Source organism: Falco peregrinus, chromosome 7, assembly GCF_023634155.1.
Source record: "Falco peregrinus isolate bFalPer1 chromosome 7, bFalPer1.pri, whole genome shotgun sequence".
Lineage (NCBI taxonomy): Eukaryota > Metazoa > Chordata > Aves > Falconiformes > Falconidae > Falco > Falco peregrinus.
In genome coordinates this window covers 62,101,812-62,173,900 of record NC_073727.1, presented here as the reverse complement: position 1 = coordinate 62,173,900, position 72,089 = coordinate 62,101,812, and the positions used below count along the sequence as shown (strand labels likewise).

At 39.8% G+C, this 72,089-nt stretch overlaps 1 protein-coding gene across 3 annotated transcripts; it reads left to right on the top strand.

Annotated features, from left to right (window-relative positions):
• The first annotated feature begins 17,070 nt into the window (after nt 1–17,070).
• On the top strand, nt 17,071–68,000 carry LPIN1 (lipin 1). Of its 3 annotated transcripts, none has more exons than XM_013299745.3 (20): nt 17,071–17,213; nt 27,627–27,827; nt 29,064–29,159; nt 30,425–30,759; nt 31,135–31,254; nt 37,332–37,461; nt 39,398–39,704; nt 41,181–41,274; nt 42,597–42,784; nt 43,891–43,984; nt 45,348–45,417; nt 48,246–48,338; nt 49,731–49,807; nt 51,833–51,977; nt 53,487–53,635; nt 55,223–55,309; nt 58,196–58,348; nt 60,179–60,293; nt 63,483–63,586; nt 64,415–68,000. In XM_013299745.3, exons 2-20 carry the CDS (start codon nt 27,636–27,638, stop codon nt 64,572–64,574), a joined length of 2,709 nt encoding a protein of 902 aa, XP_013155199.2. In that variant the 5' UTR covers nt 17,071–17,213; nt 27,627–27,635; the 3' UTR covers nt 64,575–68,000. The 3 variants fall into 3 exon arrangements, with proteins under 3 accessions (XP_013155199.2, XP_055666430.1, XP_055666429.1); XM_055810454.1 differs by lacking the exon at nt 17,071–17,213 and adding an exon at nt 17,602–17,825; XM_055810455.1 differs by lacking the exons at nt 17,071–17,213; nt 63,483–63,586; nt 64,415–68,000 and adding exons at nt 17,601–17,825; nt 62,488–63,472.
• The last annotated feature ends 4,089 nt before the right edge of the window (nt 68,001–72,089 follow it).

Genomic DNA, 72,089 nt, shown 5'->3' with positions numbered 1-72,089 from the left:
CAACGGGGCAGGCAGCAGCTTGGTCTGATCTCTGTTTATTATGAAAAACTAAAAGTTTCCAGATTCTTCATGGGTGCAAATCCCTCATAGCCAGATGTAGCTCTGAACTCCTCTGCCTTGTACTTAACAGCGAGGGTCTGGGCTACCCAAAGCTTCCCACAAGGCTAAGCCCAACATGCAAGGGCATACACGGCGCAGATACCACAGCTGGGCGGCTCCACTGCTCGCCAGCTTTCTGTCCTTAACTGTGATGAGGAGGCAGCCATTTTAACCCTCCTCTGGTGACAGGCATGTATGGCTTTTCCCCTGTGTTCGGGTGGAAGCGGCAGCTGGCAGCCCCCATTTCTAGGCCGCCTTGTGAAGGAGAGGGCTGGGAGGCCTCCGGGTGTGGAAAGGCCAATACCACAAGGGAGGGTGTGATGATCTGATCGGGTGATGTGGAAACATCACCTCATGAAACACCTTTTGGTAGCCTGGGGTAGTTCCTAAGAGGAACATTCCCAGGTGCAGTGTTAACTTGCAGTCATTAAAATACCCGGCCCAAAGCAAGCGGCAGGCGTGGCAGTGGGGCCACCAGGCCAGCCAATGGGGCTGCTGTCAAACATGCTCCCCTGGCTGAATCGTTTGGTGGAGATGAGGAAACAGCCTTTATCAGCTGTCAATAGATGTGTCATAAGATTTTAGATAAAGAGAAGATAATTCTCCCTCTGAGTGACTAACTGGAGTTAAGAAATGGGAGGAGCAGAAAGAATTCAGACCTGGCCTAAGGCAGCCGGCCGGTGTATTTCAAAGACCAGCACTGGAGTCTTGTGCTTTAACCCAGTGCTGGGACATACTCAGCGAGGTGCCTGGATAAGTAATTTAACTGCCTGTAGCATTTCACCGCCAGTCCTTATTTTAGCCTTTTACTCAAACTCACTTTCAAATGTGGTTCTGCAAACCACTGTGCCTGGGCTCTGCTGCAGATTGCAGCAGGACAGCAGTTCCACTTCTCCCACTGATGCTTAGCAAGGAGATTGGAGCTCCAGGGCAGAAATGCCACAGATATTCTTGCTATTTTTAATTTAGAGGCTGGACTATTACAAAACATTCAGCATATGTCTGGATTTTAAAATCAGGTAGTGCAAAATGCAGCTATCCATATTTTCAGCAGTGATGGGGCTGGGAAAACATTGTGCTCCTGCTGCAGGAGCTGCCCTGGCTCCCATGCTGTCCCCAGAGCAACGCCGGCTGTGAGGGCTGGCCAAATAATGGGGCTCCAAGCTGCTTGGGATCTTCCCACCCTATACCTGTGCCTCTGTCTCTGTGTGATGCCCTGGGATCTCAGAGCTACCAAAATGCTTGAGCATAATGGCTCCTTTGACCTGAAAGCAATGATGCAGGCCAAGTCTGAGTGTGGTGAACTGGTGGCTTGTTGGGCCTCCTCCACTTCATACAATAAAGCTTGACCATGGTTTTCATGTCACAAAGTACTTAAATTGTGCTGTGCTGATCCCCATGGGCTGTAGCCCCCCATGTGGCCTCTGACAGACCAGCAGCTATATTTTGGCAGCCTTCTTGTAGAAATTAAATGTAGAGAGCAATTCTTGTCTTGCTGGGTCAAGACATCAGGCCATTTGACTAGGAACTCACTAGTGCAGATTCTGACAGAGCTCTCTGTAGTTATATTTCTTTGACATTGTTTACTGATGTCACAAGCTTCACCTGACTCTAGTTACACCTCTCCAGGAAAACTTAATATTTTCAGTCAAACCTGACTACTCCAGATACTAGGAAATGGTTTTCTTTCTTTAGGTCATTTAGAGACGTAATTTGGTCATGTGCTGAATTTAGGACTGTCATCTTATCTTAAAAGAAGGCAGCCCTCTTTCCTCTTTGTTGCTTGAAAGATACTCTGTGGTGGAGATAGCATCCCCCTCATCAAAGGCACCAGTTCTGGGTGTCTGAAAGAACAGATCAGCTGCTCTGCATCAGGCACCCACACTACAGAGAAAACGTAAGTCACCTGTGGGCATCAGAGGTAGGTCTTATAATTGTTTTGTAAAATCAGATGCTCCTCCAAGAAAGAAGTATGATGTTTCAATCTGGTATTAGCAGCAATGAAGCACACATACAGTGTGTACTTAACTCCATTATGAGGCATGATTACTGCAGGAACCAGATTTAAATTACCTGAGTAATTTACAAGTGAGTAACTTTGTTTACAACACCTGTTGCATCAGTGTGATGAGTTAAACACCAGTCAGGTGATGTCGTGAGACTGAGTCGGAAGTCTGAGACAGGAGAGCCTCTTAGGTCACCCAGCCCATCCCTTGGCTACTCTGCCATGCTTCCCTACAACTTGTCTCTGCATTATTTTCTTAGATTCAAAGCATTTAATGTAACAGGGGTTTTGTGACCAGTTTCTGAATTTTTTCCACTGTGAGATTTCATTGCTAGGAAAGAGCTCCTGAAAATGCAACCTCATCTTGCTGTGTCACTGTCACAGAATAATAGAATACAAGGCTGGAATTCAGCCTACTCTGAAAGATCTTGGCCTCTTCCGGCAAACCATACCAGAGCTTGCCTACTCCTGGTATCATAAAGTTTTCCTAATGCCTAAATGTTTCCTCTTGCATTTCACACCCACTGCATCTCCATACCTTTCCCAAGGAGACATGGATTACAGTTACTGCCTTTTCATTTTTTTCATTGCAATATTTTTATATGAGATACATTTTGCACTCTAGTTAGAATGTAAGTATAATCTAATCTGTTCTCCTGCAGTTATCATGCCATACCTGTTATCTCTGAATCTTGTTTTACTCCATCTTTTATCAGCTATAAGAAATCTCTTAATTCTTAAACACCTCATATTTAGCTGGGAAATGTACAGCTTGGCTTAGTGTTGACAGACTGGGCAAGATAAGGTCATAAAGCCCCTATTTAGGGATCAAACCACAAATTTTGCTTTGTGCCCCCAGTTACAGTTTTCTTATGAATATTAATGAATTTACTTGGACATCTTAGGAGGATATGATTCCTGTTAGACAGCAAGAGAATTGAGCAGAAGTGAGGTCTTGTGGTATGTTCACACTCTGGAAGGAAGAAAGCTCAGGTAGCTCTGGAGGAGATCTGGATCTCTCGGCTACATTGGTGCTAGTGAACTAACAGTGACAGTGCCCATCCTGGACTAGCTTTGATGCCATCTAGCATGATCTAGTCACCTCCATGCTATTAAGCTCCTTCAGCCCTCAAAAACTGTTGGCCCCATTCAGATGCAATGGAAATGCTCTGTGCTCATTCCCAAGCTGGGAGCTGCTAGCTGGCTGGGACTGCAGCCATGCCAAGTGCTGTTCTTCCAGCGTCAGAGCACAGACCAGAGTGTCCCAGTGCCTCCACCTGTGCCTTGGCTCTGTTTAGTTTTCTTGTACAGGAATAGCCCTTGTGTCCTATTTCACTAGCTTAAGTGCAAGGTCATCTTTTCCCTATGTTAGCTTTGTTTTCTAAGGTCAGTAGGGTGACTACAGAGCCTGGCACAGCTGGAGAAAAGATCTGATGCATTGTGCCTGCTTTAAAATAATTTTTACTTATGTCACTTCACATTTCCAAGCCTACTAAATAGGAAAGGCAGATGATTTATAACAATCACTCTAAACAATGGACAAAATATCATTCAATAAATACTAAATTTTTCCATTAATTGCAGGACTAAACGAAAGCTCCTTAGAGCTGTTTTTCAAATGTCAGCAGGAGCAGATATTAGACACCTCTGAAGATCAAATACTTAACTGCAACATTAAATTTACTTCTAAACTGCTGGCGGGGATCCTGGAGAGTCACGTGGTTGTTACACCGGTATACAAAGAATGTTTTACAGGACTGTCTCTGATCACTGTTTTTCAGAGGAACTGAATGCGCAAGCAGCAGCACTATTGTACAATTACCAACTCTGTTGCAACACACTGTTGACTTCTCTGCTAATGAAACATACTGTTTTCCTGTGGCAGTTCCAATTATTGTGTTTCTGAGATTTATTTGTTTAATCACGGAACTTTGATTGTTTTTAAGAAATAAAGAAAAGGAAAGAGAGAAGGAGAGAAAGAGGGACCAAAAGTGAAGGAGAGAGAGACAGAAAGAAGGAGAAAGAGAGAAAGGAAGGAAGGAAGTGAGAAAAGGAGGGAGGGTGGTTGGTTCAAAAAGTCTAGTCCTTTCATGAATATAGACATTTGAAAATAAATCTAATCATCTAAGCTGTTTCCTGGTTGGGTGGGCCCCAAACCAGACTGCAAAGGCTGTGGAAAGAGAAAGAAGGGATGAATTAATAAAAAAAACCCTTGATCCACTCTGCCAACATGTTCCTGAGGCTGAGAGTAAGAAGGCACTTCCTAGTGTACTGCCTTCCCTCACAGCTATTCCTTCCAGCCCATTCTCAAAGCAGATATTCTGGACCCAGAAGTGTGCACAGGTGGCAGATTGGTACCCTAACTGCTTCTTTTGCACAGCTGATTTCCTTTGGGAAATCTGGAGGTGACAGTTGAACTGTAGAGCGGGCATTTTCCAGGGAATGAACCCAGTTGTTCCCCAAATACTGCATCCAGCTAGCATATCTGGGTTTCATTCTTACATAATCAAGACATGGACAGGGCTCGCACCTCTCCCTGGGAGGTGGAAGTGCTCCTAGAATTAAAAAAGTGACAAAGACTAAAGACATACACTGAGATCCACACCTCAGACTGTGTAAAATGGGATGTAACTGTGATATTTCATATTTTAAAATACTTAGTGTTATCACTGAGCAGTCAACTGCTACGATACCTTCAAGCCACCATCTTGGTCAACAAAGCAGCAAGATACCTCTTAAACCCAGACACATGCAACAGAAGAATGTAATTCTACTAAATCCAGCATTTGCATACAACATGCACCTGTTTTTCAATTAATAGTTTAGCCTGCAAGAGTATTTTTGTTCATTTAATTATTGGCACAATAATGCCAGTATTTATGTTCTGCTTCTGAGAATGGATAGTCTTGTTAAAGCAATGAGCCATACAGAAAGAAATCTGTTTCTAATGTAGATGCTAGACTTCCTTTGTAATACAAAGTAATTTAATCAGGGTGTATCTCAGTTTCTTCACTTGAAAAATTGAATTAATAATACCTAGTGTCCTATAAGGTTGTTGAAAGACTTGGTAAATTGTATTTGAATAGTGTGGTGCAATCCCTAATGGAATATTCAAGTGCAAGGTATTATCATGAACAGAGAAGGGCTACATGCCAGACCTCTACTGTCTTCTCCTGATAGAAGCTACCCCAAACTTACTTTTCACATCACCCACACGAAATATTATTCAAATTCTATGTATACCAGAGTGTGTGTGTGAGTGTAATGAACATTAATGGAACCCTTAAGAACTGCACCTGACAGAACTGGGTGAATATATTTCTGTAATGCTTGTTTTTCTATTTCTGATTCCTCCATATTTGTTATTGTTTCATTAGCTGTTATTTAAATGAGAGAAAGTTCAGAAAAGGGATCATTTAATGCATTTTCTATTTGCTCAGTAAGACTCCACAGAGTATTCTAGGTGTCATATAACTTGAGAATGGTAGAGAGTGAGAACGAGTTTGGTTTTTTCTGGTGAGCATTTGTGCTTGCAAATTTTTAGTTTGAATATGAGAGAACATGAATGTTTTCAGAGCACACACCCAGCAGCAAACCTACCATATTTGAATGTTAATTTTTCTAAACACCAAAGGGAAATCTTTCAAATGATTGGTTCATATAATCATATTTATCAATCCTGTAGAACTACTACTTTCAGTATAAAATTCCACTAAGGAATAAAAGATAGTATAAAATGCAGTACAGAATTTCTCTTCAATAACATTTCCTTTTATTTTAAACATGAATCCCATCATGTCCAGCAACACTGGAAGCTTACCCTTTTATAGTAGGTATTAATTTATTTCAATGTGTCTTGCAACTGTGGCTTCTTTAAAAATGAAATCACTATTCAGTCCTACTTCTGTGTATTTAGAAAGAGGTTGTCACAGTAGTTGTGCCACCTCAGCTCTGGGGCTCTGACTCTGGAAGTACAGCCACTCTGTTTAGGATCCTGTGCTGCCTCTCAGCAGATGACTACTCAGGGAATAAAGTCCTGGCTCTGCTATGCAGCCCCTGAACTCCAGTTTTCTTCAAAGAGGCTGAGATGTGCTCTTCTTGTCATACAGAATTGCTTTTCTTGTCCTACTGGATATTAGAGGTCTTCCTGTACCATGAACAGATGTAGGGGTGCTGCCAATTGAAAAGATCTTTTTCCTGGGCAGTGGAGTGGGCTTACAGCTCTGTCTCTGTCCTTTGCATAGGGCATTCCCATCCTGTAAAAGAATAAACAGAGCTTGTTGTGGTCCACGCTTCTTCAGAGCTCACAGGGATTCCCTGTTTCCAAGCTCTCTCTGGCTGATGGTACAGATCCTACTAGCAGAGGATCAAGTCCTGCAAAAACCCTGAAAACTGAAATAGCAGAAAGAGAAAACTGAGAACATCTTCCAGTACAGATAAGAAGTAAGGATGACACAAGTGCAATGTGGCTTACAAAGGAATCACAGGAGAGGTATTCATTAGAGCAGCTGGGTTTTAAGGACCATAACCGAGGCTTGGATATATTAACTTTTGTGCATAGAATTAACTGTATTATTCTTCATTATTCTTTGTTTCTTTCAGATTCCATTGATGAAAGATCCTGGTTGGATTCGAAACGTCTGGACTCGCAATCTAAATGTAGGAATTTAATTGTTTATTTGGTTTTTAACTCCAGTGCCTTAGGGCAGGCCTAGCTCGAAGCCTGGTGGGTCTTTGGGAAAACAGGATAAGGCAGTGTTTAACTCTTGTCCACCTTCTGGTACCTATCATAGTATGTCCAAGTGTCACCCTTTGGACACTGTTACTGTATGTCCACTGTGGTATTATTATTCCTATGAAAGCTTGGGTGGCTCTGTGAAATTGTTGGCTCTCACATGTGGCTGGTACTAGCAGAATAAGGATGGAAACAGCAGAGAAATTTGAAAATTTGGCACTTGACCTGGGCAGTAAGCACAGAATCAGCAAATCTGTGGCAAATGTGAGATGTGTCCTGAGCCAGGGAAAACGTGCCCAGACTGGAAGGCAGAGAGCACATCTATGAGGTGGTCATCTTGGGAGGCAGTCATGAATTGGACAGTAGAACCACTCAGAAGTAATGAGAGACGGAGAATGGCACTTCCCACCGACACTGCTGAATGACTGGTGATGCAGGGAAAAGAGGCAGGTCCAGGAAAAAAACCTGATGATTTCCTAAGTGACTCCGGAACGTATTCCTCAGAGTGACCTACTTTTATGGTGATGGTGGGGCAAAATATTTGGAGAATGATGTGTTTCAAATCACAGGTAGGACCATGGCATTTCTACCCAGCACCAAGCAGAGCCATGTAGACACCTCTGCTTAGCTGAACTATTGGAGTCACCGTACAGCTCCACGTAGGTTTTGCAGGAGATGTATTATCCTGGGTGGAGTATAATGTTAGCATAGCTATAGCGCTATCTCCTATAGATCCCACTAAGGTGTTTCCATACAACCTACACAGTGCAGTGTTGAATATACTGTATGGTTTACAGAGGAACCTTGCCGATCCAGCAGTCTGTGGCGACTTGCATGTAGCTTCTCTCTGTGTCAGCTGGTTGGTAGAGCCTGGCAGCTTTTCAGTTTGGGTCTGGCAGATGTAGGTCAAGATTTCCATGAAGGTATGTCAACTTCTACAAACTTTTAAGATGAGTTTGATATTAGCAATGTCATGTAAACTGGACAGGTGGATAAGTCAAACAGGCAGTCTGAAATGAGGGTGAGGTCAGTTGCTGCTGGCAGGGGTTGAGTTTGGACATCCAATTCAGTAGCTGTGCTATGCAGACAGGAAGGTACCTGGGAATCCAAAATGCCAGTAAATTAAACAGGGATTTAACTCCAATTCACAAAGGACAGCATAAAATCTGAAAATTAAACACATGTAAAACAATACTACAGATGTCATCTTTCATTTCCAAACGTTGGTGGGAACATTCGGATCTGCACTCAGGTGAGATTCTGAACTTTACAAGAACATCTCCTGGGTAATCAAAACATATCATGTGAACTTGTACTGTAACTTTGAAAAAACTGAGGATAATGCATTCTTACAATAAGATTATACTTTAAGAAGAATCATTTTTTTTTTTATTTTGGCAATACTTTGAATTAATTTTTGTATATCATTATTATGCTGTTTGTCCTAGATTTCTCATAATACAGTACAGAACTACATGAAGAAGAGGAGGAAAAATTTTGTAATGTAGATGTGCTATATTTAAAATGTGCTACACAGAAGGGAGATCATGGGAAATCAGCAAACTACTAACAATAAAAAGTACCAAAGATGCTGCAGACAAAAGATATGTTTGTGCTTAGCTGTGCCTATGTTTGTACAGGCACGTTAGCAGTATGAAACAGAAAGTCAGAAAACTATATCAAACTGAATCTGCCACAGGAAGCTGAATTACGCAGGATAAATTACATCTGACCCGGACAAGGTAGATGAGCAATAAGCATGATCCCAACCCCATGCAAGCGATATGCAAAAACATGCGGGGTGAATGAGCTGGGCTGTCACCTAGGGCTGCAGGGGAGGGGCATCTCATATCACCAGGATGACTGCACAGGGAGGCTTTTTTGTTTGTGCCCAGATTGCAGTGTGGAGGTGGGCATGGGGAAAACCAAGGTGTTTTCAGATCAGAAGCAGACATGTACCTTGACATGACTCTGAACTACCTGTGGGTATGACTTTGTTTTTTATTCTATTAAATAGAATTATTTTCTATATTTTCTGACCAGGCCTTTATCTCCTCTAGTACTATGGCAGAGCTTGATACAAAGCGCTATCTACTTGCCTGTTCCTAGTCTTGCTTTTTTTAAAAAAAATCCACCTGTTTGAAACAATGAGCAAGACCTTTTACTTGTGTAATACAGAGTTCACTGGCTTGAATAGGATTATGTTGCTTTGTGTGAACTGAGCATCAGGCCTGATACTTTTCAAACTCTAAACTCACTGGGATGGGAATTCTCTTTGCGCATGATATGCTGAACACAATGCTGCTGACATGCAAATAATAGTAAAACAGGCTTATGTTGCTTTTGTGGGCAGAAGCTGCTAGGTCTGAAAGACTGTTCATGGTATGTAGATTTGTCTGCAGTAGATAAACTGGAGAGTAAACTGTAAGGAGGGTAGCAGGAATGAGGCAAAGTCTCTGATGAATTCTCAGATTTGCATAACAGAATATGTAAAGCATAGAGACAGCCGGGAGAAAGGCCTTCTACCCAGAACACGCTAGATCTAACAAAGTGGATGCCACTAATTTCACTGAACTAGATGATTTCCATAGACATGCAAAATGCTTGTTTTAAGCAACACCTCTGCCAAATTTATGGAACAAGGATAAATAATTTTCACAGCATGCTAATTCTTGAATGCAGCCATTTTCTCAAAATAGCTCTGAAACATAATTTTTCTATATGTATAAGAACTTTTCTATAAGTTCTTATATGTATGTGCAAGTGCTTGTTTGCAAATTGTGAACAGAAATACATGGATACAGAGTTGACCATCGTTGGCTTTTATGTAAGGGCAGGGTCTAGATAATGATATGTGGAGCAGGCAGAGTTTTTACACATTCATTTACAGTATTTTAATACTGGACTAACTAGAATTGTTTCAACTTTCTCAGTTCAACGTTGAATTAGATTTCTTTATAATGGATCATTGCCTCCTGAGAGCCTTTCAAATACATCATACTTTCTGGCCAGATTATATAGCCATAACACCCCCTTTAAGACAGGTGTTTCATTTGCAAAAGCTTTTGTGCATTTTATACTTCAAGACTCTTTCATATTTCAGAGTCCTGGCTCAAATACTAATATTCAAATGCTGAAACTTTTCATTAGGTTAAAATTTTAATTTTTGCTCAGCTTTCAACATAACAGCAAAAGTCACACAAAACATAAAAAGAAAAAGGAAATACTTCCTTTCAATTGACAGACTGTAGTTCCTCCATTAAATACTTTATTTTCCAAATCCAATTTGGCTGATATACACTCTTTGTCACAGCAAACCCAAGTTTATTTTTCCAAATAGATAATTACTTTAAGACTGAGGGAGAAGAAATGCTGTTTAATTGCAGTTCTAAAATAACATTAATTACTATGTTCAGTGACTGTAGTGCTATAACACTTCCAGAGAGATTACCCTCATTTTAATACCAAGAATATTTTGAGGGAAGGGTTTACTACTAAGTTACCAGGGATACTTCTCCCGCTATAGAATTTGAACATGAATCTGAAATCAAGAACTATTTTCATGATTTTGCAAAGCCGATCACATCTATTAAATATATTAGCTAATTGCTCAGATAACATCACTCAGATATGCATGTCCTTACAGAAGACGTAAAAGAAAGATAGCAGGGTCAAAACTGAAATAAATGACAATATTCCTGCTTTAACATACCTGACTTAGAAGTACCAGTAAGGGTTTTATACAAATCCTCAGCCTAAATCAGGAGAGTAAACTGCTTAGATAAGAGGAAGACTGCAGTAAACAACCTTATTTACTGATTAATTGCCCAGGCTTGATGCAAGTAATTAAAGAGAATTTGTTGTTCTATGACTGCATGTGCAGGATTTAATTCTGTGCCTTAACTTGTTTCTAGGGTTTCAATGCAATCTTGATCATTAACTTTACCAGTAACGATATACTTTTGAGAAAAATCAGCCCACAACAGTAAGATTAAGTCAGCTTTGACAGCAATCAAGACTGAAAAGACCATTTGCTTAAGCCAAATATATTTTTAAACATTATCAATATTCCATACAGCTCAAATTCTGCCTGAACAAATTATCACAAGCATTCAAAGGATGACTGTACTTTAAATATAGAACAAGCACAGTCCTCAGCATAAACTGTAATCATTAAAATCTCCAATAATGAAATTGCAAAGAAGATGTCTTAAGGCAGCTTATCCCAGAACATCTCACCTCTCCTCCTGAATCACCTGACACTGAATCTAGAGATTAAAGATCAGAGACCTGAAATCTGTGCTGCCAGATTAAGGTGTCCTTACAGCTTGTGATATGAGAAGGAATGAGAAGACAGTGTGGAAAGACCTGAGGACCAAAGCTCTTGAACAGACTTGCACCCTCAAGCCTGCCTGACATTAGAGAAAGCGCTGTGGAGGGAAAGCCGATGCCCTTCAGGCAAAGGCATGGGATCCACACCTGCTGCACAGGCTGAACTGGGGAAGTGGAAAGCGTCCTTTTAAATGGTACGCTCAAACACTTAAAGAAATGCCCTAACCTGGTTACATGGCTACACTCTACCACTTCAAATATACAAGACAGTTGAGTCTTAGTGACAGACAGGAGGGAAAAAAAAAAAAAAATAAAAGCAAGCAACAGGTTGGGTTATCTCACTTTTTTTCAGTGAAACTAAAGATAGGGCTGAAGAGGGGAACTTTCAGGCAAAGCTTGCAGAAGCCTCCCCCAGCAGGTCACTGGCAGGGGAAAAAGCAGCCGGGGTCTGCCTCTTCTCCTGGCAGCCTGCTCACAATCCTCCATCTGCCTTTTTCCTGAGGGGAGATCAAAACACTCTTCATTCAGTTTATATGACAGCCTGAACTAATGACAGTACCTGAGACAGTGCAGAATTTTCTTGTAACTAGAAGCAAGGAACAGTGTGCCTTCATTCCCGAGGAACCACACACAGAACAACCACTTTAATATCCTGGTCTGCACAGAAGTGAAGAATTTTTCTGTCACAGTGAGAAACACCAAATATTGTTACTTTTATTGTAAAAATAATTGTAGACACTTCACTCTCTCAGTGAAGTTACAGAACGAACTTCAAGCTGAGCTCTATTAGCACTTAGTGCTTAGCCCACCATAAGAAAACAACTTTATACAAAATATCTCTATTTTTCTATTATCTTAAGTTGGCTATAGCTGTTACAACTTTTCTAGCTACAGGAAAGAGGTATTAGTTTGCATAGCGAGGAGGTAACGATACAGTGAACTAAGGCTACTTTACAATCACTAAGAAATAACTTTCAGAACCTGCTTGAGAAGATAATTCAATATTAGTGGGCAGTCTGATGTAGAAACTGCAGACATGAGGCTGAGAGGAAAGCAACAAACTTTTCAACAGAAGGAGTTGGTTTCCAAATATCTTTTCCTCTTCAGAATGAAGATTGCTTTTTTAGTTTGCAAGAATTGCAGGAATAGTAAGGAAAAGGTTATACCCTGGGAAGTAGAGCAGCTTTGTTTGAAGTTCTCAGAGTGTGTTTTGTACTGTTTTGTTCTAAAGAAATAATACTGATGATTTTGCTTTTGATTTGCTGTGCTTTGAAAACAGTATTCTGGGCTAAAGGTTTGCTAGTCATGCATAGATTTACTGAACTGATGAAAAACTAGCTTTTGGGCTGGAAAGCATTCCAGTCCAAAACAGGACAGAAGGATTTTCCATTCTCTCATTTCTTGTATGTGTGTGCATTTAAACACTAGTATGTATTTTGACTGAGCAGAGTAAAGGTCTGTGTTTGAACATGCCTATGCAGGGATTCTGGGCTTTGGCTGAAGAAAGAACATGTTGATGATTTCACTGTTATATCCTTAATCTCATATGCTGTGATTGCTTTGCTTTACCAGGGCTCAAGATTTTCTAAGCTTTCTAAGGTTATAGCTAGCTCAGGCTTGGTATTTACAGATTTGGAGCTAAATTACTTTCTGATGAGATTGGACTTCTACAAGTGGACCTCCAGCAGGGTTGTTATCTTTAGTTTCTCTTGTTCTTGATTTTAAATATTCCTACATTTTTTTCCTTTGGCCATATTTGGATCATAGGACTCAGTAGATGCCTCTGTTTCTCAGTAGCCAAGTATTTTGTAGCAGAAAACTGAGTTTTGACTGTGGAAAGAGCTGCTAGGATATAAAGGAAGCATTGAGGTTTTCATGGTTTTGCAAGGCTAGATGTCAATCTAGAGGAAAAAGAAAGGCTCTTTTGAGAAACTTCATTATCAAGACGTTGTATTCTGAAAAGCAAAAAAAACCCAACAACAAACCAAACTTGTCCGGTAGTTAGTCAGTTACAGATCTCCTTTTTGGGACTACATTTTCAGTGAGGAGGGAAAAACAGTGTTTTTGACACAAACCCAAGCCCAGAAGTACTTGGTTCAAAATCAAGTTTGGTTATACAATGTAAGCCCTGATGGCAATGAGAGTTGATAAGCATGTTATCATAATAGATGAGCATTTTAGTACATGACCAGTGCCTCCTGCCCTGTCTCTAATTCCTGCTGCAACAGTTCCTGGAAAATTACAGTCTCACATTTGTTCATTTGGCAAAATAATCCTCTCAGTTTCCCTTTTCACCTATCACTCCCCTGCTTCATTGATGCCTTAAACTTTATAGTACTTCTGGTAACATCACAGTCCTCCTGAGGTTGATCTCACCATCTCATCTCTTAACAGCAATGCCAGAGAAGGAAGATAATAGATGATGCCAGAAGTGTATGGGCTAGCATGTGTGACTGTCAGCAGGCAACTACAATACTCGGGAACTGTGACTATATGGAAAGCAAAATCCACAAGCTAAAGTTGGCAAAGTGCAAGGAGCTCAGGCAGGGCAGACTTGGTGTCTGGTGCAGGCCAGAAGCATCTGCCTAAATGTGACAGACTGAACACACTGCCAAAAGCAAAGTGGTTTCATATGGAATAAAGACTGTCCTGTATGGCTCTATGTTGGACAAGGACAGCATTCTTTCTCTTTTCAATGTTGTTTAGTACTCAGATCTCCTGATACTAAAACAGTGGAACAGTTGATCTCAGGAACAGAGACCGCCAAACCAGCAGGATGGACAAAACTGGCAACAAGTTAAAGTCGGGGGTGGGGGTGTCAAACATTTTAGAAATATCTGCAACTAAATAACATCTACTTACAGTTTTAAAAAAATGTTCTCAACAAATCAAGCACTAAGAGGCAGATCAAATATCAGGATTTACACACTACAATGACCAGCACTATTGTGCCTTCCAATGAAGGACAAAATGATGTACTAGATAATTAAACTTGAAGCAAAAATAAAAAGGGAAAAAATAATGTGACGTGGACAGAGAATTCAGTAGAGGATCACAGGTAACTATAGGTACTGTATAAAAATATCTGCTTATGTTAGGAGAACTATTCTTTTGTTAAGATGGTGGGACATTTAATTAGGTAATTACAGAATCAGAGACCAACTACTTTCTGAAGTTTACACTGGAATAAAACTAGATCAACTCTTAATTTATATTGCCTGAGCTACTCTGAGTTTAATACTTAGAAAGATAATGCCGGCACCAGACTGCAGAGCTATCTTTGCTTTTGAGTTCATTATAAATTAAAAGCGGAAAGCTCAGCTTTTCTATTTACTGAATCATTTTTACATGCACAGTGTGCATGCATTAACAATTGCATTAACTCATAACCCAGGTGCTATGTGCCTGAACATGAACTCCAGTTTTAGTGGGAGAAATGCCAGACATTACTGATAATGCATTAAGTAAGCAACTTTTTGATCTGAGTGGTTATTTTACTTACTGGCAACATACTTGCCAAGAAAATCTGGTGTCCCAAGCTAGAATTGAAGGCCTTTTTCTTTGTGCTGTATGAACTTACATAATGGTCTCTAGGAATCTTCTTGAACTGTATGAAACCCTTCCATGCTTGTAGATTTTTTTTTAAACCCAGTTTTATTAATTTACAGAAGACTACACGGATCAACTTTCTTCTTAATTGTATTTTCACAGTAAGTATGAGCCCAGATCACAGGCTAGAACTCCACTGTGACAGAACTGTGCAAACACAGAGTGAATACATGAACTGTAAGTACTTTGGGGCAGGCTTCAACAATTAGGTAAAAATGGACAGCTATAAACAGACCAGCAAAGGAGTAGAAAGAAAACTCCCAGGAGCAGGTCCTTCAAAAGTTTGTGGACAGTTTTAATTCAAAACCTGGGAAACAAACTTGTGTTGCCCACCACCATGCTTCCAGAAAGAAACCTGTCAGGAAGAAAATTGTAATAGTTCATAACTTCATCATTCCCGACTGTGTTTTGGAGCTGACACCACCAGGGAGTATTCTCATCCAAGGGCAGAGTATGCCTCCTGACCATACTCCCTCAGCCATTTAGTTTTGTGGGTAACTCCAGATTACTTTTTAGGCACCACCCCTGACCATACTGCCCTCCAGACTCTGCAATGGGCTGAGCTGAGACCATAGCCATGACCAGGCTAAGGCTTGGATGGTATGGGAGGTTATATACTGGAGCTTGGTCCTCTACATAGATATGACCGGTGAGAATAGTTATGAGCTGAAGTGCAGCACAAAACAAGTAAGGATCTGAAAATCAGTTGGCAGAGTTTATTCCAGAGAAGTAATCTGAGGAACACTGACCTGCACTGTGGTCACACCATCAGCAAGAACAGGGTAAAAAAGCACAGCAGGACGAAGTTGGTGCCCTGCTGTTAATGGAAGCTCACTGTTGCTGTGCAAGCATTTAGCACTTTCCATGGCATCTTGTATGTATCACGGCTATATTTACACTGCTCTGTAGGAAAAGAAAACATGACCTCACACATGGAACCATTAAAACTGTGGAGCATTCTTCTGTGGGTTATTTTACATGAAGCAGCAGAAGGTTGGACATGATAAATAACTAAACACAATGCAGTACATCCAAAGCTGAGGCTCTAGCTTCTGGATTTCTGAAAGAAGTAGAGAAGAGTGGCTGTTGTTGAGGCTGTGGAAAGACAGTGGTTTTGATTCAGTGTGTTATGATTATATTTTTATTTTAGTATAGTAGTGCAAGACTATAGTGGAACAATATGGTAGAGCTGTCCTGGACGGTGATGACTGTAGGGTACGACCCCCTCAGAGGGAACACAATATGGCATCGTATTCTACACAAATGTGACGGGCAGAGCACTGGCCAGGATCCACAGCCAGCACAGGCACAGCTTCTTGTATTTACATCAGGGATGGGATTCTTTACCAGCATGTCTCATTGCCTGCTGACTGCCTACTGACAAGGGTTTAGATACGATATGCCTGGGAAATGAAACTGCAGGTATTTCTGGGCTCTGTTGCATATCGTTTTCTCTTTGAGATTAAGTGAACAGCCTTGTCTGTTGTGCTCGGGCAGAAGCTGTCTTCACTCACTTTTTTGTTCTAAACCCGAGGTGAACTTGTTAGTGTAGCTGTGTAACTGGGAACGGAGGAAAATGAGGAGGAATTTGAGTCTGTGAGCATGCACCAGGCCCTGTCACCCAGTGGTTCTGTTGTAGTTGGGCGTTGTAACACAAAGACTACTCAGGGTGGATGCAGAGTTAACAGCTACAGGATGTGCCAGAGAGAAAGTCTGAAGCATTACAATTGGCTCATGACCTAAGGGAGATTGCACTGAGATTGTTTTATGGTGTAACTGCAACATAAACGGAAAATGTAAGGCTTAAGCTCCAATGATTCGATAAGGAACTCTTCCCGGGCTTCAGCGGCATGTACATTTTGGGGACTAGAACATGTAGATGCATGAAATCCAGCTCTGAAAAACTTGTTTTCAAGCCTAAAACTAGCAGGCTGTTCTTCAACGAATGAACTTTGATCCCTTTTTTTGTGCGTATTCTTTGACCTCTTTTTCCCATGTTACTCTGTTTCCTGCTCATTTGTTCTGCACATAGCACTGCCCTCTTCTGCCTTCTGTAAACAGGCTTGAAAAAGCCTGGAAGATTCCTCTATCAGTTAATTTTTATCATGGAATCCACTTCTGCATTTAGTAGTGTAAGGCACTTAGCGTAGAAGGAGGTTACAATACGGGTTTAATGGAAGGGAACCACTATCTGGTGGAAGAACTTTATTTAACGGAATTTATTTACAGCGATAAAGCATATGATGGTGAAAGAAGTGCTTGCTACGGCCTGAGTGCTGTGCTTTGGGAACCCTAGCTTCAATCGGAGCCTTTCAGGGACCCGCACAGCAGTCTGGGCCCAACGATGCGCTTTTGCGCTGCTTGGTTTTCCCATGCATAAACCTGAATAAGGATCCCTGCCTTGTGAAACGTTTTTGAGATCGAAATGAGCAGGTAAAAGAGAAGGTGTTCCTGTGCCTATTATTTCAGGCCTGAGGTAATGCTTCAAATAACCATGAATACTACCCTGAGCTGCCGAAGCTCCCGCCGGCCAAGGCACCGCAGCGGACGGTGGAACTTGCCCATGAGAGGCGCCGCGGGCCCAAGGGGGCGAGTGGGCCCGGTGCCGCCCGCTCCCCGCCGCGGGGTCACCTCAACGCGCTGCCCGCCCGCTGACTCAGCGCGGCCGCGCCGCCAGGCTACGGCCAGCAACTGCCGCCGCGCCAAGGGCCCAACGGCCGCCCCGCCCCGCCCCGCCCCGCCCCGCCCCCGGCCCGGCGGCCGTTACGCCATCAGCCCGGACTGCGGTGCCGGTGCCGCGGGCGGCAGGTAGGCGGGGGGTCGGCCTGCCCGCGGGGAGCTGACCACCGCCGTGCCCCCGCGGGAGGCGGGCCAAGCAGGGACAGCTCCTGCGCCGGCCCGGGGCGCCCTCCCCGTCCCCGGGCGCTGCGGTCCCTCCTCCGGGGCGGCACCGCCGGGCAGCCGCCAGCGTCCTAGTCGCCGCGGCGGGCGGCGCGCACAAAGGCGGCGGCGAGCGGAGCGTACGGGAGGCGTCGGGCGGCCGAGGTGGGTGTCGGGGCTCGGGGCGGCCGTCGCGGGGAGGGCGAGCAGTCGCTCCTCGGCGCTGAGGCGGGCGGGGAGCGCCAGGCTGGCCCCGCCGAGCGTTGGCGCCGCGGGAGGCAGCGGGTCCCTCCGGCCTCGGCGTCCCGCGCCGGTCCCGGCGGGGCGCCGGGCAGCTGCCGGCAGCGCCGGCTTTTTCCTTGTCTTTTGGGGGTGACAGCAGGCGGCGGAGGTGTTGGGTTTATCTGGGATGGGCAGTGCTTTGTGCACGGGTAGGGGGAAAGGAGAGGTCTGGTGCGTTCCTGGTGTCTCTTCAGAGGGAGGCTCCCGGCGCTGGGCAGCCGCGGGGCGCTGTCGGTTTGGGGTCCCGGCTGCTGCCGGGCTGTGGGAGCCTGCGGAGCCCAGCGCCCCTCGGTGTGCTGCTTCCCCTTCTGCGTTAGAGATGGCATTTGCCTCCCTTTGGCTGGCAGCTGCTGATGCGAATTGCTGCATTAGTGCTGCTGCTTCGCTAATACTTCCACTGAAATGGAGTAGGGAAAGTGGTAACAGGCCGGAGGGATTAAATGGCACAGCAGAGTAGTGCGATGGCTGCATATGAAACTGAACTTTGAGACATTTTGGGTTTCTTTATGTGATTTCCTCCCCACCCACCCAGAAGAGCTTTTCTGTTGGTTAGTGTATCTCGTCTACCTTGGAGAAGGTAAAAGACAATGTATCCTGTGGAGAGTGGGGAGGAAACAGAATTGTGCAATATTTTTGTTGCCTCTGTCAAAAAGAGGAAATATGTAGAGACCTGTACTAATAACAGGGTCTCAGCATTGATGTTGCAGGGAAACTAGCAGATCGCTGTTCCTTTCACATGTAGAGTTGTTGACCCTGACAGATCTATTGAGCTCTGATGGGGCTCACAGTCTGGAGGGTGTTGTGGAGCAGTTTGCTTATTTTATTTTCTGGGTGGCTCTATCTGTGTCTCTGCTGTCTTGGGAAGCAAATAGCGACAACTGTTTAGCGTACACAGATAAGGTTTGGCTGTCATCAGTGTACCCAGTTAGAAGTCAGATGGATGTACTCCTATTACAGTAAAATCAGCCTAGTTCCATGAAGAGAACTGGAGAAAGAGTGGCGAGACAGTGGAGGAGATAAGATGTGAAAGACTCAACATAATTATGTTATGATTTTAGGCATAAAGCCATGAAAATAGCTTCTAATGATTTTAGATGCTTTCTGCTTTTCTGATAGCTCTAATTCACCAATGCAGAATACAGACTACTGATAATATCTACTTACCTGACTCAGTGTGGTCTGTTTGTAAGGGAGTTGGGCAAGTTTTAGTGTTTGGCTCTTTTCCATACCTGAGGATGTGCAGGTGCACACGTTTGTTTATCTATGAACACACATACACACAGAAATCATCAAAAACACTTGAAATACAGTAAGAGATTACTTTAAACTCTGAAAATGCAGAAAATGTGAAGTTACAACCTAATGAACAAATTTGTTTTCCAGTCCCACTGAAAGAAAGGATGCCAAGTCACATGAAATATCAGCATAGTATAGAGCTACTGCTGTGCTTCAATTCTGATTTATGATCCTCCTCTGACATCAGAACAGGAGCACAGGGCAGCACAGTACATGAACTACCATATATTCTCCAGTTATTTCAAAAGCTCTCTGTTTCAGACATCAGTTTGTACTTTTCCATTTGTTGTAAAGTTTGATCCTATTTATGCAGCGTCAGCCCAGAGGGATGTCAGCCCTTGGGTACGTTCCCTCAGAGTGTCTCTGTGAGGAGGAAAGCACTGGGCAGTTGGGCAGCTGTGGCACAGTGAAATCAAGGGAAATGGGGAAGGTTTCCCAGGGGATTTCTGGGAAAGGAGACAAATCTTGAGATAGGATTTCAAGATTTCCTGAAATGCCAGAAGAGGTGCCCCTGGTACTGCCTACCACCTACTCTTTCTCAGCTTCTCTCTTTAGTCGATATTAGCAATTGTATGCGTATGTGGTGAGTCAGATCATCCCATTGATCCAGCTGGGAATTATTTTTGTATGACTTTAGTGGTGTTAGTTTTTAGTGCTGATGCAAGGGTAAGATTTGGGACAGTTGGGAATATATGGTTGGGAGGTTGGTGTGGGACCATGGTGTTACACTTCAACTAGTCATGAAATAATTCACTTGGACTCTTGAGTCTCAGTCCAATACCCTGACTGTGGGACTATAGGCCAGTCCTCTCTTCGTTTGTATATGAGGATTCATTACAGGCAAGTTTTCAGTCTTCAATTTGAATTTTTGATTTCAGCTGCTCTCAAGAAAATATTCCATCCTTTATAGGGACTTTGTGAAGTATTGGACCAAGTAATGTTTCAAGTATTTGAAAGATCGTGGAATACCAGATCTAAGTGAATAGTCGTCTCATAGTCCGTATCTGTGAGTGAGTGCATTTTGGAAAGGACTGGCTGCTTGGAAGATAAGTTTGGCATTTGCTCCATTTGACTCTGGCCATTGTAAGAAGTCACGGTTATGGCACTAGCCTTGGCTAACTTGGAACAGGAGTCAAATAGTTCTTAATAGAATTAAGCCCAGAATAATCCCAACCCTAAAATATTTCTGGAGTTTTAGCTGGCAGGAAGTAAAATGTTCTTACTCTGGTGTAGAGCCAGCCACAGGCTGCATTTTGCTTTCTGATTTGGGATTTACAAGTGAATTGCACCAGTCTCCTGATTGACCAGATGTGGTGTCAAATCACCTGCAGGAATGTGTCCCATGTCCATGTATCCCAGGGGTCCTTGAACTTTTTAACCAGGGGGCTGGCACGCGGATGAAGTGGCAGGCAGTCATCTGCGGCTGCTTGGTTTCCCCCCCCAGCCCCCGGCGGGGGGTTCTGTAAATACCGGGGGCGGGATTGAGGACCCTGGGGGGCTGTATCTGGCCTGTGGGCCGTAGTTTGAGGACCCCTGGTGTATCCCATGCTGCTGTCACTATTGGGAAGCCTGGAAAAAATGTGCACATAATTAGGTTTGGACAGAGCTTGCCCTCCTATTTAACAGAACAACCAGAACCGTGCTGCTCAAGAGAGTGCTCTGAAGTTCTCAAATCAGTGTCATGGCTGTTTATGGCTTCTTTCCAGGTCATGAATCCAGGTTTCCTTTCCCAGGAAAAAAGAATATTCAAGGAGAGTGCTTGTCTATGTCTCACTCTGATGAGCTTGGCATTCTGCAGTTGAGATGATAGCCAGTGATAAACCGTGCTTGAAACCAGTGGGAGTTAAAAGCCCACTGAAAGCTAAGCCTTAGTAACTTGCCCAGGACTGTGTGGGAATCTTGTAGGAAAGTAGGGACCTAAACTGACGTCTCCTAAAGTCCCATGCAGTCCCTTCACTGCTTCTCTAAAGAACAGAAATCCAGGCCCTGATTTTGCTCTGAGAAGTGCACAACTCTGGGGTTCTGGCTGAGGATTTACTCAAAAAAGTGGGATGAGAATTCATGACAATGACCTTGTATTGGCTTGATGTAGGAGCTAACAAATAATTAAAGAAAAAAAGGCTTTTGAAAATTCTTAAAGATTTTCTGTTTCCAACCTGAAATGAGTTTATATTATTAAGAGGTTTGAATGTGATGGTCACACATCAACATTTAGTTCACCATTAAATAACCACTATTAGTTGACCACTAATAAACGGAAGTACCACTTTTAAAAGGAATAGAGTGATAGTTGCTATGAGCTTTTGTAGTTGAGAAGTCATCATTACTATGGTCATGGTACAAACATGAAGGCTAATCTTAGTTTTGAAAAAATCCACCTATGGAATCTTAATCTGAAATATTTGCTTCTCTCCCCTATGTTTTTATCATAAATCTTCTTTAGAATGTAACCTCTGATACTGTTTTTCATCGTAAAGAATATGTCAATAGTAAAATTCCATTAATTGCTGTAGAGGGAGTTGGTGTTCAATACTGCAAACAACACTGAATTGCTTCTGAGTCAAGAAAATAAATTTGATACGTGATGAAAGAGTGGCAGTAAGCGCTTACCTAGGAGTCTTTGACATATTGTCATTTACTTTTTTTGTAAATGAGGAATAATTCTCTTGGAGGGGCCACAATCTGATTCCCAAATATTGTCCAATTTCTCTCAAGCTTTAATGTTCAAAACAGAAGCTAAGAGCAGATCAGTGGGCCAGATGGATCAGGTTTGTAAAATTGTCATAGTTTTAGTGTCAGCAGCAGAGCTGCAATGATTTATTTTAACTGAACACTGGCCCATCAGTTTTTGGCTCCCTTTCACCATTTTGCAAGTTAGTTGTATGGAGCCATTCTTAGGAAAGTAGGTTTGTTTTGTGCTTATGCCCATCACTTCAGTCATAGATCAGGGTCTCATTGTGACATCAGGTATTAAATGTATAACCGAAAGATGTGTTTGTATGTGTTGTTTTTCTTTGTACTAAGCATTTGGTTTGTGTTATGTTTACCATTGCTGCAAATCTTCCTCTCATGGCCTACAAAACCACTGCAGTCATAACTGCAGAACCTGAGAAAAGGGGCTGAAAGGGACTTAAATGTTATATCCCTGCTAGTGAAACGGTGCCAAAGTCTGCTCTTGGTGACCAGTCCAGCTAGCATCATTTGTTAACATCTATTCTATAAGGCTCTCTTAACCTTTAAAAGAAGGTGACTACTTCTAAAGTGGCCATGGAAGAAGTCCCCTGTCCCATCTTATCTCATTAGCTGTGCCTGGGAATTGTTGGGAGAGTGCTTATTGTCCTGTGCATAAAATGTGCCAGAAGCAGATTTTTTAATTTAAATAGATTCAGTGTAGATGACCACATTGTAATGGTCGGGTCTATGAGGTGATATGGTTTGGTTTACTGCTTTGGACACAGGCACAATCTCTGTCTAAAAGATTACAATCTTGTTCCTAAACCAGTCCCAACAGATGTTTTTCCTGCTCTTCAAAATTTTCTGTGTTGGAGATTTCATATCTTCCAGAGAAGTGTGTTCCAGTTTTTAATTACCCTTACAGCATGCTACAGAAATCGTGGCGTTTTTTCAACAGTGTATGTTGCTGCACCTGAGGAGACTGAGTCTTGCAAAAGGAAAAAAAAGGCCTTTAGTTCCTATGACTTTCGGTATTTTATCTTACAAAATACAGTAAAGAAAGATGGAATGGTATGGGGAAGAGCTGGGCTGTAAAAAAAAGGGGATGCATAGGGTATGATTACTAGCTTTTTCAGTGGAATTAGGACATAGTCTGGTGTACCTGTATTAAATAAGTGGATTATCTAGATGACAATGCATTTGATCTTACTGTGGCATCCAGTAGAGTGGGACTTTAAAGAATTAACTTTGTTAGGTCAACCTTTGCTAAGTTAATAAATTAGTTAAGTACTAAGGGAACACCTAGCCATTTATTTTTCACTTATTTTTTCACAAGATGATAAATTCTGAAAAATGACTGCTGTCTTTAACAATCAAAAGAGTTGGTTTTCTGAGCTTCCTGATAGGAGTTGCTAGTTAAATCGACATTAAATATTATGCTAGGAAATAATTTAAATTTCATAATGGGTGCATAATTTAGAGCTGTGGAGTGTCTCTGGGTGAAGAACAAAACTCAAACCATTTGAAAATCCTGACAGAAGCAGTACAGACTGTTCTCACTTGCTGCAAGCTTTAGATCAAAAGGATTCTGAATTTTCCCAGCAGCAAAAAATATTCCATGCTTTGTCCACAAGCATGGTATAAGAACAAGATTTTTACTAAATTTAGTGTAATTAACAGGCAGGCACTCAGGGTTTAATCCGTGACGTAAACTCATGTTTACCTGAAGTTGTTGCTGCCTGGTTAGTAAGTGAAAGACTTCTTGGAGTGACCATAGTAAAATGTTGCTTCAAAACCACATGCAGTCTCTCTGGGTTTTGAAGAATGTTGTTTCCTGGAGTACTGACATAGTATGGACTGACTTTAGGTTTGGAGTATAAACTTACAAACCTCAGACTCCAAACTATCTGTTTTGGTTGGCTTGTATAAAAGTTAGGATAAAGGGCCTACATCTGTCAGTCTCCAATTTCTGAGCTCTCCCCCATTTTAATTACAGCATCTTTTGTTCCCTACATTTGAAATATAAAACCGTTTTTGTCTGGTTTTCTGAGGAATTGGGGTTTATGTGATTAGTCTCCCAGTCTGTTTTAATTCTGCAGTGATTTTGTTGCACAAGCCAGGTTCAGCCCAGCTTGAGTGTCCATCATCAGCTGACAGTTTGATTGTGGCACTTTCTTTTTAAGGGATAAGAGATTTTCACTGTATGGAAGCAAGCTATGCTGTGCCAGTTGGCCTCAGAACTTGAGGATGGTGTCTAACTTTTTTAATTCACAAGTCTAAAAATAACCTCTGTGTCCTAAACAGGGCAGGCAGTGTGGCTAAGATTTGTTGTGAGCAAGAGTAGTTGCAAAATTCTTTGTTAAGGAGTTTAGGAAGCCTGCTGGTGTAACTTGTTAGATCATGTGTGAGTCCTCATATTTGCATTATTTGCCCGGAACTCTCCTGAACAGGGGGGTGTATGTACTGTCCCAGCAACTCCTTCCCGACCAGGGAAGCTCTGGCTGTTTTGCACCTGGAAATTTTGTTGCTTCAGCAGAGCAAGCATTAACTGAGGTGAACTGCACCGTGTAATTTTGAGTCTAATTGTAGCCATCTTGAAATTTATTCTTAACTCAAGAAGAAATAAGTTTCTTATTGTGCTTTAGGTTAGTAAAATCCTCAGTAGAAACTGAAGCATCTTTCCAAAGCAAAGGGATAAATTTAAAAGGTCTCATACATCTGTCACCCTGGATGCACACTGCTGAACTTCCATGACTATGTGGTGCCAGCTTTTTAAAGCGTTCAGATGATGGCCACCAAGATTGTTAGAGGGCTAAAGGCTTGTGACTTAAAAGGAGAGGCTGGGAGAGCTAGTTTTGTTCAGTCTTCAGGGTATTCAGTTACCTGTTGTGGAGTATAGAGAGAGAAAACAGAGCCAGAATCTTGGAGGTGCACAGTGATAGGACAAGAGGCAATGGGCACAAAAGTTGCAACAAGGGAAATTTCAGATTAGATATTGGGAAGAAAAATCTTGCTGTGAGGACAGGTGAACACAGGAGCAGGAGTGCAGGGAGACTGACAAATCTTCGTCCCTGAAGACACTGAGAACTCAATGAGACCAGGGTCTGGAGCAACCTCGTCTGAGGTAGCCTTCCTTTGGGCAGACTTTTGGACCAGGCGATTTCTAGAAGTCTGTTCCAACCTGTTGTTCTGTGACACAGCATAGGGTGCGGCATGAGTTTCAAGTAGTTCCCTATGAAACAGCTTACCACTAGATTGCATATAGGAAGGCATATTTCTAATTTATAATAGGATCCCAGAAATGCTAATAGCAGGTGAGTGCTGGAGAACTGAATATAATTGCTCATTCTGCCATGAAGTTTTTGTGTGCTGACTTTTCAGTAGGTGGCACTTTCTAGTTGCCTAAATTGAGGGCTGTGCAGAAATGCTTCTCCAAACAGTATTTAGGGATTGTTCTTTCATTAGTTAACATCTGTCCTGGTTTTGGCTGGGATAGTTAATTTTCTTCTCAGTAGGTGGTGTAGTGCTGTGTTTTGGATTTAGAGTGAGAATAATGCTGATAACACACTCACGTTTTTAGTTCTTGCTAAGTAGTGTTTATACTAAGTCAAGGACTTTTCAGCTTCTCAGGCCCTGCCAGCGAGAAGGCTGGAGGGGCATAACAAGGTGGAAGAGGACACAGCCAGGACAGCTGACCCAAACTGGCCAAAGGGATATTCCATACCATATGACGTCATGCAGAGTGTACAAACTAGAGGGAAAGCTGGCTGGGGGCTGCTGCTCAGGAACTGGCTGGGTATTGGTTGGCAGGTGGTGAACAATTGCGTTGTGCACCACTTATTTTGTATATTGGAATTCTTTATTATTATCATTATCATTATTAGCATTATTTTCTTCATTTTTTGTTCCATGAGACTATCTTTTATCTCATCTCATGAGTTTCCTCACTTTCAGTCTTCCAATTCTCTCCCCCCTCCTGCTGTTGGGGGGAGTGAGTGAATGTCTGTGTGGGGCTGAGTTAGCTGAGGTTAAACCATGACAATGTCTTGTATACTAAATAATTACAAAAAGTCTGTTCTGGTTCCAAAGTTAACGCCTAGTATTAATCTTAATATTTTTGTGATTCAGTTGTCAGATGGGGAGAGCATCATCACTTTTCAGGGACAATGTAGTGATGACTATCATAACGCCCGAAAGAACATAAATAATTCTTCCTTCAGATCATGGTTTGTGTCCTGATACCCATGTATTGCAATAGAAACAGAGAAGAGAGCAAAGCTTCAGTCCATCCTATATGGAGGAAGTTTTGGTAAAAAACCATAAGTGATCATCAATTAATTAGCCATGTCTGAAGAGACTAGTCTTAATTATAGCATTTCCTAACTTTCTAGTTTTTTACTGTAATATTTTCACTGTATTATTTTGATAGCTTTTTGTTTCTAAGTATAAATCAGTTAAAAATTGGAGCTATTTTTACAGCATTTCACTCTTACATCTTTTTGTTGTTTATGAAAGTAGGCAGCTGAAAGACAGTCTCTGTTGTAGCGGATGATGCTGGTTAACACATGCTGCGCAGCTGAGTGCAGCTACTGTCCCTCAGACTCTGAGCTCAGTTCTGTTCTCATCATCAGTGGGAGTTTGTGTTGCTTACCCTGCGAGCGTCTCTTTTATTGATGTCCAGGTGATGTAGTATAGCCTAGCAAAGAATCTGTACAAGGCATATGCCTTATACTGAGTGCACAAGGACTTTGCTGAAATCAGTATCTTAAAATCTGCAAGAGGTGTTGGAAAATTAATGAAAACAATAGACATTGAAAGTCCTTAAATTCTGTACTGTTTGGGAAGGTATCTGCTTAAATTAATTCATAATTTGAGAGCCCTTAAAAGACTTTTGGAACTTTTAAGTATGTCTGAAGTATGCATGCTGTCCTGTCTAGGTGATGAAGTATATTAATGGATCATAAACAGGATATACATTGAGTAGAAACAGGAAACTAAATACTAAATAGATCCAGGAGCAGGGGAAGTAAAGCCAATCACTTCAGCCATCAACACGTGCCTAATTTTTAAGAAATATGATAATACTAAAAGGCTGTTTTAAAACAAGTTGCAAAGTTGCATTAGGAAGCACTATAAAGTTCAGATGCTCTGGACTGATGGTTGCTTGTCAAACCTTAATGTGTTATCTATTGTGCATATGCATTATAATAATCTTTTAAGGGGAGAAGTCCCTGTAAAGTGGGAAAAGAGTCTTTGACTTCAGTGTAGTGGAAAAATTAGATCTGCTTAAAACCATTCACTAGCCCTGCCCTTTCAAGCCCGTAGCAATACATGAAAGAAGTATATTTGGTGTTAAGGGCACGGTAATGATAGGAGGAGTTATTTTGGAAGTAATGCTTTTCTCTTCAGAGATAATTGGACACACTGATGAGCTGCAGAGTTCTGAAAGTGGTTTTGAATACAATGATTTTACAGACTTCTGAAAGTTGTTACAATTCTCTGACTTAGAAGGTGTCTTTTGCTTTTGTCTTTTAATAGCTCTCTACAAACAACAGGCAGCTATAAATAAATTAGGTGGGGAAATCCTGATTCTACGTGAAGTTGTTAATTTGTGAAACAGGAGAGTACCCCACTGCTGGAATCTCGGTCTCTCAAATGTCTCTAAAATATAAAGCAAAGATCAAAATTTGATTTGTTCTGTCTTTTGCCTTTCAGGTCCAAACCATGAATTACGTTGGACAGTTAGCAGGGCAAGTGTTTGTAACTGTGAAGGAGCTCTATAAGGGACTAAATCCAGCCACATTGTCGGGATGTATAGATATAATTGTTGTGCGTCAACCAGATGGAAATCTTCAGTGTTCCCCTTTCCATGTACGCTTTGGGAAGATGGGAGTTCTACGTTCTAGGGAGAAAGTGGTAAGAAAATTGACAATTTTGATATGTTCTGTCTGTTGGTTAACTTTAATGGTATGAAAGTTACTGAATGTTCTGTGGTATGCTAGTCAAAGTTTTCTTTAGACACTCTATAATTCTGATTCTTGCATTTCAAAGCATAATTTGTAAGACATTGACTGTAATAAAAACAAAACAAGCCATGACATTTGTAGCATTTATTTTCAATGAAGCAAATTTTTCAATGTGCTATTTTGGGTCTATACTAGATTTCATTAGTGACTGTGTGTTAAGATCCCTTTGTTTAACATGTTCAATGATAGTTACAAAAAGGGAGGAAATAATTAAGTAATATTTTAGACAACAGTATGTGGAGGTTAATTGAAGCTACAAAAAGCATTGAGAACCTTGAGATAAATGTAACCAGACTGAATGACCTGGCAATATATCAGTGTGAAGTTGCTAGTGAGTAAGGCATGACAGATTGTTTTAGGAAATAATTTGTAACTATATACGTTCTAGGTTCAAATGTACCTGTAACTGTTCAGCAGAAAGATCCTAATGTCGTCATGGACATTGTTCAATTCTTACATAAATCAGAAAGGAATTTCAGTATTTAGGATCAGTAGTAGTGCCAATAGTGTACTGTGTCCTCAAATATAATGTAAATGTGGACTTGTCTGAGTCTCCAAAAAATTATACAGTGAAAATGGAGCTGGTGGCAAGAACAGTTCTAGGCAAAGAGAGAGATCCTCCTGAGAAGAAATGGAAATAGCTGGGGCTGTGTAGCGATGAGATAAATACGTGGAAGAAATAGACACATGAACTGTGTTCTGAATGTGAAACAATTTTTCTTATTTGTGCTTCTCATAGTGTAAAGAGAAGTCTGTTTAATGAATTTGAAGCACTGCGTATTAAGAATTTGAATGTGGAAGTACTTGAATAATTTGAAACTAGGCTATGAATTAAGCATTCAGAATTACTCTTTAAAAGATTCAGGACTTTATATAGTGGCTGTAAACCTTTCTGAGTAGAGAGGCAATATAGCGATGAGCTGAATGAGTTAAAAAAACATTTTGAAAATTGGTGGCCTTGTGAAAGGGTAAGGAGAGAAACAGAGTTCAGTATTTTATGCTTTATAAGGTTTCCTACGCTTCCCTGAGAAGCATTTGCCCAGTGACAGTAGTAGGATAGCTGAACAGGAACTGTGTACCTAAAATAACTTCCTTTTCATATGAGAATGTATTTATTGTCTTCCAGGTTGACATAGAAATTAATGGAGAGGCTGTAGATTTGCACATGAAACTAGGAGACAATGGAGAGGCCTTTTTTGTGCAGGAGATGGATAATGATCAGGTAAGAGTCAAAACTTAATTTTAATTTGTTAAAAATTCAGTGCCTGCTCTTCAGTCAGTTTTGAGTTTAGGAATTTTATTGAAAAATACACCTTTGACCATTTTATAGTTTTGCAAGTTTCTGAACAATTTTCTGCCATGTAAATTCAATACTATGCAGTTACTTCACTTTTTTGAGTTGCTGAGATTTGGAAAAATCTAAAGGAGGTAATCACATGACTGAAAAATGTATCATAGTTTATCTGCATGTCAGTGTGTGAACAGAAATAACATGTACAGAGTTTACATGTTCCGAAGGTGTGTTCAACAAAGGTTAATATGTACACGGACCTGTGTTTTGCAGAAATCTTTACTTTGAACATATGCACTCAGCAGAGTTCCAGTGAAAATGCATATGCCCTGTAAACATCTGTGCACGCAGTAATTCTGGTACTCATCAAAGGCATGATCTTGCAACTGTTATTCATGTGGGATTATATTTAAATAAGAATACCTGCTCTTGAGCTGTGTGATTTAATGCTAATCTATATAAGTTATGGTCATGCTAATTTTTAATATTCACCACATAATGTAACATAGGAAAAGCTTTTTACAGGCATTTCTTTTCAGATATCTCCATTAATTTTTGTCATTGTCCAAAGTGGGATGAGTTTTCAAATTCTTGTATTGAGTACAATATTACTAGTTTCAGGTGAGAGCTGTGTGCGTGTGCAATATTAATTTCTATGTCTTTATGTTTAAAACTTCTGATCTTCATATTTAAATCTCCTGTTTGGTAACAGTTATTTGATAACTGAAAATTGCTAGTAATATTTCCGTGAGTGTCTAGAGAGAGAGAGATATGTATGATTGAATAAGAGGATGTTTGTGTGACCTAGTTATAAACCACTGGCCTGTCTGACTACTATGTGGCACACGCACTGGGTTGTGAAGGGGAATTGGATTTTACAGAATGTTCAGGTTATAAACTAGGATTTTGTTTCTGCTCAGTATCTAGCATCAGGTGGGCAGAGACTCATGCCATAACCTGGCCAACATTTGATGCTCAGAGGATCCTCTTTATTAAGAGCTTGTCTAAGGAGATGCAGCTATGGAACAATTTCCATATGCTATGGGATCATATTAAGTGTCCAGATGTCTAATCTTTGTTACTTTTCTGAGGAATAAATGACTTAGATTTTGGCAATTGTGCCTACATTTTAGAACCAGATTAATGACTGGTGGAGGAACTAATATGTTGCATGGTCTGATTTTTTTCTTTCTCAGGAGGTAATTCCGTATCATCTCTCCACATCTCCCATTCTGTCTGAGGGAACTGCTTTAATGGAAGCTCAGCTGAAGAGGAACTCCATAGATCGGATGAGAAACCTAGACACCAGTGCGTCCTCACAAGTACCACCCCAAGCCCATGGATCCCAGCCTTCTACTGAAACATCTCCAGTCTGTAGCTCTATGAAAAAAAGGAGGAAGAAGAGGAGGAAGTCTACCCATAAAATAGACAGCTTAAAAAGAGAAGACAATGGAGACTCTTCAGAAGATGAAGACATGTTTCCTATAGAGATTAGCTCAGAGGAGGAAAAAGAACCATTGGACAGTTCAAGGTATCACAGTGCAATTATATGTAATGGAAGCCTACTGCTTGGTTAGTGTTCCATTCCATCTCATACCTTCTAACAGTAATTTCTGTCTAAGTTGGTACACATGGCTGATGAGCATGTTTCTTTAAGATAAAACTTTAAGCTAGAAAGCTATCGGGAATGTTAGTAACAAAAATAATTAAAATGACATTGAAAACATAAGAATAATCCTTCATCATGTTGTGACCTAGGAGGTGTGAATCATAACATTTCTTGATCTCCTTTTAGTTCAGGTTATACTAATTCTTCTCTGCGGCAGGGTTTTTTTGTTATCTGAAGTATATGACAGTTCACTGATCAAGTATGGCTTTTAAATGTCGTGTCTTTCCTTTTACCTAGGATCCCTGTTCCAGATGTGTTTGTTAATGATGTGTCTGACATAAAGGCTCCTGCAGTTTCTATGTTTTCGCAGTCTGCATCTTACCCTCATTCAGATGGAGAATGGTCACCTCTTCAAAGGTACTTTTTCTGATGGTACAGTTCTAAATAATTTTCCTCTTTCCATAAATGCCTTATATGCTAGTGCTATATGAAGTCTTAGTAAAAATTTTGGTATTAAACATGGTCACTGTCAATTATTAGATGAATGCTTTCTGTATTTGAAATCAGATAGTGTACAAAAACTTCAGGCTAGCTTTGTCCTTAACTCAACAAATGCTTGATGTAGGTCCACAAATTCCGAATATTGCTATCTGTTAATGTCACTATTTGCATATAAAGACTGTAGAGAGGATGAATGTTTTGTGAAATCTGAATCTTTGCCTGATGCACACACATTGAAAGGACTCCATTGAATGCAGGTATATGAATTTTTAGTACTTTCAGTGTAATCCTTATAAGAACTTGCAAGATTGGAGTTGATGTATAAAAATAAGATTTTTTTTTTAATGAATAAGAATGAGTTTTGTATGTCCCTTTCAAAGCTAATTATTGAATTGCACAGTTAAATAGACATGAAACATTTATTGTGTGAAAAGAACAGAAACAATAATTAGCTTACTTTTTCCTGTATGTGTATTTGTGTGCATATATATACCTTTGATTTCAAAACAGATCAGTTTGGACCTCCTTTCTTGCATCTGTAGAACACTGTCAAAAAGGGACAATTTTGTGCTTAACATACGTTGCATTATAATTCCAGCGAAGTCTCTGTATGTTTGTGCCCCTGTGCACGTGCCCCACATTTTCCATGCAGACTATTGGAGTGGAGCAATGTTCACATTACTTTATCCTAAGAATGCTAATCTCAATATACTGTCTCTGTAGTTGAGTGGTAGAGGAAGGGAGAGCAAGGAGATTATATCAGAGCAAGGGCTTAATTTAAATGTTTTTAATTGCATTCTGGAAGAAACTTTCTCCACTGGCAATAAAGCTTAATGTGATCAGCTTCACCAGGCTGGTGATGACATGTGTCAATACCCTGCCCATTTGATGGCTTTTTGAACTATGTTCTGTTTGCTTCTTGATTGTAGTATTTTGAAAACTCTAGATGTAAATTCAGCATTCGTGTAGCTCGGGCACAAAGAGTTTGTGTTCATCAGCACTTGTGAATAGTGACACCCTGTTTTTCTTTCTACCTACATGCTGTGCTGGCCAGTAAGCCTATAGACTGCACAGGGCAAACCTCTCTTCTCACTGTTCCAGCAGATGGAGGCCTATCTAACTCTTGTCCTCAACAATCTTCTCACTTCTCTCCTTCAGACAGGTAGAACAGTTGTCCTCCCTCTTTCCTGGGCTGCTCTTTAATCCTTTTAACACACTAATACACTTTTAATGCATTAATAATGTGTGAACTTTGTTGAACTTGCAACTGCACTTATTACTAACCCTAACACCTTGAAAGAAAGTGACATTGAAACCCCCATCCTGTGCTTGCTTCTTTGTGGGCATTGACTGGAGGTAAATTACCTTGAAGAATCATCTGTTGAATGAGGATGGCCATTATAAAATCAGGCCAATGAAAACCTGGGTTGAAACTGAAGTTGATTAAGATTATAAAAAACAAAAAAAAGGGAAGAATTTAGCTAGTGAAAACTTACATTCCTCTGAAGACTGACATTTCCATGTGGCTGTCTACAGTCAATGTATATTTTAATGACATTTATATCCTGTGGTTTTCCTGAGTTGTTTGCTTGTGCATAGGTTGCAAAAGTAAAAGCAAGACAAAGGCCTCGGAGATTAAGTGAGCAATAAGGAGTACTTGTGATGGGAGGAGCCCAGTACCAAAAGAGAATTTGTTTTCCTTTGTTCCCTCGTTTTGGGGGAGGGGAAGACTTTCTGTGTGTTGGATTGCAGTGAGGGAGCCACTTATAAAGTTGACACAATAGAGAAGGCATCTTCTCTAAGGTTTAGGAGACCCAGACTTTGCTGTAGTGTAGGATTCCTCTGACTGTGGACTCTTTTCTACAGAGCTAAAAGTGGACACAGACACTTTCTATAATATCTTGAATTTAAGATGTCTCAGATTCTGCAGCCAGGCCCTTTCTGTCCATTAAGTCAGTGGAGAGAAGTCACAGCAACTCAGTTAAAAAAATTGAAGTAGGTGTCTGAATATGACCTCTACAATTGTCCATTAGTGCTGGAGAAGCTTTGAGTAGTAAGTCAGGCTAAATTGCTCATTGCTTACCTCAACATAGATGCCATGCTAGATGCGTAAGTCTGTATCGAAACTGATAACCTTGAGATTTTCCCAGCTTCTATGTCCGCCCTCTTTAACCTGACCACATTGTAGCACCAAGTCAAAGTCTGATCCTGGGACATTCAAGGCTGTTCTCCTTAGTGGTTTTCACGGGAAGGAAGGGCAGGTGCACAGGTTGGGATGGAGCAGTGATGTGCGCTGGGTGGCTCCATGAACTCTGCTGTAGAGTTCACCTGTCCTGCAGTCTAGATAGACAGCTAAAGTGCTGTAATAACTTGTCTGAGTAAGACACTTTGTCTGTTTTCCTCTATGTGAATAAGAAACTATTATGGCCACCTCAAAGGAGGTTCAGAGGCTCTCAATTATTGCTGCAACATGTACGTAAGGTAGGCCTCTTTCCTTCTGACTATCTTTTCCTGGTTTATTTGGCCTCAGTCAGGACAGGACTTTTTCTCCAGTCACGCTGCTGCTTTCTCAGGGCTCTCTGCCTGCTTTCAGTAGGAAACACTGCAAAGGTAAGCATGGTTTGCTGTTCCAGAACTGCCAGCTACAGGCCAAATTCCTTATTGTTTGACATTTACATAAGTGCAATCATAGCCGTTAAGGAATACATAGGATTGTGACACAAATATTCAGCATTTATGGGATGTGAATCAGATATGCTGATCTAGACAACTGAAGTTTCCCTTCCTCCTTGTGCAGTATTACCAGAATGGGTGGCTCTAGTTTGATCTGCAGTATCTCAGCAATCTGTGTAATGAAGAGAATTTCAGCTGAGCTGGATCGGTGCCTAACTTAAGGACAGGGGAATTGCAAGTCATAGTTCAGCCCAAGACAAATGTCTTGGTGTTGTAAGGAATAAAGAGCCCATTTTGAGTCTGATCCATGGATGCATTTGCAGGGTACTGTCACTGGGTTACAAATTCTACGTGGTCTTGGTATTCAGCCTTACTGACCCCTAGTGCAAGTGTAACAATAATTGCTGATTTAATTTGACCTAACTGAGCTAAAAAAAAATATTCAAGGAATGTGATTGTGAGCTTTGTTAGCCTTCAGTCTCATTTTACTTTGGTGGCGATAGTATGAAGTGAATAGCAGCCAAAATAGTCATGGTGTGGGTAAAGGGGACGACATCTGGCATTACATATGGAAGCAGAACTATACAAACAGGAAGTATACAAACAGCACTGTAGTAGGCATAATTGCCATCTGCAGCCATAAACTACAGAGATTATTGTTGCTGTTCCAGAAGCATGTTAGCTGGAGAGAGTAGCTGTTGAGTGTTAAACAACAATACAGCATACGAAGAAAACACTATAGGTATTTCTCTGTAATGAAGAACCGGTTCTCATCGGGAGTTCGCCAACCCTATATTAATGTTTACGGGTGGCATAGAAAATTCCAGCTTATGTTCCAGATGATACAAGGAATGAGAATGCTTTAGTATCCTTTTATACAAACAAAGTAATTTACCCCCTGTTTGCCTTGTGGGTGCATGTTTGCAGTCTGGTTTGATGTTGGGCCTTTTACATTATGATGACATTGCAATGATTATTCTGGTGTACCCTGAGGTTGTATTAGCATTTGTACACTAATCTACAAGGAGAAATCAACTGAAAAGGATTCTGAAGATCTAACATTTTGTTACTACTAAATCCTTATATTTGACTGTATAGAAAATTAGTATTTATAGAATAAGAATTAAGATGTCTTCATTGTGCTTGTATCAAAAGTTCAGTAGATAGTGTGTATATTGTGTATTTTGTTTTGGAACAGTGGTTAATATTTTGGGGTTAGATGCTCACCCTGTTCCTAACCTAAAATGGTTATACTTGTAGGTCTATCTACTCTGAACCAACCCAGACAAATACATGGATCATCAGGCAGTCTTTCGCAGCAGGAGCCTTTTCAGAGCAGAACTCTGCCTGTTCTAACATACACACATATGCAAGTGCCATATTTCTGGCACTTGCAAGTATGTGTCTGGGAATATAGATCACGGCTCTTGGTGCTGACTAACAGCCTGGGCCTCTTTCCCACTCGTGTGTAGAAGGGAACTGTATATTCAGGGAAAATTATGGAAAAGGCAAGGTGTCCCCTGATCAGTGCTCTCACTGCAAAATGCAGAGGTTCTAGCCCAAATTGAAGCAATGCCTGCATTCTCTCAGGTTGTCTGGCTGAGTGAGTGAACCTGGGCTGAACATACCCCAAAGCCTAGACTAGAGATTTTTGTAAGGAAACAGTAGGTATTTTGAAGGTTAAAATGTGTGTAGTGCACCGATGAACTTGTGCAGTGATAATGCTTCTTTAAATATAGATGTTTTGAGCTTAAAGCAGCAGTAGAATCAGTATTAGCTGCTGAGGTTTTCTGAAGTGTTCAGGCTCCTGATTTCCAAGGTTTCAATGGGTCCTAGATGCATGGAAAATACAGCAAATCCTACAGACTTGTCAGTGGGAGATGTAGAAGTTGCTGAAAAACACACCAGACATTTCTTGACTCCTTCAAGCTTGAAAATACTTTTAAAATCATATTGTATTGATTCCTTCATCTGTCAAATGGTAGGTTATACCCTAAGGACTAATAAAAATTTTAAATTTTTAGGACCAAAAAAGGTCTTCCATAGTGGTATTGCTTATAAATTTTATAATTTAGTTAGGTAACATCAATTATCTGTACCTAAAAAGTCATGGCATTTGTCCACATTCAAAGTATATCTTCCTGCAACATAGGTGAAGACAATGGATGATGTAGATAATTAGGTTGCTATTTTTTCAGATGTGAAATTCACAGATTTTTAAAAGCTGCTTTTTGTTAGTGTGAAGTAATTATTTTCATGTCACCAGTGAATTCCTTGCCAGCTAGCTCTACAAAACTGCCTTACATTGAAAGAGCAAAACTGGTTTGGCTGTTCAGTTTAACCAGTGAAGGTAAAGAATAAATCAATGTGAAGAATTTCTACTAAGCGTAGGAAGCTTTTTGTTTTTGAGAATGAAAGTAACCCAGTTTGGTCCTTTGGTTTAAGAATGTTGTGGATTCTTTTCTTGATTGTAGTTTTTAAATCAGTATTGCACAATTATACAAAAGACATTCTATGGCTCAGACAAAAAATAATGGGCTTTGTTCAGGAGGTTCTGGGTGAAATTTTATGACTTGCCTTATGCAGAAAGGCAGAGTAGGTAATCAGAATTTTTCCTTTTGTCCTTGAAATCTGTGAATCGTTATTTATTAATGGCTGACCTGACATCACATTATTGTCTTCACCACATTAAAAGTATGCTATAAACTGATAATTTACTAATTAATTATTAAATAATTTATATTGAGTAGTCAGAAAACCAAACACAAATATTTTTGAACTGGAAGGGCTCAAATTCTTTGTATAGCTCTCTTGCTATTTTCCCTATAAACATGCAACCAAGGGTAGAACTGAACAAGTTATTTGAAGGCAGTGATTAACTGGATTCCTTAGAGTAATTTATTACTTAGTCAGTATAGAGTGTCTGGTTGATGCAAGTGAGCAACTTCTGCACTTCACATCATTGTAACAATACTAACATTTATTCATCTACTGCTGCTGGTATCATCCCCATTCTTTTTTCCACACAGAAAAAAATAAATCCTCCTGAAATGTTCAGGTCCAGTGGTCTTTTTCCATCTCTTTCAGCTTCTCAAGTTCTGCTTCTGTGACACCACTTAATAAAAAATGGATGAGATCTCTGAATGCTAGTCTAAGAGGATCCTGAACTGTTTAAACTGTTTTACCATGCTTTCACACTTTCAGTTATCTAATGATTATTTAGGTCTTGACTGCTTTGGGATGATGGATATTAGTTTGGACAGTGTTCAGTGCATTGTGGTTACTAATGGTTTCGTAATATTTTTTTTGTTTTTCTTCAGCCCATCAGGTTCACGCCCTCCTACTCCTCAGAGTGACTCGGAATTGGTCAGTAAACCTATGGACAGAAGTGGACTGAAGAATAATCCCCACATGCACTGGGCATGGGGAGAGCTACCCCAGGCTGCAAAGGTATCCAAAGTAATTTGTTTAATTCCTGCTAGCTTCTATTGTGCTTTAATGGGGGCACGTGTGCTTATTCTATTGCACACTGCTAAAGAGGGGATGGATCCTGTTTTTACATAAAATTGCAACGTTTTCTGTAAGAGAATTGCATCTTGCTCCATAGGAGGTACAGGAAAGTGCCTTGTGCCATGGTTGTTATCAACACTGATGATACACAGTAGGAAATTAAGAAGTGCCTGAGACATAGACTTGTAATAGTTAGAAGCTTAAATAGCATATAAAATCAAACCCAGTGTTCTTTGTGAAATCATTGAAATTCATAAATGGTCTTAGATGGAAATTAGGCAATTGATGTTAGCGGTGTGATTTACAAAAATTAAAATTGGTTGCTTGAGTACATAAGCATCCAGAAGCACCTGCAGTTCTCTATCTCTGCATGCCTAGATGTGCTGTTGGCTGAGCCGACTGCCATGGTGCCTGTGTCCTCCCTGAAGCCATTTGGCCCAGTTAGGTGGCAGGACTTGTAGCGTGCCAGCAGCATTGTCTCCCATGCTGCATGGTAGCCATGTGCAGCTGTGTACACTGCAGGTCAGTCAGGTACTGGCAGGCTCCTTACGACAGCTATGAAGTCAGAGCATTCATACAGGAAAGGGGAGACCTAGGGCTTATGCTGCCTCAGAGTGTGAGAAATAAAGGTCAGGCTCCAGTGGCACACTGCAACCATGGGAGCAGGAATGGTGCAGGATTTGGCTCCTCCTGCTGAAGGCTGGCTTTTCTGCAGAAAGGATTGCAGGAGTGATGGGGTCAGGAACAGTGTAAAGAAACAAAATTACTGTTTTGCAGGCCAGGGAAGTGGGTATCCTCCTCAGAAAGACTTCTGTATTCTGGTGGTAGTGCCAGAATTATAATGGCATTAGTTATTTTTAATTCACTGTTGGTAGCTAGTGACAAAAACAGAGATGGGACTCCAGAGTTTATAATTCCTTCAGAAGGGCTCTGGCCTTTTCTTTAATAGTCCAAAGATGAGCTGTCCCATCACCTCTGCATTATTCTCTTCCTCATGCATATTACAAGAAAATTGGGAGCTATTTTCTGTACACAGAGAACTGATGTAAGTGCACAGATCCAGGCAGGAGTTTCAAATTAGCATTTCCAGTTTAGAATTTAGGGTTTCCTGTTAGTAGATTTAGGTGTTTCATTTTTACGCCAGTCACACAACCTGGTGTGTATTGCAGATCTTATTACTGGAGGTTTTTCCCTCTGCAACCCCTATCTGTGTCCCCAGCTGAGCTATTCAGACTTGATCTAGCCATACGTGAACTGGGAGTTATGCTTTGGATGCTTTTGATCTTCATGTTAAGAATTTGTTTGCAGTGAAGGTTATAGCAGTTAAACAGTTGCTGCTGTAGGAGTTCAGCTCCCTGCTGCAAGAACACTTCTTGTCCCACACTTAGAGAAGGTCTAGAATTGTTCCTATAAAGTAATTTAAAATCTAAATCTGGGGCATAGATGAATGACAGTGTACCCCTGTCCTTGTCCCTGAGAGCATCCTGATTGGGTAAGTACTCTGATCCGCTCTCCCTTCTCATGTTTGTCGGGGTTACCTTCTGAGGAAAAGCTAGGATTTGTGCAGGAAGGGAGGAGAGCAGGATGAGAGCTGTGATGTACTCCCAGACAGATTAGTGGGAAATGAAGACTGTAGAGCACGTTGCAGAAAAAAAATCTTTCCTGGCCTCAAGATACAGATGAATTTTGTGCAAGGAAACACACGGCAGAGAAGACTTGTATGGTGTAGTCTCCACCTCAGTTAGAGGTGGCTTTCTGCTGTAGTTGGTCACCTTGAGAATCTGATCTCACTGGAGTGAACAGAACAGGTTAAACTCTGGCTGTTGCATTTTTTAAGAGCTTTTTTTTTATAGCAATCTGTTATTTTTCCTCACAGGCTAGTTCTCTGCTCAAAGCAAAGGAACCCAGCGTGGTGGATGTAAATCCTTCTGAAAGCACTCACTTTAGGGTCATCCAGAGTTCTCCTATAGAGTTTAACATTGTGCCTCCTCTACCTGCCCTTGGACAAGCAGATGCAGCAACTGCTGATGAAAGTGAGCCCTTACCAGCTGAGGCAAATAAGTCAGAGACAGAGTCTCCGGGAGCAGCTGTACCACTATTGCCTGTCAATGAAGAAATAAAACAAGCTGCAGCTTGCTCAGCCCAACCAGCTGGCAAGACAGAATCCCCTTCCAGAAAGAAAGGTAAAGCTGTTGATTCTGCACTTTTATATGTATGATTTTATCTTTAAATTTCATGATGATAAAGCACCTCATTGCCATATAAATTAATCTGTGCCCTGAAAGCACTTTCAAATCTGGAAAGGAGTAAGCTTTAGAAAGAACTTTCAAAACCTGAGCTATGCAGCAGGCTGTTCACAGGAGCTGTGTAGTAAGACAAAAGATTGTCCTTGGTCTGGGATTTTTGGTAGCTCTGTGTTTATGAGCAGGACTGCAAAACCTACTCCAAATTCATCCATATTTGACTCATTCAGAGATTTCACTTTTTGGTACAAGCATGCTGTATATCTGCTTGTTCACCTGCACTGGCTGCTTTCTGAGTTGTTATGTATCACTGGTAATTGTGGAACCTCTCTGATCTAGTACAAGGTTGTAGTACATCTTTTGAATGACCAACAGATTTGCTATAAAATAAGGTGCTTTTGTTTCACGCCAGCAATGTCAGTTCTGTGTGGTACGCGTCCTGTCCTGAATTTGTGAAATATAACTCCATCTGCTTTTCTACTTAATTTCTGGGCTCTGTAGCCATGGTATTTTATGATAAGTGTTACAATCTTTACCAGAAACTTACTTGCTTAAAAATGTTCTGGTTTAGAGCTCTGGTTATTCTATAATTATGTGAACCCTATATAAGCCTAGTTTGTGCAGCTGCTTTTAAATCAGTAAAAATAAAAGTTTCTTAGCCACTTCCCCGTGCATTCCGCTGTCTTTGAAGACAAAATTGACAGTGTTACTCTGCTCATTATTTGCTCGTTATGTAACTTTTTTTTCAGATTGCTTTTCTGATGTTTGATGTTGGAAATTGAGACAGCAAGAAGTCGTGGGTTTTAGAATGAATTCCAAAGTAGGTTTTGGCCTTACAGTGGTTACTTGTCAAGATGTACCAGCATCAACAGGACAGTGATGACTATATGTTGGCACTAGTGAAAGACCTAGGAGGGTTGTCTTGTCCCCTGCAGTAGTGCATGTGCACAGGCAGCACATCAGTTGTATGTGCTAAACAGTGAGTTGTCCCCTTTACAAGCCAGTTACAGTGTATTTAATGAGCGTAGTACAGTCTGTTTCTTTTTACAAGGGGGGATTGAAGTAGTTCTCAGAGATTAAATGCTCAGATTGCTTTGCTGTGATAATAGGCCTGTGCAGATACTCAGAAAGTTCCTTTTGTTGTTTTCCTACAGTGACCCACTGACTTCTAATTCCCAGTGGTTTTGTCTCAGCGTAACTCCAAAGTAGTCCTCTGCTGTCTCATTTTGTATATGCAAAGTCTGAACAATGTATATGAGCAACTTGCTTTGAAATTTTCTACAAATATAGTTCACAAACTCTTGATAACTTGTCTAGTTTCTCAGTCTTAAAATGAACAGTTAAACAGTAATAACAGTTCTGTCTTGTTACTTAGAAAATGCTCATTAATACGCTTATTTGTGCTCTCCCTTACAGACAAACGAAGTCGGCATCTTGGTGCTGATGGTGTCTATTTAGATGACCTTACTGACATGGATCCAGAAGTTGCTGCACTTTATTTCCCCAAGAAGTATAAGTCCTTTGTTTATATTTTTACTATTTAAAGAGCTCTTGGTGCCTTCCAGATTTAGATCAAACTCTTCACTGCAAACTAGATGACTTGGACTCTGAAAAAGAGGTCTTGAGGTGAAGGCAGACAGAAAATAAAACGCTGCAGAGAGGAATATTAGAGCATTTGGGCCTGAGAAGCGTGCTTGAAACTAGTTTTCTCTTTTGGTCAATTAAGCATAATATATAGATTGTGGATGTTATGTAATGTACACTGATGTTTGTGAGTGCTACTTGCATGCCCTGGGAGAGTAATTGGCCTTTGGATATATTTATCCCCATGTCCTTGCTAATTACCGTGAAGAACATATCTTACTGTTAAAAGTATTAGCACAAAATTATTGTTCAATGTTGTTCTACTGTGGCTGATCACCTATAAATATGAATTTTAGAAAATTACTTTTGGAAGATGTATGACAGATTTATTTGTGAAAATACTCTACCCTGAACACAGAATTTCCAACTTGTTCTGATCTTTATTAGAGCCTTTTATAACATTTATGATGCTCTTTCCACATCGTACTGTGGTTATTTGACTAAAGTTATTGAGCAACAACTACAGTAGCTTGCATTTTTTGTTTTTATTCCTTGGTTGCTTAAACTCAGCTGTTGTAATAGTAGCATTTCAATAAAATTGAGAAAGATTAGTAATATGGAGAAAAAAATTGAATTGAAAATCCCTTTCTCAAATGCATACATATAAATCTGGAATGGAAAGCAGAGTTTGGTGGGCTTGCACTTCATAATAATGATATAATCTATACATAGATTTTTAAGTGGGTATAATAATTTGTTTCTTAAAATTTTAATCCTAGTAGTTTATACATATTTTATATATTGACATAAATACACAAACATACATATCCTTTCTTTTGGGTTTAGCAAGCAGTTTATATGATTAATACAAAATAAATAATTTATTAGCATGTGTATTCTTGTTCCTATGCGGGAATAGTTCTGCTAGTATAAATTTTGCTTATAATATTATTATTTTGTCTACTAAGATTGTACAGTTTGTTACCTTATTTTTCCTATCTGTTTTGAATAAGTGAAGCTATAATTATACATGCCTAATTTAGGCAACTAAGTAGAAGCGGTCTAATATTTGAGGGTATGTGAGGCCTATACTATTTTGTTTAAACTTTATGGCAAAACTAAGGAAACTTCTCCCCTCCTTGTCTTTCTGTTTTCCTAAGTGTGTGTCAGATATAAAAAGTACTTGTTGAAGGGAGAGAATTTGGGAATGAATACATGCAGACTGAACTCCTGATTTTTCTTTTCCAGTGGGGATAATGTCCAAAGCAAGAACACAAATGACCCAGGGCCACGGTCTGCCAGTCAGTCTCCGCAGTCTGTTGGAAGCTCAGGTGTTGACAGTGGAGTTGAAAGCACCTCGGATGGAATTCGAGATTTGCCCTCCATTGCCATTTCTCTTTGCGGAGGCCTTACTGAAAACAAAGAAATAACCAAAGGTACAGCATGACTTTCGGAATTGCAGGCCGGTGCTGTCAGCCAAGTTTTACCTTTCTAGACCATGGAAGCAGTGCCCTCCTGTGGCTCTGCTCAAGAATGTGATGAAAAGTACTGTCCCTGTAATGTTTCCTAGAATTTTTCATAGTTAAAATAGTAGACTTATATATGACTTACTTATTTGAAAGTATTCTATTAGTATTTTTATTTCCTGATAGTACTGCGTTTTGTATCACAACAGTGTTAATGGTACTTTTATGTATTATTTATGTATTGGTACAATATATAGCTAGGAAATTTCCAGCTGTTGGTGTCAGAAATGAAAAAGGTGGTCTGTAAATGGAGACATTAGGTGAGGAAGTTGAACTTTGACCTGAGTTCCTGCTCTACTTCCCATTTCTTGTGTGACTTCTGGATGAAGCATTTACAGTGCTCTGTGCCTTAACTTCCAGCTGCACAATGTGAAGATACATGTGTTAAAACTTGCAGTTTCTTCAGTAGTATGGCATCATAAAATTATATGAGCCTGATGCTACACTGATTACTGTTCAGAAATGAGTTATTAAAACATTTCAAATATGTGGTGATTAGTACTAGAGTTGTGTTGTTGTTTGAATCAATTGTGAATTATATAGATTTTGTGAAAGGAGTTACAGCCAGTGGAAGCGTATTTACTCACAGGCACTTTCACTTTGCTGTAGGCCTTACAAGTGATCATTAAGTTTTTGGCTGTGACTTTACATATACCTAGAGCCCATTGGTTCCTTCTTCTAACTTGGACAGAGGATCAGTGAAAGGCATGACAAAATACTTCCTTGCCTGGCTTAGAAGCCTGGTTTTCCTGCCTCACAATTCTATCCCTGAGCTTTCAGTTACCTTGTATTTTGAACAGGAAAGACACCCAGCAGCTGACAAAGAAACCCTCAGCATCTTCTGAGACTGAGAGGCTCTGGACCTCTAGCTTGCTGCTAATTACTAATTACTGATAATCTTAGAATGCTAGTAATGAAGGGCTGACTCTAAATGTGAAACCTGCGTGTCTGAGAGGTGGGCTGTCCCAGGCATCTATAAATGCATGCCTTACCTACAAATTTTTTTCTTCCCACAGAAGAATTCTTAGAACATGCAGTAACATATCAGCAGTTTGTGGACAATCCTGCTATCATTGATGACCCTAACCTTGTGGTTAAGATTGGAAATAAGTAAGTAATATTTCAGGAAAAAAACTATTTGACTGTTGTAAGAGAAGCACTTTGGTGTTGATTGGTTTAACCATATCTGAAAAATAGGGTTTGAATGTTCATAGCTTAGATTTATCCAGATAGAGTCAAATCTCTAGTGAACTTAGGCTCTTCTAGTTACCTTTCCTCCTTTAGATTGAAAGTAAAGAGCAGTTTTAGATGACCTGTTACAGCTAACTGACACAACATGAATTTCAAGAAGCTAGTATTAAATACTAATAGTGTTCACACTCAATTAGCAGAGTAAAAAAGAAATAGGATGTTAACTTGCTAAGGCTTGCTTATGTGCCAGTTTGAATAATTAATATTTCTAGGGATATGATGGTCTGCTTGCAAGCAGTCTATACGCAGCAGTTTGTATATACTGAATGTTTTGCTAATATCCCTCTATGGAGGCGTTGCTTTTCAAGACTTGTCAAACTTCACCCACCCAGTGTGAGGCTTCTATTTCTACAATTTGAAGACATTATTTCATATGTTTGTATTGCTGACAGCAGTGCAGCACTATGGTCTATGCCAGATACAGCTTTTTGAAGGATGTTTTAAGTTGAGACCTCTTTGCATCTGGCATACGATGTTATAGAGTAGAGGAGAGATCATGACATTGTGCTGCACTATGGAGGTTAGGCCACACTTAGTTATAGACATCACTCATACAAATCTGAGATGCCTGGTGCATCTTTATGTGATAGTTTGTATTGTGTATGTTATGGCCTCATACCTGACCCTCTCTGTGGTCTGAGGTCAGTCAGTTACTGCTTCCCTGCAATAGTTCTCCGAGTTTGGTAATGCTTACCTGTCTACTGATATGTTGGGAAGAGAGGTGTACTTAGTGAGGATCTTACTGTCATATTCTCTGGATGTCATGTGAGCTTCAACTTACCTTGACAGGTGGATGGTAATACTGTATTTGTCCTACTGTCTGTAACGAGTTGACCTATGTTCAGCAGATAACAGCAAAAGCTTGACATCCTCCAGACTATGGCCCCTAACTTTTATGTAGTTCCTTTGATGGAAGAACAGTGAAAAGAGCTTGTGAAAAAATGTAGGTAACGCCGTGATAATGAGGTGTAGTAAGGACGAGGAACGCATGAGAAATAACCTTTCTACTTTAAGGACCTAGCTTCTCTTGCATACCTTGAAAAGTATATGCCAAGAACACTTGTGAACATACTGTGGAATAAAGTGGATCCGCTATTACTGGTGCAGGCCTATGCTAAAGAGACTTCATGGCTTTAACCTGCCAGATGATAATTACTGGGTAGACTGTGAATTGGAACCTTGTGATTACGAAATGCAGTAATCATTTCTCTTGCATGCCCAGGTACTACAACTGGAACACAGCTGGTCCCCTTCTGCTGGCAATGCAGGCATTCCAGAAACCTTTGCCAAAGGTGAGATTGAATGTGAAGGTTGGTCAGAGAAGGAGTTGTGACATTCTGCCATTTATCGAGGCAGGGAAGAGAATTTTTGTACAAAAGAATCTGCACATCAGTAATACCTATCCACACATAACCATTAATCTATCTTATGCTAAGGGCTAAATAAGCGGGACTAAATTTGGTCTGTGAATAGTGTTTATTTGCTAGGCTAAGATCATTATAAATATTTTGAAGAAGGAAAAGTTCCTGTTTTCCTTCATTAATATGGATTGTAAACATATATTGTATTGACCCATGTTAGTGCTTGCTGTAGCTGAATACTTGGTGACTGCTTTCCATTTTATCCGTATATGACACATATCAAATAGAGGCCAAGAATTTTAACCTCAGTGAATAAGCTTTAACTACTAAGTAATGCAGGCCTATAGCTTGCTAGTGTTTGTTTCTTCATTGGTTGTTCATAACCAAGCCAGGTAGGTAGTGACAGATAGCTATGATCGTGACAGCTATATATGTCGGCTTACATTAACCGTGTTGATGAACTTAGTCTGATTCCACATGACCTGGTGCCACATAGATGCTCAGGTCAGAAATACACTTACTGTAAATGTATAGAAAGAAGTAGTATTGTCATTGACGCTATTTTGTATCCTGGTTAGCAATGGATTTAATAAATTTTGGAATATAGTTTCTTTCCTTCTGCCATTTGCAGCACTTCACATGTCTTTGAGTTTAATCTATGTGAATTCAAATGCTATCTCTATTGCTGTGGACTTAGAATAAACATTCCTTCGAAGCCCAGAATACTCTCTACCACTGCATTCTTCCTTAGTACCACATTAACTATGTACGCAGTCATGCATAGCTGCACTATAACATCCCAATATAAATTGATCCTAAAAGTCCTGAACATCTGGTGAACCTGGCTTGAATTTCAAGGATGTAACAGAGCCAGATGTTTTGTGCTTTACTGCAAATATTCTAGTTATCATCAAAGATGGGGTTCATCCCCTGGAACTAAAATGCCCACAGAAGGGATGCAGTTACCCTACTCTGTATTTGTTGGGCACTTCCACTGAGTGATTCAGACCTTGTTAGGTGCCTGTTGGGTCTTCAGTAGCAATAAAGGTAATGCAGGGTAAATGCATTTTTAATTAAGTGCTTTGCCTGAGTGAGATGTTTTGGGTTTTGCTTAGGGTGGGTAAATGGAAAGAATTGGTATGCAATATTTTTCCAATGAGGGAAATGGCAATTCTTTTAACAGCATTCTGGTTATGCCATTATTCATATAGGCCATCAGTTAAGAAAAGTCATCTATGACTGAAATTTGTGTTCATTTTTTTAGTGTTTAACTTATACTCTGAATGCTGATAACTTTCTAGACTGTGCAGTTTTAATTCAGTGGAGAAGCCACTATATATAGTTGGAACAGCCTGTATGATTGGGAAGGTTAACTTGACTGAACTGTACCTCTGAAACTAAAATTATTCATTTATGCTACCAGTTATCTTTCTTAATGACTTGTTAATTAGGGTTTTGATTGGATGTAATAATGGAACTATGAAATGGAAATACTGAGACACTTTATCAAAACAGGCTTTATGAAGTGATTGAAAACTGGAGTTTTGCAAAATCACTCATTTTCTGCAAAATACGCTTAAAAGCATGTCTAATTGTAAGCATGTGAATTATCTCACTAAAAGCCAATAGGACATCTGCTTGAAGTTGTCCATATGTTTGAGAACTTCCTTAAGTTGTAACCATTGTTCTCAACAGTGGCATTCCATTCCCAGTAGCTCCATCTGCTCCTTGTTTTTCTTACTTTGTTTAAAAGTTCTCAGCTTATTTGCTCAATTTTACTCCTTTGTATTTCTTTCTGTTCTCTTATACTTTAGATAGTATAGTAAAGAGAACCTAGAAAATCTGAGGAAAGGGATGGATTGTCCCATATGTTAGCTGAACTCAACCCTCTCAACTGCTAAGAGTACTTGGAATCGTGATTTTTTTTTTTTTATTTTATTTTTTTTAGATCACTGATCAACATCAGTTTTATTTTGGTGACTTTGCTTACAGTGGAGGCTATCATCTCAGAAAGCCAGTGGCTAAACTATTCTAGGGTGTACCAAACACTGGCCACCTTTACTGTAATATTTTCCCCTTTCATCTTTTGCTTGCTGTCTGAGTGAAAGAATTCAGCTCTCCTTGTTACAATGCATAAGGCTCCAGTCATTATGGGTATTGAAAGAAACTCTTCTCTACTGAGGTCCAGTATATATAAACAATGAAAAGTAGCCAGGGTTTAAAAAAAAATATTTCTAACGTCAGTCAAATTCATAGCATCATACTAAACTCATAAATGCTAGTAAGTTCTCTGTTTTTTTCCAAAGTGGTGATTAAATGTGAACTTTGTATTTATTTTAAAATGAGAATAACTATCTTGCATGTTCGTTTGTTACTGTTTCTCGTGAGAGCTCATTCAGGAAGCGATTATTTTTTTTTAATATCATTTGCAATAAGTAACTTCAACTTAAAAACAGTAGGTTCTCCATTCTAGACATTATACTAATATCTATTTATGCTTTTTTTTTCTTCTTTGATTTTATCTCTTTTTCATTTTCCTTTTAAAAAATACCATAAGTATTCATGCTTGAGTTACTTCAGAGCAGCTCTGGATACCATTAGATTTTGCTTTAGTAGAATTTATGGTCCACAGACAGTATGTTTACTTTTCTTCTATTTATTATCAGTTAAAATTGTGTGTTTGACACTTTCTTTCATTTACATATATCAGGTTGTCCTTTGTTTTGGTTTTTTTTTATGTTACCATCCATTTATCACAGGCCACTGTGGAATCTATAATGAGGGACAAGATGCCTAAAAAAGGTGGAAGGTGGTGGTTTTCATGGCGAGGGAGGAACAGCACTATTAAAGAGGTAAGTTTTAAGAAGCAAGTAGTGTTTCCTTCTGGTTGCAGTGGGAAGTCTGGATACTTCCATATTCATCCCTTGGAACTTTGCTCCTGAGAAGTAACTCTATATTCAGTTTCACTGGGGATATACACATTAAAGGATGTTTAAACAGGATCTAAAGTGACTTCTTTTGATTTCAGAAAGCTTTGGATTAGACCCTACCTGAAACATTTGCCTACAGTTTTTTGGTTCTGCATTTATTTTCATTACACAGACCTGAGGCGGTATTATCTAATGGATTAAATCTGTTTGGGAACCTAAATTCAAAGAGGTGTACCACTAATTTAATGGTTTCATGCAGATTACCTACCTTTCTGCAGCTTTCTTTTGATAGTGGAAGAACAGACATATTTATGAGTAGTGTGAGCTGTAAAATTCAGCAAAACCTAAGAGGGAAAACTGACTATATATTAGCTTTAAAGTCTTTTTGAATTTCTTTTCTGAGCATTAAAAGTTTGTGGTAACAGTCTTAAAGTCGTGGATGAACACTAAAGAACAGTGAAAAAAGCAGAGCTTTATATGAAATATTGATCTCCTGTCTAGACATATTTAATCTTTAAAGTTGGCTAATAAAACTTCATATTAATTTATTCTACTGAAGCATTAGTAGTTGAGGGGAGAAAATGACTTCTAATACGTTTTTATGGTTGTGGCTCAGTCGATGAACTTTTGTAGCCTTGCATGAAGTAACTGTTCTACTGATCTGTGGGTATGGGCTTCAGAGCGTGAGATTTTAGTTTTTGCAGTTTAAGTTTTTTGAATTTTTCTCTGGGTGGAAGTACTTCATTATCTCTTGACCTGTGACAGCTATAAATGGAAAGAGGAGGTGTTATTGTTGTTGGTGTGTCTTGTAAAGTCACTATTTAAAAAACTTGTGGGATGAAACTGATGGAGCTTAGCGTTTACTCGTGGTAAAGCAGTCTGGAAAGTTTTATTGGATTGAAGATTTTAATGATTCTATGAAAGGTAATTGTGTATGTGTTTCTTTTGTGGTGATTTTGTTTTTCTTCTCCAGAGTCATATTTTGCATTTTTAGGTGAAATCTAACTATTTGAGGTGCATGAGCTAAGTAGTTGCGGGATTGATCCCAGAACTTCAACAGTACTAGATGTGAAATCTGGTATTTCTGTACTACTTCCATGCAAATTATATTTGCACTTTTTAGTTCTTTCCGCAGCCTTTATTCTTTCAGACGACCATGAAGCTTTACTTTGCCTACAAGCAAAAGAAACAAACATGCTGTTGATTTTTACCAAGCCTGTACAAGACAGAATTTGGTTTTCAAATATTTTTCTAAAAACACTTGTTCTCTGCCCTACAGGAGTTGCACAGCTTCTCATACTTGTATTTTTACAGGAAACAAAGCCAGAGCAAGGTATGAGTGCGAGTAGACTTACAGGAGAAGACTCTTCACAGATGAGCATGGCAAACAGGTACCCCCAAAATTATCTGTACCTGAAATGAGCAGGAGTTACGAAAGCAAGCTACCTCTTACACTTGAGCAAAGAAATATAGTGTCAGTGTAATATGTTTAATGTTTTATTTATTGCACCAAATAAGTGCAGATGGGAAGGCCCTACCCATTGCAGGGTTGCAGACCTTGCAAGTGTACTGTGACATTTCTGTGGTTTGGCTGGCAGCTCCATGACACACATTCCAGCCCCTTAAAAACAAACAGTAATTGGAGCAGTTTTCCAAAGCTGTATGTGTGTCTCTAGAGTTCTCAAATGAACATCGTAGATGATCTCATGCTGTTGTCAGATCCCAGTTGCTAAAATTTCTGATTTACTCATATTTATGGCCAGACAACTTAATTTGTTCCTGCATATTTTGAGAAGTCCAGGGGCCTAAGACTTTATAGAGTTCTTTTCACAGGCAATAGTCATGGTTTTCTATTACTTCTTTCAAGGAATGCAGAAGTCTCTTCCTTCTTATGCTTCAAACTAAGCCTACTGTATAGACAGAATCTCTCCTTCAGGAGGGTTCCATAAGATGAACTTTAATTTGCTCGGAGGCTTGGAGGGATGACTTAGCCAGGGACAGCTCTCCTACCTTGCTCCTTTTCTGTACATACAGATCTTAGTGTAAAGACAGCCATCTATGTACTGTCTGCACTTTGATCTGAAAAGGGCCAGATTCAAATATGCTTTATGCTCATAAGTTAAGTTCGAGGATCACCTTTATGAAACAAAAAGGCATTAGCTGTTATTCTTTCTGGAGGTCAGCAGCTGCAGTCCAGGCGAATGTGCTGGAAGGAGGATTCCTCATTCTATAGACCAGCTGTTATCTCAGATGCCTTTCTGAGTTGGTGAAAGCCACAGAATAAATTGGAAAGGCTGATTTTCCTTCTAAGGATGACAAGTGACATTTTGGTCTGTTTCTTACACCGTTGTTTAAAGATAAGCTTTGGAGTAGGATTAAGATTTCAAGCAGACTAGATTCTGTAATTGGTGTTATTTGTTTAAATTTTAACTGACCTTAGAAATTTGTCATTAAGGATTTATTACTTGCAAGCAAAATTGGGCAAGTGGATTGTTGAGTGAAGCTTTTGAGATCCTGTATTACAAAGGATAAGATAGGCTTTTAAATGTTATTTGTCATGACATGTGGTACCTTGATACCAAGATTTCCTAATATCAAACAACATCCAGGTGTGGTCAAAACCAGAGGCCAAATGCTGATTGTTTTAAAGGTGAGATTTGTAGGATCTGAAAGGGTATTTTACCTTCCACCTAAGGTCTTAGATTTGTTGACTGTAGGAAAACTTTCTCTGTGAAGAAGAATATCCTTAACAAATCTCTGAAAAAATGGTTGTAGCAGAAACAAAGTAAAAATTGTACTAATGTATATTTAAACAGAATTGTGTAAAGGACCTCAGGTTTTATGATTTTTCATCATCATATCCTGACTGGGATAATCCTGGAAAAGAATAATCCAATGATCTAAAGTTGCTCATTGAAAGAGAAAGAAGAGTTAGTTTCTATAATAAAATTTCCATCACTTGGATTTTTTTGTTAACTGCTAAATTCTTTGGGGTAGGAAAGAAGCGGGGGAAGAGAAATCCAGCATAACTAATGCCTCTTTCTTCTTCTGAGAACTGAGGATTTTTTGTAGTTGTGGTATCTAATGGGTATTATCTTTTTTACACTATGAGATTTTTGAGTCAATATGGCACATTAATTTACATCCATTTAAATTGAAAGTAATGAAAACTACCTTATAGACCAGTTAATGGCTAGAACAATCAAAGTGTGAATAATGGGGAACATGCGTGAATGAAAATTCAGGACTTCATTGATATATTTAAAGCCATAATGTGAATGACCTCCTGTGAGACAGTACTTAGGAGCAGAGAATCAATGCCTTACTTGGTGACTCACTGTTAATGCATGTTTAATGGATACTGAGATGCATTTACTGACATGATAACATCATTTTCTCCATGTGCAATGTTCCAGAATAAAAGATGAGTCTTCTTCAAGCGATGAAGACCCTAGAGCTGCCAAACAAAACCTCGGGTCATTACAAACCAACTCAAGTCATCTCTCATTATTGTCTGGAATCAGTTACAAAAAAACACTTCGACTCACTTCTGACCAGCTTGTGAGTTAATTTTACATCCTTGTCCTGAAGTGTCCTTTCTAATACAACATGAACAATACTGTTATTCAGGCTTGCAAAGCTTAATTAGCTCTTACGTCTTGCATTTAATTCCCTCTCATTATATTAAAAAAAAAATAGCTTTTCCCATTTCTCTTCACATTTTAAAGCATGAATGTTGTACCTTGCAGCGAGTGCTGGGGTTCAGACATTGGGAGACATGGGATCCCATTTAGACAAATACCAAAATTAAATTCCAAAGTATGTATTTGTCACCTGAATAAGTGTACTAGAACCATGTCCTTTTTGTATTGTGTATATATTAACTCACAAGTCTCTCCTCTTTTTTTCTTTTTTTTCCTCCTCCTGTTGCTTTCCTCATATTCATAGGTAGACAGTCTCAGTTCACATAAATACCATTTTCTGTTTGAAACTTCTGAAAGAGCTGCTTGTGAATTCACTGTGAGGCTAGGCTATTAATTTCTTTGGAGCCGATTCTCTTCCTCTGTGACAGAGGTGTTTTGACTAATGGTGACATTCCAATTGGATCTGGAAAAATGGGCTACTTTAGGGAAATTCTTTTTGTCGTCTTACCCACAGACAGTTAAATTTCTGAAGAAAACCCACACTCATTGTGGGTCATTGCCTGAGTAGTTTGTAAGAAATGTGAATTTTTCCCTAAAAGTCAGATGGGATATATAGGTAAATTTCTATAGCAAACAGAAGACAAAGGTTACACAAATGTAGATTCTCAGATTCAGAAACCTCTCAGAAAAATTAGCTGAAGCTAAAACTACTTTTAAATTGGTTTCTTGATGGAACAGTGGGTGAGACTCATCAGTTACCCATCAGTTCTGAATTCCCACCTCCTTATCACTTTTTAACTAATTGAATAACTGCAGTGAAATATAGCTAAGAAGAAGAGATACTGAAGTATTAAACTCCTGCAGGTTTTGTGAAAATTGTTAGGTCCACAAATAGAATGAGATAAGTAGTGTCTTGCCCAGCATATCACTAAGCAACACAGGAGACAGTGGGAGGGAAGAGCAGCGAAGTGGGAGAGTTGAGGATTTGGTAGAGTGAAGGTCATATGATATGAGAGGTGGGTTATTGTAGGAAAGATGTAATACTGTATAACAGGAATCCCCTTATAAACACTCTTAATTAGAGTTGGCGAAACTCCTTGTTACTCACGTTTCTCTCTGCAAATTCCCCCATACATAGTCCCTATTCCGTAATTTGTTATTGTTTATGTGAACTTTTGGGGAGATTTTTCTTTTTATATCCCTGACTGTGAAACTGAATATTTTTGGTTTGGTTTGTTCTGCTCTGTAAATCAGTGCTTGGCGTACACCACACCAGGCAAACCTCTGCTATCAGTATTAGACAATAGCTCTGCCAAAAGCAATGAGATTCAGTGTGACCAAGGCAATGTGCATCTGTGGGTTTATTTGCACTGTGTCAGTTTCACATGCTCAGTTTGTTGATTATCTTGCTGATAATGTCTTGCAGAAAAGCTTAAAACTCAAGAATGGCCCCAATGATGTGACCTTTAGTGTTACAACACAGTATCAAGGCACGTGCCGCTGCGAAGGCACCATTTACCTATGGAATTGGGATGATAAAGTTGTTATTTCTGACATTGATGGAACAATTACACGGTGAGTTCATGAACAGGGAAAGAGGCGTTATCTACACGGGCAAGTTGTCCTTTGGACTAAAGGAAAAATTAACTAACAGGGAATTTTGAGTCACAGAGTCATCATATTCTAGTGTTTGGGCGGTGGGGTGTGTGTGTTTGTTTTTTTTAATTTGGCTTTCAAACAATGCAAGAATCATTAGCTGAATTCTTAATTTAATAAAGACACATGACATGTGCCTATTTTTTGTCGCCTATTGGTGTTTCGTGATAGTATTTACAGTAGTATTGGAGGACCTTCTGCAAAATCACAACCTTTCTGCTGCATCACACTTATGGAGCAAACTGGCTACATTAATAAGAAGAAACACATGAATTCTGTTTTAAAAAGCATTACTGGGGCATTCCAGTGAGAGGCATTATTATTTAGAACACAAGACTCCAAAATCTATGTCAGAACTAGAATTTAATGGAAAGTTTCAGATTAGTGCTTTGGGTAAAACCCACAATTTTGGAGTGAACAAAATGATTCACTCGCTGATTTTTATTTATTTAACACTGGGGAAAACAATTGTGTGGGGAGCAGGCAAACACATAAGAAAAATACAAGCATTGTCTTTTGGCCTTTTAAAATTAAATGCTTAGAGTTGTTTCAAAATCAATTTCTTTCAAAAATCAAACAGGAAAAATAATATCCAAGAGCAGTCTGGGGTGAATTAAAGTACTTGATTTAAAATGAAACTGTTTTCTTCCTTGTGATTTATCCATTGTAGGGCAATTTTTTTTTTTTTTTAATTCCAACATAAATGAATATCCCCTCTCCCTCCTTTGATTTCTTAAGCTTCAATAAAGTAAGTAGGATCTGTTCTCTCTGCTGTTGAGCTCACCAGAGAGTTACTGAATCACTTCACCTTACAATACCACTGCAAATCCATCTTAAGCCACTGCCCAATGTTTTCTTCTCATGCAAGATATTCAAGGTGTGGATTTCTTGCTGTGTATCGGTAAATCTTTTGTCAGGTGAAGGTGCTTATTTGTTTGAATTTCTAGGTTATTATAGTGTAAAAAATTTTCTTTCATGTAAAGGGGGAAATACATTGAAACCAGCATAACTATTTCATAATACTTCACATATAACCAACTGCCAGTTTCATGCAAAGGCAGTTTGAAGTAAACTATAATGTGACTTATCTTATGCTTGCAATTTCCCATGAACTTGCTTTATGGGTAGATTTGGTTTATTTAGAAAACATTTAATGTAAATCACAAAAAGTATCCTTAGTACTGGCCAGCCTGTTATGCAGGTCTGATAACATGAAGTTACAGCATATAGGCTACCTTATGGGTCACAAGTTTATCCACGAAGACAGGTCCTGGGGCACAAGAATAATTGAAACAATATGGCCAAGGATGGTCATGTCAGCCTATCTCAAAAGAAAGGGGAATAAAATCATCCTCTTCTGATTACAGTCAGTACCTTACTGAAAACCTTATTTTCTTTTGCTGCTATCCAGATAAGTTGGTGGAGTTTGTATTAGCCTCAACGGTTATTATAAGTATTGTGGTTTTTTTTTTCCCAGTTCAATTATATTGGTTTTCCTTTATTCAGGTCAGATACTTTAGGTCATATTTTGCCGACTCTTGGCAAAGACTGGACACACCAAGGGATTGCAAAGTTGTACCATAAAGTGAGCCAGTGAGTATTCAGTAAATCTGTGCACGCATCTGTGGCTTGTTTGTGTTTACTCATTTGCACATAACAATTAACATTTCTGTAGATTTCTCTTAACCTATAAGGGTGACAATTTTATCAATGTCTCATTCCTTCAGTGGTGCTTACACAGGGTGAAAATCTGCTGTGTGATATCCAGAGAAAGACCTGTGTTGTGTTATGAAAAGCAAAAACCCCCAACAATGAGCAGTGACTGCTTTTCCAGCCTTCCCAAACAGATAGCTACAGTTAGATCCAAAAACTGTATTTTGCAATACAGCAAGTGGAACTGTTTTGCCGACTGGAGTTGCAGCAGTATTCATTCGTAAGATGCTGATACACCTTCCCTTCCCTCTTTGTTGAGGATATTGTGAAATGCGTAAGGACTGTTTACCCTAGGGTCGTCACTGTAGGTGAGTTCTTCTTGCCAAACTTGACTCACCTGGGGTCATGCAGGGATAGAATCTAAAACACATGGGATGAGTTTTTCTGAGGGGAGTTTCCTCTTTTTCCAGTGACTAAAAGGGGAGTTTAATGAAACAGCTTAGACTTGAGCCATCTAAACATTAGGCTTCTGGTCAAGCAAGATAAGTCTCACCCTTAAAGCACAGTGCAGTGTCTTATCTTGAGTAGAAATGGACCCATTTTGGGTGCTCACTGCTAATATTCTTGGGGTTTTTTTATTGTATAGATAATTATGAGCTTCGAAGACGTTGATTATGATCTTTACTACTGATGATTATATGATTTTTTTTTTGTTATTTCTGTATAATGTATTTGTTGTTATGCCATTGTTAAATTGCAAAGTTAGGAAGGATCAGTTTTAAAATATTTTTGTGTCATTGGTTAATTTTGAGAGTAGATGATAAGTAAACATTGCTTAAAGTGCTATTTAAAGCCGTTGAAGGTCAGTAAGACATATGCAGTGAAGAGCCTGAGGAACAGGCTTTTACCTGGCCACACCAGTGTGAGCTGCTATATTATAGGTCAGTAGTTGACCTGCACCAGTGCCTGCTGGTCTACAGTGATAAATACCTTCTGTGCCACTGTAGGTGGAAAGACCTGGATTCATCATGTTTGCTTGTGGCTTGTACACTCTGTGTAATTCGTGGAGAAAGGCAGGCGTCTTCAAAAAGTAGCTCAATATACCTAAGATCAAATAATGTTTTGAAAAAATACATTTCCATTACCTATTGAAGAAATATTGGGCAATGGTAGATCAGCTGTTAGCAGGTCAATTAATGCCATTAACTGAGGGACTATCTGGAATGATCTAGAATAATATATTTCAAAAAACTGAAGATATGTCCTCTGATGAATATGAGCAGGAGAAAAACAGTGGGACCGTACCAGCTTGCATGGGGTGATGTGTGGGAATGCTTCCTGGTGAGCCAGGCTAGTGCGAGCCAGGTTAGTGCAAGAGTACAGTTGTACTGTTGGTTCCCCGGATGCTTTTTGCAGTGTAGTCAAGCCATTGTGTACTCCAGAGGATCGAAGACAGAATAAGGTGAATCTTGTGATTACCAATTGAGAGAAAAAAGGAAATGAGGAGAAAAATTAAATGATGTCTGAATGGGGTCAGATGAAGTTTCTGATTTTAACTTTTACAAGGAGGATTACTGATTGCTGTCTGTTCAGGTTGATATTTCTGCTTTACACAGAAAATATTTTTTTTTATTACATTACATTCAGCTGTTCTTATATATTCAAATTACCATAAATGTTTGAAGAACCTCTGGTACACATCACAACTGTCCTATTAGTTAATCTGATTTATTCTGTGTACTAGGGTTACACTAAAGTTTGTTTATCACTTGTTTTACACAGATGATGAATTATATACTAGAGATGATGGAATCTAAATTATGCCAGAGACATTTGTCTGTGCTTTTATTCCATATAGACATACATGGTCACAGAAAAGACAGGACAGCCTGGGGATTCACATGCTGAGCATATTTAGTTCTTTATATAACCTCCGCATTACATTTGGTGAAAATGTTAATTGATTTTTTTAATTGCAGTTGTTATTTCTATGCCTGCCAGCATTGTCAATTGTTAGGGCTTCCGTGGTCATAAACATAGGGAAAAATAGATTTGAATCGTGTTGTTTTTCAAATTACTGAGTTAATTATGTAGTGGCTAGATATTACAACTGAACACCATATTAATGTTCAATAGTTAGATTTAATGTCTGTGCATGCGCTGAATACAGTATTTCTTCATTTCATGAGCAATGATTTCTTTATAGGACTTGCAAAGTAAATTGCTGCTAAGTTGAACTAACATCATTGGACTCTGTCCTATCATGAACAGAACCAAGGGTAACCAGTGACTTCTGCCAAATGCCAAACTTTTATTTCAGTGTCAAGTCAAAGATTACTTCTCAATAATGTGTTTTGAAGTTTAAATTTGCTCTAACTTGAAGGAATATGATACTGCTGCACATAGAGTAGTCTTTTTTTTTGCAGAGGCCGAAGGGGCAGGAAAGCAACACTGTTAATACAGCAAAGGCTAATACACTGCTGTCTGCTTTGTGCCGAGTGTTTTCCTCTTATCAGATGTCACTTCAGTTAAGGAGTATGGTTCCACTATGCAGGTGCATATAAAAAGCTGTAAGAAGTCGTAAGTCATGAGAAGACCAGAGATAAATGAGCCCTCCTTGTGTGTAAATCACTAAATGCAGTGGGGCTAGATGGATTTTAATTATCCAAGTTTCTGGCGTAAATGTTTTTTATTCCTTTTAAATAAGTCTAGGTTAAACATGTCTGTTTAACAGTCATGACTTGATTCATGTAAAAATAAACACACAGAATGCCAAAATACCTGCCTTGGTTTTACAGTAATTTATTCTTTTATTTCTGTTCACAGAAATGGATATAAATTTTTGTATTGCTCAGCACGTGCTATTGGAATGGCAGACATGACCAGAGGATACTTGCACTGGGTCAATGAACGAGGAACTGTGCTGCCTCAAGGGCCAGTGTTGCTGAGTCCAAGCAGCTTATTCTCAGCTCTTCACAGGTAATGCAATTTCACTTTTATGCAGAAAGAAACTCAGATGTTGGTGCAGGCTGAATTCTCGCTTTTTTTTATGGGAGCACTTGGAATCATTCATAATGTTTTTTTTTCTTATGTATTGGTGCAAAATTTAATTAAGAAGAAATTTTGTTAGAGAAAGACCAAAATTCAATAGATAGGCACATTGCTTGGTTTGTCACTTAGGCATGCCTTAATAAACATCTGCGTTCACTGTTTACCAATAGGTACGGCCTGTTGACTTCATGAGTTTAGTGTGGTGTGTTAATATTTAGCTATGGGAAAAAGTGAGCATTTTAATAACAGTTACTCTTGCCTTGATTTGTAAGGTGTTCCAATTGGCATAAATATTTTTTGTGGAAGCATATTTGGTGAGTTTTGAAGAAATTCATGTGAAAATGAAGTGAACTTTTTACTCCTGACTGCAGTTTAGTATTCTGTGTGGACAGTTTTGTTCTTCCTAGTTGTTGAACTGTAATAAGTGAATAATAATAGCACAGATTATGAATAATGTACCTTCTTCCTAATTCAGTGAAGCATGTCAAGTGATTACTGAAAATATTTCAAGCTGTTAAAAGCTGCTGTGACAGGATATATTTCATTAGAATTTTTAATGGAAGGTTGTTCAGATGTTCCCCTGATTGACTGACGTGCTACAGGCTGTCTTACCAGTCGTGTTCTAAATATAAGAGACTCTGGAGATATCGCAGTGCACTTCTTTTGGCTGCAATTATTATTTAATTAGTCTAAGGGTAGTTACTGTTATCTTATGCTCCTCATATCTAGGAATACATTTAAAAGTGATACTCTTTTTGGTGTCTTGTTTAGACTAAAGAATGTGCATCTTTCTGTGTGCACTATTGTAACTGCTGTGATATGTGGGCAATAAATGATTTCATTGCTATCCATAGATTTAATTATTGTGGTTTTGAGGGCTGTGAGATCAGCTGTATACAAGAGTGAGGAAAGATGGTTTTATTCTTCTTTTGTACATTCTCGAACTTTGATTTATACATAAAGTGCTGTTCCAAAGGGCTGTTTTACTGCTGTGAAGCTTCTGTACTATTCACATCTTCCTTGACATATGTGTTGGTGCTAGGATGTGGGATTCTGAGCTTCTTAAGCATTTTTATGTCGTGCTGGCATCTTCCTGTGTTATGGGAACTCCAGACTCTGCCACCTGTTCAGTCTCCTGGCCAAGAGAAGCTGTTATGAAAGGGCTTTTGCCCAGAGATGAGAACTCCTCTGTTCATTAATGAATTTTATATTCTGTAAGGAGCAACCAAAGAGAAACAGAAGATTCCCTTATTCCTTAACTTTTGCTAATTGGCAGTGATGGAGGACCCTGACAGTAAAAGTATGTTAACAGGCTGAGGTGCTTCTAGCTCATATGGTAATTGCAGTCCTTTAAAAAATAATAATAAAAAAGCTGTACACAGTGAAGGCTAATATAATCTATGAATCATTCTGCAGTTCTCAGGAAGCAGTTTACCTGATGACAATTCATGTCTCATAAGACTTTATTTAGCAGCTGCTCCCTGTAATCAACTGTCCTTGCTCAGTACCCATCTTTACGACATAGGTTTCAGTAGAAGTTCCCTTGTTTCAGAGAATTTATTTATTGTTCCCATTATATAAGCTTGGGAATGCTATTTTGTCTTTGTGGGCACTGTGATTTCCAAATGAAGATATATTGGAGAAGGATGGGGGCTCTGTAGGAGTATCCAGCTAGGTGAAAATTTGATTAAAGAAAATAAAATGGTCTGTGCTGTATTTCATGTGTACTTATTTAGCTGCCTTTTTTTATCGTTTCAGGGAAGTGATAGAAAAGAAGCCAGAAAAATTTAAAGTTCAGTGTTTGACAGACATCAAAAATTTGTTTTATCCTAACACAGAACCCTTTTATGCTGCTTTTGGAAACAGACCTGCTGTAAGTAATAGCTAAACTTATTTCTATTGCAGAGAACAGAAAGGTTGCTTTTATTTCATGGTTCTGTTGCATTAGAACCTAGAAGTTTTAAATAGGGGTTAAGATTATTTTATTAGACCACATACAAAGGAAAATATAAAGGTTCTTTCTCAAAGATCTCACAATGTAAGAAGCAAACAGAGATGGAAGCAACTACGTTCTATCTGTATGAGTTAGCAGTTAAGCTTGTGTGAAAACACTGATTTCATTTTGATGCACACTGATACAGTGTCAGTGAGACACCTGTGGACAGACAGAAGATCTTTCAGGTGAATATTGGTGGGACTTATACTTGAAATTCTAAGTACACTCAAAAGAACTTTGATGTTCCACTGATATTAAAAGGTTCTACTTTGCATGAAGAGTGGTATGTTTGACATGGAGAGTGGAAGACAGATCTGTCACCCATTCGAAGGCTGTATAATTGGGCTATAGGCTTTTCTTACTCCTGTCCTAGACCAAAGAATATTTTTATGTATCCAGAAAATGAAATGATCATAGGGGCTAGGGCAGAGGTAGGGACCCTGGCATGTGGTTATCCCTTCTTTTAAACTGTTTGCATGATCCAAGAGACTGTTTTAACACAGGCAGTTAACAGTCTTCCAGGCAATTTCTTGATATGATTGCTGTGTTAGCTTGGGGCATGGACTTTTCCAATTAGGCATTTTGATATAGCCATACTAGGTGGTGGTGGTGTGTGTATGTGGGGGTATGGGGTTGTTTTTTCATTGTGCGTTTTGGGGTTTTATTTGAGGGGAAGGTTGTACTGCGTTTAATAAGACTGACACAATGTCAAGAGACTTCCAGGTCAGAGAATGGGCACTCTTAGTTCACCAGTATAGATATCATTACAGGTGCCTAAGGAAGGACAGAGGTTTTGTTTCATTCAGAATCTTTGAAAGCATCCCTCCTTTCAGAAGGGGATGTATAGAAAACCTACTTCTGTAGGTATTTACAGTTTCACTGGGTACCCAAGCTTATTTGCTAACTAATTTATGCAGATGGGCCCCTTATTTGTGCCCAGGAGCCCCAAAACGCATTTGGTACATCCTCCAGCTCTGCATTGTCAGGTAATGTTTCCATAACATGTAAGAAGAAGCCTGGTAACACCAGTGTGGTGTTTATGGCTAAGGACCACTGGCGCACAGCTTGAGTGTATCCACCCTGTTTTGGAAGCTAAACCCACTTAATTGTAAACACACTTAACTGTGTCATGGCCATGCAATTAAATCTTAAGGGAATAGTCCTTGGCCTTTTAAGATTTCTTAGTATGATTAGCCAGAGAACACTCCCGTTGGTTACCTCTTTGTTTGTTGGTGGAGAGAAATGGGACGCGTCTGGAGACAAAGTAATTCATTCAAGCACTGGGTGACCGTCTTTCTCCACTGACTCATTAAGAGGTAAACGCTTCTCACTACAGCACCCAAGGGCCATGGATTCCAGCCCTAGCTGCTCACTGCTGTAAGGGCAGAGATACATTCACCAGCATAAACGTCGATAGCCTGGGGAAGTTATCAGTATGAATGTGGACAGTGGCCGTTGCCAGTGTGGATAAGTATATTCAGAGACTGAGCGGTTTAGAAGCCTCAATGTTGGACAGGGGTGCCTGGCAGGATACTTTGGCATTGAAACCATGGATGTTGTAGCTACGTTTGAGAGGATTCACCATGCTTTTCTGGTGGGACTTTGTTTCTACGTTTGCTTCATATTTTTGTTAGGGTTGCTGACATTTATGAGCAACAGCTTTTTCACCTTCATCTTTTAGCAACTTGCATTTTTAAAAGCAATATGTCAGAGAGGGCAGGAGGTTCTTCCTGTCTAGTTGTTATATTAAGCCGTTCCGTCATACACAGCTTAATCTTCATTATCAGGTAACTTTTGACATATGGTTCTGAAATGACTTTTTAAACGCTTCATGTATACTTCAATAAAATTTCAAGTAAAGCAGTAAGGGGGTGTTTCTAAAGGATCTACTGGTCATGCACTCCTCTGATCATTGTTGGAGTGCGGTCTTCAGGTGATGTGCCGCTTGTCTTTGTGAAGATCAGGATCATTGCTTTCTCAATTTTCTGTGCTGCTTGTTTCAGTTTTGTTTTTTGATTATTCTTTTTCCATAACAAACTCAGTGAAATTTCAGTATTCATTCATGTTACAGGTGTAGACAGTGCATGGAGTGCCAGGATGCTGAATTCTTGAAGTGACTGCTGTTCATTGTTCTCCAATTACTTAAGTTTTTTTTAAACAGTCTTGACAATATAGAGATACAAATAATCTTTATATTTTCATTAATATTCCAGTCTTTTACCACCTCAGCTTTTACAACGTTATTTATATTAGTAAAAATGGAAGCTTGTTTTTGCTCTGATCTGGGAGTTATTTTAATCTCTGGTTTTGTAAAGCTTTTCTTCAGAACTGATCAGAAGTTATTTTGATATTACTTTCCTTAACAATTTGAATTCCTTAGAAGACATTCTTAATTCTTACTTCTAATTGTACTTCCCAGAGTTGCATCTGCATTACCTTCTGGGGCTCACTGCTGCTGTTCTGGCGCATAGTCCTTGCTTTCCATTCTTTCCCCCTTGCTCTGACATGGAGTCAATGTGTGCATATGGCACAAATCCAAATTCAGGAGCTACAAGATGTTTCCAGGGGTTTTAATGTAGACACAGTTGTTATGACTTCCTTTTGTGACCTCGTCCTTACAAACTAATTGCTATTTCATGTGTTATATGTTTTAATCTCTGTACATTCTTGCAAGATACTCGGTACACTGTGCTCCAGAAATGAAGTATTCTCTGAAAGAAAAATGAAAGCGCAAATGGTTTTACACCAAATATCATTAGTTTTATTTTGAATGTTATTTTCGATTCAAGGGAATTTACTGAAAAAACGAACATGATTTTGATCAATAGCTTAAACTGAAGTGGCAAACTCCTTGTGTAGCTGCAAATCGTCCGCTTCATGAACAGTTTGTTAAACTGACCTCGTTTGTAACATAATGGAGAATTTCACACAATAACTATGTAAATTTAGTACCAATACTGTGCAAATGTGTTCTTCTGTGTAATATATTCTAGCAAGAATAATAAACGTTATTGTGCAAAGGCAGAATCATGACTTTTTTTTTCTCCCCTCCCTGCCCCCGTTTAGGATGTTTATTCGTACAAGCAGGTGGGAGTTTCTTTAAACAGGATATTTACAGTTAATCCCAAAGGAGAACTTATACAAGAGCATGCAAAGACAAACATCTCATCGTAAGTAATGCCTTATCCCTTACACCTTAGAGACTAAATTAACTTGCTGTTCTAATTTGTGACTGAAGTTGCCCAAAGGTGCATTTGGCTTTACTAATTAAAGTTTCCTTGGAATGTTTCACACAAAATGTAAGAAATTTAGAATAAAATACAGACTTTCCATTTTCCTTCAGTTAAACCAAAATAGTAAACAAACAAAAAAATAGTTTAGTATTCAGTTTAGTATGTTTTATCTGCTTTAATCATGTAAAGGAATTATCAGTGTACAATTTAGTGTGCATAAAAATGAAACTACCTAGTTTCCTGAAGCTGTCTGCCTTTTCATGGCCTTTTCAAAATTTCCTTTTCCTGGAGTCAGGAAGCAAAATCTGAAGATAGAGCTGAGGGCTTTCAGCAAGGTGCTTAGGCACTGTAGCATCTAACACTGAATACAAATGGCCTTCGGTAATGTTAGGAGCATCCTTAATTGAAAGGGAGCTATGTGTGTATGAAATACGAATAATTGATTGAGCAGGGAGCTGCTTGAGCCGAGCTGGACAGAAACGGAGAAACAAAATATGGGACTTGAATATTTTAGCAGGTGATTTGGGTGGAAAGCGGCATCTGTTTCTTACTAGGTAAGTGTCGAGGCTTAGAATGAATGTATTTATTTATCTGAACTGTGAATCCTCTCTGGAAGCTAGGCACCAAAATAGAGTTTAGTTTTATTCATTTGAGGAGGGTGACTTGTCAGTGTAAGAGTAGATACGCCTTAGTGGTTGGGGACTTAGAAAAATTCAAAGTAAGAAGATCTGAAATGGTTCAGCATTCTTTTTATTTGTTTTCCAGCTATGTCAGACTATGTGAAGTGGTAGATCACATTTTCCCTTTGCTGAAAAGAAGCCATTCTTCAGACTTCCCTTGTTCTGATACCTACAGTCAGTTCACCTACTGGAGAGAACCTCTACCACCTTTTGAAACTCAGGATGTACATCCAGCCTCATCTTAACTGCATCTACAAACTGTTGGCCTCAGCTCAAACAATGAGTTAGCTTGTATTGAAAGGACACCACTTGGCTTTTGCTGTTGACAGTTCAGCTGGAATCTGTGATGATGTGAGCATTTCATTCTTTTGCTGGGAGCAAATTTAGAAATACTTGTTCATACTTTGTCACATTTCCAGGTGACAAGAAAGAGTCTTACTAGGATCAGGAGTTGCATTGCTGGCTCTTCACCCAGCTCCTCAAATTGTGCCATACAGTTTCATTATTTAAGGTCAAATAAAAGTGGTGTTGGAGTTGCACTTAAGCATACTGTAAGGTCGTCAAGTGGTTCTGTATCTTTTCTGCATCATTGAAGTTATCTTTCATCTCAGAACCTCCTACAAGTAAGGGAGCTGAAGGTGCTCACCATTCCTGATATTGTCTGGTGGCACAGACAGGGATTGCAATTCATATGTCAAAATTCCTTTCTCTGAAGGAGCAAATGATTCTACTGCTTTCCCTTTGCTTGACCAGCCACTGTTCTTTTAAGAGGCAATTACTGGTCTAGATCCTCAGCTGCTGTAAATCAGTGTAGCTATCAAAGACAATTGAGCTGTGTTGATTTATTCTGGCCTGCTGTTTTGACATGGTAGCGCTTTCCTGAGGCAATAAATGATGTGTAATTTAAACAGAAAGCAAACAAAATAAGATGGCCAGATTCTGACAGTCTTTTTCAATTTGAGAAGTACCATGCTTCAAGAATAGCTGTTTGGATTGAGGTAAGTGTGCAAGTAGAAGATACAGGCTACTGTGCATAGTGCCCTGAACTCAGTGATTTTTCAGTAAAGACACCTTACCCATAGAATATGCTGAGTTTCATGATTGTTATGAGCCAAGAACACTGAGGATTTTGTCAAAGTGAAGTAGTTTTATTTGTAACCTTTTTTTGGCTAAAACGTGAACTTTGATGCTGGTGAATGCTGCATCTCAGGTTTTTACTGTATGGATTTTTTTGTTTGTTTTGTATCATACAGAATGGATACTTTTAGTGCAATTTACTGTCCTCCAAGATAATATCTTTAATCTTTTTTTATTTTACTTATTTGTCCAGACATGAGTTGTAGATTCTGTTTTTGCGACCTGCTTCTGACAGCCTTAAGACTTAACTGTGCGTGCTAAAAGCAATACCGCAGATCAGTTGATGATAATGTTTTCCAAATGGTCTGCCTTTACACAATGCGGTACTTTACTTAAAATGTAGACATCAAGTGACTGTATGCCAAATGATTCTCAAATGTGCTTGTAGCTAGGAAAGAAACTTTTTGTTTTCCTTTTAAAATATATTTAAAAGTCTGATTGTTCTCTGAAACGTTGAATGAAAATGGCATCATGGGATTCTATGTATATTGTATTTCAGTATGGCTAAAACAGTGGTTCACAAGCTGTGGTCTCTGCCAGCTTGTGATCTGTGAGGCTCTGGTACATGTTTTGCAGCTGCTTTGTAGTGTTTTCAGTTAAGAGTTTAATAATAGGAAGGCAGAGTGGTCGAGGAGAAATTTTAAGATATGATTGTGGTTGGTTAGCACCCAAAAGCTTGGAACAGCTGCTTTGTATCACATTTGTTCTGTTTCAACAAATTCTGGTTTTGCATGTCAAGAGTGATAGCAACGTAGGTAGGATGGTAATTCTGTGGTAGGGGTTTTCTAACTTCTAGTGCTGCAGACTTTATCTGGGATGTCAGGGGTCCAATTTATGATTTCTGTGCCTTCAATAGTAATGAATATAATGCAATCCTTTATACAGCTGCAGTGTGCAATGGTGAGCCCTCCCTAAGTCTTCCTTTTCACGTGAGTGTTGCTGCTTCGGGCAAGGTGCACATCCACTTTGGAGATACCAGGATTAGAGAAACACAAAGAGGAAGAAATTTGTGTTTAATAGCCCAGACTCTGATTATGATCTCTTGACAGTCTAAAGAAAATGCAAATATCCTTTTACTTAAAGATGGAAGAAATATGGTGTGGATCTTCTGCAAGACAGTCAGTGGGGATTGCAGGTTGCCAAACTGAGGTGGTTGCACCTCTAAATGTAGCCAGGCTTTCCTTTAAGTACCTATTATTACTTGTCATTAGTGATTGAATAAATGGATGAACACACTAACTGCATTCTATTTTAATTAAGTTTTGGTAAAGGCTTATTACAATCCATTTAATATGCAAAATAAAACCAAACCAACCCTTCTCTTCAATAACAGGCTGTCAGTTTTGTGGTTCTTATCCTTAACTGTAGTTAAGATTTGTTTTCCTAAGGTACCACACACAGTAGCTTCCACCAGAAAAGACAGAAGTTTTCCTGGAAGTTCTCCACAATTAAAGCCTGTGATGTATTTATTTGTAATTTAATAAATAGCTAAGGCAGGGTTGCTTGTTGCCATTAGTATTGCAAACCAAATGATGACCTGAATGAGGGGTCATTTTGATTCCGTCAGGTTTGTAGGCATGTTGCAGCGCTGGTACAGGCAACCCTGAGATGCTGCAGAATCTCCGTCCCAGACTTTTTCAAGACTTGCTTAAACAGTTATGGCTGACTTGATTTAGTGTTGGCAATCATCCGCTTCAAGCATGAAGTTGGGCTGGATGACCTCCAGGGGTCCCTTCTGACCAACGTTTCTGTGATTCTGTGAAGCTAAATGCCTGGCTTCTGACATACTCTGCCCCCTCTGTATCTGAAAGTTGAAATACTGCTGAACAGTGAAACGAATGTGTGCTTCTATAATTAATGTTTATCATATTTGCTCACAGAAAGGCACTTAGGAAAATCAAAGTTTTGACCTGCTAGAAACACCACCATATTTTTGGGGGGACTGTAACATTTTGATTTGGTAGCTCAGCAATTTTATGTATAGTACTTAAACTGCCTTGTTAATTCATGTAGAAGAAAAAGGGATGGTTTAACAAATTCCTACTCTTTCTGTGAAAGAATAAAATTCAACCTCTGCTTGCAGTGTAATGCTGGTTTCTGTTACAGAAAGAATATTTGGCTAACAGAGATATGCAGACACATTAAATCATAGTATATTCTATTTATTCAATACACGTAAACTAAAATATGCAGCAGTGAGGAGTGGCTAATGATTATTTCCTTGAAGCTGATGACCATACTACTCCAGCTGTGTCAGGTGAAGGTAAGAATACCATGCTTGTTGCATTAGTTACATTGGAAATAAAATGTTACTGCTGTCATTTGGGGAGGGAGGAAAAAGAGGATATTGGATATTTTTTTATTTGTTGATATGGATTATTATATTTCAAAGCCTATTTATATACAGTATTTACTCTGTATATGTATATGCTATTGCAATGATGAAAATGATTTTAACGCCTCATTTTGATCTGCTGAATGCAACAAGGGTAGAAATATATATTGTAATAAAGTCAAATACAATTTTTTTCTGACTTCTATTTTTCTGTATGCTTTGATAATGGCAGAATGCTTTTGCAGAACTGCTGAAACTCTGTGAAGCGTGGCTTTTGTAGCTCCAGTTCCAGTCGCCTGTCTCTTACCAGGGCTATCTGGTGTAACTTCCAGCACTTGCAAAACTTTTGCTGTTCAGCTACAGCGTTTGACCCAGAGCCTTTTCAAATGGAAAGAGTTTATTGAGGGGCATGGGGCCAGGATCTGGGCTCTGGCCGTTTTGGGGTATGGGAACAGCACCTTGGAGCCAAGATCAACCAGATGGGAACTGGAGCAAATTGGACCAATCGGGAATCCTACCCGGCCACAGGAGTTTTTCTTTAGTCTTCCTTTTGTCTAATTCTTAGTGTGAGCTAAGGAAAAAGCAGCTCTCTGTTTCAAATGGGAGTGTTGTCATTCATGGCAATGAGACCAGATATTCCTTTGGTTTTGGTTTGGTTTTTTTTTCTTTCTTTCTCCTCTTTCACATTGGCCATTCTGCTGGTGAGAAGCAAATACCCTTTCATCCTGTCCGTGAGAACACGGTGCTGCTTTTTGCTCCCTCTGCCGGGTTTGCTGAGCAAACTAATGCAGCATAGTGATACTGCCAGGTTTGTGTGAGCTGGTATGAAAACAAAGATGTTTAGGGTTGACAAGGCTCTGCGGCAGCTCAAGTTCTGTGTTAAAAATACAAGAGCAGCCGTATTTGGGCAGCCTGCAGTCACTGCTGCTTCAATCTTCTCTATTTTCTGTATGTCTCTGGCTTGTGTAAACATTTACACTAGAGCTCTAGAGACAGGCTTTGAAATGAAGGTGCCTTTTAATTAAAAGTCAGAGAAATGGTGCTTTTGCATCAGCAAACCAAACTTTATAAGGACATACTCATTGCTCCTGGAATATCCCATTAACACTAGAGGTAAAAAAAGTCTGAGGGAGCAAGCCTCCTGAGGAGCAAAGATGATAAAGTTGTTTGGGTTTTTTATTGCCATTGGGAAGGTAAGGAATATTCCCAGAATACTGCATTATTTTTTTCCTTATAAATAAATAGCCTAAATCAATATGCATTGCAGATGCCATGAAGTACTTCAGTATAGTTCATTGCAAGAGGCAGAAGACTGTCAGTGTGAAGAGCTAGTGCCTAAAAATATATAACTTTCAACTCTTCAGTGAATGTATAAAAAGGTGAAAGCCTGGAGGTTGTTTTTGCTGTGGGTTTTTTTGGGGGTGATTTTGGTTTTTTCTTTTCATAGAAGTCTTTCAAAGAACAGTGGTGAGGGGAGCGTGCTCACAATGCCACAACATCAGGTGGTTCTAGCTCTTGTGCTTGCAGTAAAATCCAGCCCCTCTGGCTAATCTGCTCCTCAGTAATCCAGCCCCTCAGTAAAATCAGCAGCATGTGGGAGATATGCAAGGAAAGGGGATAGTTGTAAATGAGAGGCAAGAGGCTGGCTCTAAAGAAAACCCAGCAGTGGTGCAGAGGAATTACAACTGCTGGATGCTTTGGGGAAGAGATCCTCAACACCTATCCAACCATTGGGATGTGAGGGAGAAAAATAAAAGGTAAAACGAGAAATGGGTTTTCTTCTAGGAGGAACTAGAGAAAGGGAACAAAAACAGAGTAAGTGGCCGAATAGCAGTTTCTTGTTTCCATCCCCGTGCTGAACCTAGGTGGTACCAGGTCAGGTGCTGAGCGCTGCCTTTTGCCTCTTAAGGAGTCTTGCCTGAAATCCCACATGTCTGCGTTGTGCAGAGGAGGTGAGAGGCCATGTTGGCTTCATTTGCCAAACAGGAGAGAATAACTGGCCAAAAGGAAATTATGCTTAAGTGTCTGAGGGGTACTGCTAACAGCAAAACAAAGTTGCAATTACAGCTGAATTTTAAGCTTGGGTAAGGGCTAGGATTTACTTATTTTTTCATGAACTTGGGAAACAAAGCTTTGACCTGCAATATACACACCTCTGTAGTACTGTCTGTGCATCCTTTCACCAAGGATTGCTTCAGAAAATAAATACAGACATAACTTATCAGCCTCTTTAAGCACGTGCTTGTCACCCCTCCCTGCACTGAAATTTATGCATATTCTTAAGCACTTTGCTGGATTAAGCCAACTAATGCCAAGAAAACTGTCTACTGAGGAGATACAGTTTCCACGCTGAAGAATTGATCTAACTTTCCTAATGGTTACCCTTGGACCAGTTTTTAGCCTCCAGCACTGTCAGGTGTTCTGCCTGCTGCCAGCAATCTATTTATTGATACAGGAAATCCATTTTGCCTTGCCTTGCTTTTAATGAGTTTTGCAAGCAAGTGGCCCCTTCCTGTGACTCATTCTGTGTTTTCTGAGCGGGAGATTGTGGTTTTAAGTTTCACGTTGGAAAGTAACCACTGTGTCTGCTTTCCTTGTCTGCTGGAATCTCAACAAGAGGAATACACTTTGGAACAAAGAAATGTAAATGGAGTAGAACAGCTCATGTTTCTTTGTAAAGTTGTATCAACATCCTTCTTTTCAGAACAGTTAAAAAGACTAGTGCAAAGTGAAAATAGGTCACGTTGTAAAATGACAGCTTTATCTTAGAATGTTGCTGTTAACACAGGCAAAAAAGACATTTTCCCTGATATCTCAATATGTATTGGCTCTTTGATTTATAGCCAATAAATATCCAAAAATTAAACTGTGGAAGCCTTTCTCTGATCTTACTGACACAGGAGCAGGTCCATTAGCATCTGTACGTCTGCTCAGATAAGCACAGCTACAGCCGCAATCTGAAGTGTGAATAACCAGTGCTACAGATGGCCATCCAGTTCCTGATCCCTCTCATCCCTTTACCGTACTGGAGGCAAAGAGGTAGGAGATGCGGATGTGATTGTTTCTGACTTTCACCAAAAATATGGTGGCGGAAGGAGAGAATCCTCTCCAAGCTTGGACCGTTAGCACTGAAAACTTAGATTTACGTTAAAAGCAGCCATAAATACATCAAAAACAGTGACCGGGACAGTTTCCATTCCCCATTGCTAGATAGAACTATTTATATTTCAGGCTCGGTGGCTATGTCTGTACAGATAGATCGCTGCCCTGCAGAGGGCAGGGACCATCCTTTGGCCCCCTCACCAACTGGGACCCTTTGGCGAGTGTCCAGCTGCCTGCCTGCCGAGTCAGGGGTGATCGCTGGCCTCGGCTGAGCCTCACCCAGGCATTGCTTGGAGGAACACTGCCTGGCTTGGCCGAGGTTGGGCCGGGGACCACGCTAGCGGCGTACCGGATAGGCGATGGTGTGCCAGAGCCAGGGCTTGCACCCGGCTTGTTAGCTGATGTGTCCATGCTGTACTTGGGAAGAGCCAGGGCTGGGTCATGAGTTTGGGCTGTAGCTCCTTTCCCCACGTGTGCCCTAGCCGGCTGGGGAATGAGGTGCTGGGACTTCTCCATTGGGCTGAGCTTGGCTCTTCCTATGGGCTTGAGCAGCTGCTTCATTCTCCTGTAGTTCAGTTCGACCTCGAGAGGAGACACTCTGCTCCTGTACTGCTTTTACCTCTGTCTGGTGCAAGCCTGTGCAATACTAAAGCATGTTATGGAGGCTGAGCTCATCCAGGCAGTTCTGCAAAATTCTAAAAGCCCTGCTAGCACAGGCTCCTTAGAGTCAAAGCGTGGAGGGGGATGTACAGGAAATCATACTTGAGAGCAAATAAACATGTTGGGAAAGCAGGGATTCAATTTTCAGTGTTAAAAACGTGACCTTGCAGTTACCCATCTCAACTGTCAAGTTCAAGCTGGCAGTGACAACAATTAGAAGGAAAAATTGTGAGGCTCAGAAACGGAAGCAGATTTATTGGGAAAGTAGTGGGAGGAAAGGCGGAGCAAGACCCAATACTGTCATAGTCACCTTCCCGTAGGGATCCAGATACCATGTAAAAAATGCAGTGCCCTGTATTGTGGACTTCATTTCTGATCCGTGTACTGTGGAATGGAAATAACATGAGTAAAATCTTTATTTCTCAAAGTATGGTGGGGTGGGGTGTTTGGGTTGGTTTTTTTTAGGGGGGGTTGTCTGTCTGTTTTGTGTTGTATTGAGATATGGTGGCTGAGGGAGCAGTTCAGC

Coding starts and splice junctions, on each gene's coding strand:
- LPIN1 (XM_013299745.3), top strand. CDS start 27,636: ATGAATTACGTTGGACAGTTAGCAGGGCAAGTGTTTGTAACTGTGAAG. Junction 41,275..42,596: donor GCACTTTATTTCCCCAAGAA/GTATAAGTCCTT, acceptor TTTCTTTTCCAG/TGGGGATAATGTCCAAAGCA. Junction 53,636..55,222: donor ATTGATGGAACAATTACACG/GTGAGTTCATGA, acceptor TCCTTTATTCAG/GTCAGATACTTTAGGTCATA.